Source organism: Oryctolagus cuniculus, chromosome 13 (assembly GCF_051225735.1).
Source record: "Oryctolagus cuniculus isolate XC-2025 breed Fujian yellow rabbit chromosome 13, ASM5122573v1, whole genome shotgun sequence".
NCBI classification, from domain to species: domain Eukaryota; kingdom Metazoa; phylum Chordata; class Mammalia; order Lagomorpha; family Leporidae; genus Oryctolagus; species Oryctolagus cuniculus.
The window spans coordinates 89,580,191-89,652,279 of NC_142879.1; the positions used below are offsets into that span (position 1 = coordinate 89,580,191).

The 72,089-nt window shown below is 41.1% G+C and overlaps 1 long non-coding RNA gene and 1 pseudogene across 1 annotated transcript; one reads left to right on the forward strand and one right to left on the reverse strand.

Annotated features, from left to right (window-relative positions):
• Nucleotides 1-30,317: 30,317 nt before the first annotated feature.
• Nucleotides 30,318-55,912, reverse strand: LOC149122725 (uncharacterized). The gene is made up of 3 exons (XR_016219377.1): nucleotides 55,783-55,912; nucleotides 33,755-33,890; nucleotides 30,318-30,716 (listed from the first exon to the last, which is right to left on the reverse strand). It is a non-coding gene; the product is annotated as an uncharacterized LOC149122725 (long non-coding RNA).
• Nucleotides 30,944-31,011, forward strand: LOC149122726 (U6 spliceosomal RNA; annotated as a pseudogene).
• Nucleotides 55,913-72,089: the final 16,177 nt, after the last annotated feature.

Here is a 72,089-nt window from a genome sequence, read left to right on the forward strand (position 1 = left end):
TTTGGAAAACTCATTCAATTCACCTGAAAATCGCTGGCAAACTGATTTGGGGAATTAATTATCGTGCCCCTCTGCAAAAGGGTTCCATTTCTTTTTCCAAAGCACAAAAACTCATTTTGGTCGTGCTGCCTCTAGAATTCTAAGTATGACACGCTAATTGGGTTTGTTTTGTATTTCATAATGCATCTGCTGTCTAAACTTGTGTTTGTATTGCGTCAGAATACAAAATTTGGGAAGGAAGAAGGCAAAACCAACTCAGACCCAGAAATCCTTTAGGAAATTGCCGCTCAGGAAACCAAAACTCGGCTGAGGCACCCAAAACCATGACAGAAAGCCAGAATTGGAGCAAGCCAACAGCTGTGCCCTGATTGAAAAAGACCATTCCTTCCGTGTCTTGAACTCCATATTCCAGCCTCAAAATCAAAGCTCACATCAGAAAATTCATTACAAACCATGATAAAGAAGAAAAATGTGAAAAGAGCCAAAGAAATGGAAGAGTCCTTGTTGATAGTGGGCTTGATTTAGTCACAAGGAAACAGGCTGTTTCCGGATTCATCCACCCCTCCCAGCTGACTGGCTTTGGAAAACTCATTCAATTCACCTGAAAATCGCTGGCAAACTGATTTGGGGAATTAATTATCGTGCCCCTCTGCAAAAGGGCTCCATTTCTTTTTCCAAAGCACAAAAACTCATTTTGGTCGTGCTGCCTCTAGAATTCTAAGTATGACACGCTAATTGGGTTTGTTTTGTATTTCATAATGCATCTGCTGTCTAAACTTGTGTTTGTATTGCGTCAGAATACAAAATTTGGGAAGGAAGAAGGCAAAACCAACTCAGACCCAGAAATTCTTTAGGAAATTGCCGCTCAGGAAACCAAAACTCGGCCGAGGCACCCAAAACCATGACAGAAAGCCAGAATTGGAGCAACCCAACATCTGTGCCCTGATTGAAAAAGACCATTCCTTCCGTGTCTTGAACTCCATATTCCAGCCTCAAAATCAAAGCTCACATCAGAAAATTCATTACAAACCATGATAAAGAAGAAAAATGTGAAAAGAGCCAAAGAAATGGAAGAGTCCTTGTTGATAGTGGGCTTGATTTAGTCACAAGGAAACAGGCTGTTTCCGGATTCATCCACCCCTCCCAGCTGACTGGCTTTGGAAAACTCATTCAATTCACCTGAAAATCGCTGGCAAACTGATTTGGGGAATTAATTATCGTGCCCCTCTGCAAAAGGGTTCCATTTCTTTTTCCAAAGCACAAAAACTCATTTTGGTCGTGCTGCCTCTAGAATTCTAAGTATGACACGCTAATTGGGTTTGTTTTGTATTTCATAATGCATCTGCTGTCTAAACTTGTGTTTGTATTGCGTCAGAATACAAAATTTGGGAAGGAAGAAGGCAAAACCAACTCAGACCCAGAAATCCTTTAGGAAATTGCCGCTCAGGAAACCAAAACTCGGCTGAGGCACCCAAAACCATGACAGAAAGCCAGAATTGGAGCAAGCCAACAGCTGTGCCCTGATTGAAAAAGACCATTCCTTCCGTGTCTTGAACTCCATATTCCAGCCTCAAAATCAAAGCTCACATCAGAAAATTCATTACAAACCATGATAAAGAAGAAAAATGTGAAAAGAGCCAAAGAAATGGAAGAGTCCTTGTTGATAGTGGGCTTGATTTAGTCACAAGGAAACAGGCTGTTTCCGGATTCATCCACCCCTCCCAGCTGACTGGCTTTGGAAAACTCATTCAATTCACCTGAAAATCGCTGGCAAACTGATTTGGGGAATTAATTATCGTGCCCCTCTGCAAAAGGGCTCCATTTCTTTTTCCAAAGCACAAAAACTCATTTTGGTCGTGCTGCCTCTAGAATTCTAAGTATGACACGCTAATTGGGTTTGTTTTGTATTTCATAATGCATCTGCTGTCTAAACTTGTGTTTGTATTGCGTCAGAATACAAAATTTGGGAAGGAAGAAGGCAAAACCAACTCAGACCCAGAAATTCTTTAGGAAATTGCCGCTCAGGAAACCAAAACTCGGCCGAGGCACCCAAAACCATGACAGAAAGCCAGAATTGGAGCAACCCAACATCTGTGCCCTGATTGAAAAAGACCATTCCTTCCGTGTCTTGAACTCCATATTCCAGCCTCAAAATCAAAGCTCACATCAGAAAATTCATTACAAACCATGATAAAGAAGAAAAATGTGAAAAGAGCCAAAGAAATGGAAGAGTCCTTGTTGATAGTGGGCTTGATTTAGTCACAAGGAAACAGGCTGTTTCCGGATTCATCCACCCCTCCCAGCTGACTGGCTTTGGAAAACTCATTCAATTCACCTGAAAATCGCTGGCAAACTGATTTGGGGAATTAATGATCGTTCCCCTCTGCAAAAGGGTTCCATTTCTTTTTCCAAAGCACAAAAACTCATTTTGGTCGTGCTGCCTCTAGAATTCAAAGTATGACACGCTAATTGGGTTTGTTTTGTATTTCATAATGCATCTGCTGTCTAAACTTGTGTTTGTATTGCGTCAGAATACAAAATTTGGGAAGGAAGAAGGCAAAACCAACTCAGACCCAGAAATCCTTTAGGAAATTGCCGCTCAGGAAACCAAAACTCGGCTGAAGCACCCAAAACCATGACAGAAAGCCAGAATTGGAGCAAGCCAACAGCTGTGCCCTGATTGAAAAAGACCATTCCTTCCGTGTCTTGAACTCCATATTCCAGCCTCAAAATCAAAGCTCACATCAGAAAATTCATTACAAACCATGATAAAGAAGAAAAATGTGAAAAGAGCCAAAGAAATGGAAGAGTCCTTGTTGATAGTGGGCTTGATTTAGTCACAAGGAAACAGGCTGTTTCCGGATTCATCCACCCCTCCCAGCTGACTGGCTTTGGAAAACTCATTCAATTCACCTGAAAATCGCTGGCAAACTGATTTGGGGAATTAATTATCGTGCCCCTCTGCAAAAGGGTTCCATTTCTTTTTCCAAAGCACAAAAACTCATTTTGGTCGTGCTGCCTCTAGAATTCTAAGTATGACACGCTAATTGGGTTTGTTTTGTATTTCATAATGCATCTGCTGTCTAAACTTGTGTTTGTATTGCGTCAGAATACAAAATTTGGGAAGGAAGAAGGCAAAACCAACTCAGACCCAGAAATCCTTTAGGAAATTGCCGCTCAGGAAACCAAAACTCGGCTGAGGAACCCAAAACCATGACAGAAAGCCAGAATTGGAGCAAGCCAACAGCTGTGCCCTGATTGAAAAAGACCATTCCTTCCGTGTCTTGAACTCCGTATTCCAGCCTCAAAATCAAAGCTCACATCAGAAAATTCAATACAAACCATGATAAAGAAGGGAAATGTAAAAAAGCCAAAGAAATGCAAGAGTCCTTTGTGATATTTGAAAGGATTTAGACACAAAGAAACTGGCTGTTTCCAGATTCATACCCCCCTTCCACAGACTGACTTTGGAATTCTGATTGTATTCACCTCAAAATCGCTCTCACACTCCATTTGGAGGGAATTAGAATCTGTCACCTCAGCAGAAGCGTTCCATGTCATTTTCCAAAACACAGAATCTCATCTTGGTTGTGTTGCCTATGGATTTCTAATCCTGAAAGGGCAATGCGCTGTGTTATTTTTTTTTTCTTTCATAATGGCTACTCTGTCCAAAATCTTGCTTGTATTGCATCAGAATACAAAATTTGGGAAGGAAGAAGGCAAAACCAACTCAGACCCAGAAAACATTTAGGAAATTGCCACACAAGAAACCACAAATCAGCTGAGGCACCCAAAACAATGACAGCAAACCAGAATTTGAGCAAGCCAACAGCTGTGCCCTGATTGAAAAAGAACCTTCCTCTTGTGCCCTGAACTCCATATTGCAGCCTCAAAACCAAAGCTCACATCAGAAAATTCATTACAAACCATGATAAATAAGAAAAAAGAGAAAAAAGCCAAAAAAATGCCAGAATCCATAATGATATAGGGCTTGATTTAGTCGCTAGGAAACCGGCTGTTCCCAGATTCATCCTTCCCTCCAGCTGACTGCCTGTGGAATTCTCACTGAATTAACTGAATTAAACTGAAAATCGCAGTGAAACTCAGTTTGGAGGCAATTAATATCTGTCACCTCAGCCAAAGTGTTCCATTTCATTTTCATAAACACAAAAACTCACCTTGGTCATGTTACCTGTAGATTTCTAAGCTTCATACGCATATTTGTTGTGTTTTTTATTTCATAATGGCTATTCTGTACAAACTCTTCTTTGCATTGCATCAGAATACAAAATTTGGGAAGGAAGAAGGCAAAGCCAACTCAGACCCTGAAAACATTTGGGAAATTGCCACACAAGAAACCACAAATCGGCTGAGGCACTCAAAACAATGACAGCAAGCCAGAAGTGGAGCAAGCCAACAGCTGTGCCCTGATTGAAAAAGAACCATCCTCTTGGGCCCTGAACTCAATATGCCAGCCTCAAAACCAAAGCTCACATCAGAAAATTCATTAGAAACCATGATAAATAAGGGAAATGTGAAAAAGCCAAAGAAATGCAAGAGACCTTTGTGATATTTAGCAGGATTTAGACACAAAGAAACTGGCTGTTTCCAGATTCATACCCCCCTTCCACAGACTGACTTTGGAATTCTGATTGTATTCACCTCAAAATCGCTCTCACACTCCATTTGGAGGGAATTAGAATCTGTCACCTCAGCAAAAGCGTTCCATGTCATTTTCCAAAACACAGAATCTCCTCTTGGTTGTGTTGCCTATGGATTTCTAATCCTGAATGGGCAATGCGCTGTGTTTTTTTTTTTTTTTCTTTCATGATGGCTACTCTGTCCAAAATCTTGCTTGTATTGCATCAGAATACAAATTTTGGGAATAAGAAGGCAAAACCGACTCAGACCCAGAAAACATTTTGGAAATTGCAGCTCAAGAAACCAAAAGTCAGCTGAAACACCCAAAACAATGACAGCAAGCCAGAATTGGAGCAAGCCAACAGCTGTGCCCTGATTGAAAAAGAACCTTCCTCTTGTACCCTGAACTCCATATTGCAGCCTCAAAACCAAAGCTCACATCAGAAAATACATTACAAACCATGATAAATAAGAAAAAAAAGAAAAAAGGCAAAAAATTTCAAGAAACCATAATGATATAGGGCTTGATTTATTCGCAAGGAAACCAGCTGTTCCCGGATTCATCCACCCCTCCAGCTGACTGCCTGTGGAATTCTGACTGAATTAACCTGAAAATCGCAGTGAAACTCAGTTTGGAGGCAATTAATATCTGTCACCTCAGTCAAAGTGTTCCATTGTATTTTCCAAAACACAAAAACTCACCTTGGTCATGTTACCTATAGATTTATAAGCTTCAAATGCCTATTTGCTCTGTTTTTTTATTTCATAATGGCTACTCTGTCCAAACTCTTCTTAGCATTGCATCAGAATACAAAATTTGGGAAGGAAGAAGGCAAAGCCAACTCAGACCCAGAAAACATTTGGGAAATTGCCACACAAGAAACCACATATCAGCTGAGGCACCCAAAACAATGACAGCAAACCAGAATTTGAGCAAGCCAACAGCTGTGCCCTGATTGAAAAAGAACCTTCCTCTTGTGCCCTGAACTCCATATTGCAGCCTCAAAACCAAAGCTCACATCAGAAAATTCATTACAAACCATGATAAATAAGAAAAAAGAGAAAAAAGCCAAAAAAATGCAAGAATCCATAATGATATAGGGCTTGATTTAGTCGCTAGGAAACCGGCTGTTCCCGGATTCATCCACCCCTCCAGCTGACTGCCTGTGGAATTCTGACTGAATTAACCTGAAAATCGCAGTGAAACTCAGTTTGGAGGCAATTAATATCTGTCACCTCAGCCAAAGTGTTCCATTTTATTTTCATAAACACAAAAGCTCATCTTGGTCAAGTTACCTGTAGATTTCTAAGCTTCAAACGCCGATTTGTTGTGTTTTTTATTTCATAATGGGTATTCTGTACAAACTCTTCTTTGCATTACATCAGAATACAAAATTTGGGAAGGAAGAAGGCAAAGCCAACTCAGAACCAGAAAACATTTGGGAAATTGCCACACAAGAAACCACAAATCGGCTGAGGCACTCAAAACAATGACAGCAAGCCAGAAGTGGAGCAAGCCAATAGCTGTGCCCTGATTGAAAAAGAACCATCCTCTTGTGCCCTGAACTCAATATGCCAGCCTCAAAACCAAAGCTCACATCAGAAAATTCATTACAAACCATGATAAATAAGGGAAATGTGAAAAAGCCAAAGAAATGCAAGAGACCTTTGTGATATTTGAAAGGATTTATACACAAAGAAACTGGCTGTTTCCAGATTCATCCCCCCCTTCCACAGACTGACTTTGGAATTCTGATTGTATTCACCTCAAAATCTCTCTCACACTCCATTTGGAGGGAAATAGAATCTGTCACCTCAGCAGAAGCGTTCCATGTCATTTTCCAAAACACAGAATCTCATCTTGGTTGTGTTGCCTATGGATTTCTAATCCTGAAAGGACAATGCGCTGTGTTTTTTTTTTTTTCCTTCATAATGGCTACTCTGTCCAAAATCTTGCTTGTATTGCATCAGAATACAAAATTTGGGAAGGAAGAAGGCAAAACCAACTCAGCCCCAGAAAACATTTAGGAAATTCCTGCTCAAGAAACCAAAAGTCAGCTGAAACACCCAAAACAATGACAGCAAGCCAGAATTTGAGCAAGCCAACAGCTGTGCCCTGATTGAAAAAGAACCTTCCTCTTGTACCCTGAACTCCATATTGCAGCCTCAAAACCAAAGCTCACATCAGAAAATACATTACAAACCATGATAAATAAGAAAAAAAAGAAAAAAGGCAAAAAATTTCAAGAAACCATAATGATATAGGGCTTGATTTATTCGCAAGGAAACCAGCTGTTCCCAGATTCATCCACCCCTCCAGCTGACTGCCTGTGGAATTCTGACTGAATTAACCTGAAAATCGCAGTGAAACTCAGTTTGGAGGCAGTTAATATCTGTCACCTCAGTCAAAGTGTTCCATTGTATTTTCCAAAACACAAAAACTCACCTTGGTCATGTTACCTATAGATTTATAAGCTTCAAATACCTATTTGCTCTGTTTTTTTATTTCATAATGGCTACTCTGTCCAAACTCTTCTTAGCATTGCATCAGAATACAAAATTTGGGAAGGAAGAAGGCAAAGCCAACTCAGACCCAGAAAACATTTGGGAAATTGCCACACAAGAAACCACAAATCGGCTGAGGCACCCAAAACAATGACAGCAAGCCAGAAGTGGAGCAAGCCAACAGCTGTACCCTGATTGAAAAAGAACCATCCTCTTGTGCCCTGAACTCAATATGCCAGCCTCAAAACCAAAGCTCACATCAGAAAATTCATAACAAACCATGAAAAAAAGAAAAAAGAGAAAAAAGCCAAAGAAATGCAAGAATCCATAATGATATTGGGCTTGATTTAGTTGCAAGGAAACTGGCTGTTCCCAGATTCATCCACCACTAAAGCTGACTGCCTGTGGATTTCTGACTGAATTAACCTGACAATCGTAGTGAAACTCAAGAAACCAAATTTCAGCTGAGGCACCCAAAACAATGACAGCAAGCCAGAATTGGAGCAAGCCAACAGCTGTGCCCTGATTGAAAAAGACCATTCCTCCAGTACCCTGAACTCCATATTGCAGCCTCAAAACCAAAGCTCACATCAGAAAATTCATTACAAACCATGATAAATAAGGGAAATGTGAAAAAGCCAAAGAAATGCAAGCCTGTGGAATCCTAACTGAATTAACTGAATTAACCTGAAAATCGCAGTGAAACTCAGTTTGGAGGCAATTAATATCTGTCACCTCAGCCAAAGTGTTCCATTTTGTTTTCCAAAACACAAAAACTCACCTTGGTCATGTTACCTGTAGATTTGTAAGCTTCACACACCTATTTGTTGTGTTTTTTATTTCATAATGGCTACTCTGTCCAAAATCTTGCTTGTATTGCATCAGAATACAAAATTTGGGAAGGAAGAAGGCAAAGCCGACTCAGAACCAGAGAACATTTAGGAAATTGCCACACAAGAAACCAAAAATCGACTGAGGCACCCAAAACAATGACAGCAAGCCAGAATTGCAGCAAGCCAACAACTGTACCCTCTTTGAAAAAGACCGTTCCTCCAGTACCCTGAACTCCATATTGCAGCCACAAAACCAAAGCTCACATCAGAAAATTCATTACAAACCATGATAAAGAAGAAAAATGTGAAAAGAGCCAAAGAAATGGAAGAGTCCTTTTTGATAGTGGGCTTGATTTAGTCACAAGGAAACAGGCTGTTTCCAGATTCATCCAACCCTCCCAGCTGACTGGCTTATTTGTTTTGTTTTTTATTTCATAATGGATCTGCTGTCCAAACTCTGGTTTGTATTGCGTCAGAATACAAAATTTGGGAAGGAAGAAGGCAAAACCAACTTAGACCCAGAAATCATTTAGAAAATTGCCGCTCAAGACACCAAAACTCGGCTGAGGCACCCAAAACCATGACAGAAAGCCAGAATTGGAGCAAGCCAACAGCTGTGCCCTGATTGAAAAAGACCATTCCTTCCGTGTCTTGAACTCCATATTCCAGCCTCAAAATCAAAGTTCACATCAGAAAATTCATTACAAACCATGATAAATAAGGGAAATGTGAAAAAGCCAAAGAAATGCAAGAGACCTTTGTGATATTTGAAAGGATTTAGACACAGAGAAACTGGCTGTTTCCAGATTCATACCCCCCTTCCACAGACTGACTATGGAATTCTGATTGAATTCACCTCAAAATTGCTCTAACACTCCATTTGGAGGGAAATAGAATCTGTCACCTCAGCAGAAGCGTTCCATGTCATTTTCCAAAACACAGAATCTCATCTTGGTTGTGTTGCCTATGGATTTCTAATCCTGAAAGGGCAATTTGCTGTTTTTTTTTTTTCTTTCATAATGGTTACTCTGTCCAAAATCTTGCTTGTATTGCATCAGAATACAAAATTTGGGAAGGAAGAAGGCAAAACCAACTCAGACCCAGAAAACATTTAGGAAATTGCCACACAAGAAACCACAAATCAGCTGAGGCACCCAAAACAATGACAGCAAGCCAGAATTTAAGCAAGCCAACAGCTGTGCCCTGATTGAAAAAGAACCTTCCTCTTGTGCTCTGAACTCCATATTGCAGCCTCAAAACCAAAGCTCACATCAGAAAATTCATTACAAACCATGATAAATAAGAAAAAAGAGAAAAAAGCCAAAAAAATGCAAGAATCCATAATGATATAGGGCTTGATTTAGTCGCTAGGATACTGGCTGTTCCCGGATTCATCCACCCCTCCAGCTGACTGCTTGTGGAATTCTGACTGAAGTAACCTGAAAATCGCAGTGAAACTCAGATTGGAGGCAATTAATATCTGTCACCTCAGCCAAAGTGTTCCATTTTATTTTCATAAACACAAAACTCACCTTGGTCATGTTACCTGTAGATTTCTAAGCTTCAAACGCCTATTTGTTGTGTTTTTTTTTTATTTCATAATGGCTATTCTGTACAAACTCTTCTTTGCATTGCATCAGCATACAAAATTTGGGAAGGAAGAAGGCAAAGCCAACTCAGACCCTGAAAACATTTGGGAAATTGCCACACAAGAAACCACAAATCAGCTGAGGCACTCAAAACAATGACAGCAAGCCAGAAGTGGAGCAAGCCAACAGCTGTGCCCTGATTGAAAAAGAACCATCCTCTTGTGCCCTGAACTCATTATGCCAGCCTCAAACCAAAGCTCACATCAGAAAATTCATTACAAACCATGATAAATAAGAAAAAAGAGAAAAAAGCCAAAGAAATAAAAGAATCCATAATGATATTGGGTTTGATTTAGTTGCAAGGAAACCAGCTGTTCCCAGATTCATCCACCACTAAAGCTCACTGCCTGTGGAATTCTGACTGAAATAACCTGACAATCGCAGTGAAACTCAAGAAACCAAATTTCAGCTGAGGCACCCAAAACAAAGACAATAGCCAGAACTGGAGCAAGCCAACAGCTGTGCCCTGTTTGAAAAAGACCATTCCTCCGGTGCCCTGAACTCTATATTGCAGCCACAAAACCAAAGCTCACATCAGAAAATTCATTACAAACCATGATAAATAAGGGAAATGTGAAAAAGCCAAAGAAATGCAAGAGTCCTTTGTGATATTTGGCTGGATTTGGACACTAGGAAACTGGCTGTTTCCAGATTCATCCCCCCCTTCCAGAGACTGACTTTGGAATTCTGATTGAATTCACCTCAAAATCGCACTCACACTCATTTTGGAGGGAATTAGAATCTGTCCCCTCAGCAGAAGCGTTCTATTTCATTTTCCAAAACACAGAAACTCATCTTCCTCGTGTTGCCTGTAGATTTCTAATCCTGAAAGGGCAATGCGCTGTTTTTTTTTTTTTCTTTCATAATGGCTACTCTGTCCAAACTCTTGTTTGTATTGCGTCAGAATACAAAATTTGGGAATAAGAAGGCAAAACCAACCCAGACCCAGAAAACATTTAGGAAATTGCCACTCAAGAAACCACAGATTGGCTGAGGCACCCAAAACAATGACAGCAAGCCAGAATTGGAGCAAGCCAACAGCTGTACCCTGTTTGAAAAAGACCATTCCTCCAGTGCCCTGTACTCCATATTGCAGCCTCAAAACCAAAGCTCACATCAGAAAATTCATTACAAACCATGAAAAATAAAGGAAATGTGAAAAAGCCAAAGAAATGCAAGACTCCTTTGTGATATTTGAAAGGATTTAGACACAAAGAAACTGGCTGTTTCCAGATTCATACCCCCCTTCCACAGACTGACTTTGGAATTCTGATTGAATTCACCTCAAAATCGCTCTCACACTCCATTTGGAGGGAATTAGAATCTGTCACCTCAGCAGATGCGTTCCATGTCATTTTCCAAAACACAGAATCTCATGTTGGTTGTGTTGCCTATGGATTTCTAATCCTGAAAGGGCAATGCGCTGTGTTTTTTTTTTTTCTTTCATAATGGCTACTCTGTCCAAAATCTTGCTTGTATTGCATCAGAATACAAAATTTGGGAAGGAAGAATGCAAAACCAACTCAGACCCAGAAAACATTTAGCAAATGGCCACACAAGAAACCACAAATCAGCTGAGGCACCCAAAACAATGACAGCAAGCCAGAATTGGAGCAAGCCAACAGCTGTGCCCTGAATGAAAAAGAATCTTCCTCTTGTGCCCTGAACTCAATATGCCAGCCTCAAAACCAAAGCTCACATCAGAAAATTCATTACAAACCATGATAAATAAGAAAAAAGAGAAAAAAGCCAAAAAAAAATGTAAGAATCCATAATGATATAGGGCTTGATTTAGTCGCTAGGAAACCGGCTGTTCCCGGATTCATCCACCCCTCCAGCTGACTGCCTGTGGAATTCTGACTGAATTAACCTGAAAATCGCAGTGAAACTCAGTTTGGAGGCAATTAATATCTGTCACCTCAGCCAAAGTGTTCCATTTTATTTTCATAAACACAAAAACTCATCTTGGTCATGTTACCTGTAGATTTCTAAGCTTCAAACACCTATTTGGTGTGTTTTTTATTTCATAATGGCTATTCTGTACAAACTCTTCTTTGCATTGCATCAGAATACAAAATTTGGGAAGGAAGAAGGCAAAGCCAACTCAGACCCTGAAAACATTTGGGAAATTGCCACACAAGAAACCACAAATGAGCTGAGGCACTCAAAACAATGACAGCAAGCCAGAAGTGGAGCAAGCCAACAGCTGTGCCCTGATTGAAAAAGAACCATCCTCTTGTGCCCTGAACTCAATACGCCAGCCTCAAAACCAAAGCTCACATCAGAAAATTCATTACAAACCTGATAAATAAGAAAAAAGAGAAAAAAGCCAAAGAAATGCAAGAATCCATAATGATATTGGGTTTGATTTAGCTGCAAGGAAACCGGCTGTTCCCAGATTCATCCACCACTAAAGCTCACTGCCTGTGGAATTCTGACTGAATTAACCTGACAATCGCAGTGAAACTCAAGAAACCAAATTTCAGCTGAGGCACCCAAAACAAAGACAATAGCCAGAACTGGAGCAAGCCAACAGCTGTGCCCTGTTTGAAAAAGACCATTCCTCCGGTGCCCTGAACTCTATATTGCAGCCTCAAAACCAAAGCTCACATCAGAAAATTCATTACAAACCATGATAAATAAGGGAAATGTGAAAAAGCCAAAGAAATGCAAGAGTCCTTTTTGATATTTGGCTGGATTTAGACACAAAGAAACTGGCTGTTTCCAGATTCATCCCCCCCTTCCAGAGACTGACTTTGGAATTCTGATTGAATTCACCTCAAAATCGCACTCACACTCATTTTGGAGGGAATTAGAATCTGTCCCCTCAGCAGAAGCGTTCTATGTCATTTTCCAAAACACAGAAACTCATCTTGGTCGTGTGGCCTGTAGATTTCTAATCCTGAAAGGGCAATGCGCTGTGTTTTTTTTTTTTTCTTTCATAATGGCTACTCTCCAAATCTTGCTTGTATTGCATCAGAATACAAAATTTGGGAATAAGAAGGCAAAACCGACTCAGACCCAGAAAACATTTAGGAAATTGCCACTCAAGAATCCACAAATCGGCTGAGGCAACCAAAACAATGACAGCAAGCCAGAAGTGGAGCAAGCCAACAGCTGTGCCCTGATTGAAAAAGACCATTCCTCCAGTGCCCTGAACTCCATATTGCAGCCTCAAAACCAAAGCTCACATCAGAAAATTCATTACAAACCATGATAAATAAGGGAAATGTGAAAAAGCCAAAGAAATGCAAGACTCCTTTGTGATATTTGGCAGGATATAGACACAAAGAAACTGGCTGTTTCCAGATTCATCCCCCCCTTCCACAGACTGACTTTGGAATTCTGATTGTATTCACCTCAAAATCTCTCTCACACTCCATTTGGAATGAATTAGAATCTGTCGCATCACCAGAAGCGTTCCATGTCATTTTCCAAAACACAGAATCTCATCTTGGTTGTGTTGCCTATGGATTTCTAATCCTGAAAGGGCAATGCGCTGTGTTTTTTTTTTTTTTCCTTCATAATGGCTACTCTGTCCAAAATCTTGCTTGTATTGCATCAGAATACAAAATTTGGGAAAGAAGAAGGCAAAACCAACTCAGACCCAGAAAACATTTAGGAAATGGCCACACAAGAAACCAGATATCAGCTGAGGCACCCAAAACAATGACAGCAAACCAGAATTTGAGCAAGCCAACAGCTGTGCCCTGATTGAAAAAGACCATTCCTCCAGTGCCCTGACCTCAATATGCCAGCCTCAAAACCAAAGCTCACATCAGAAAATTCATTACAAACCATGATAAATAAGAAAAAAGAGAAAAACCAAAAAAATGCAAGAATCCATAATGATATAGGGCTTGATTTAGTCGCTAGGAAACCGGCTGTTCCCAGATTCATCCACCCCTCCAGCTGACTGCCTGTGGAATTCTGACTGAATTAACCTGAAAATCGCAGTGAAACTCAGTTTGGAGGCAATTAATATCTGTCACCTCAGCCAAAGTGTTCCATTGTATTTTCCAAACCACAAAAACTCACCTTGGTCATGTTACCTGTAGATTTGTAAGCTTCAAACACCTATTTGTTGTGTTTTTTATTTCATAATGGCTACTCTGTCCAAAATCTTGCTTGTATTGATTCAGAATACAAAATTTGGGAAGGAAGAAGGCAAAGCCGACTCAGAACCAGAGAACATTTAGGAAATTGCCACACAAGAAACCAAAAATTGGCTGAGGCACCCAAAACAATGACAGCAAGCCAGAATTGCAGCAAGCCAACAACTGTACCCTCTTTGAAAAGGACCGTTCCTCCAGTACCCTGAACTCCATATTGCAGCCACAAAACCAAAGCTCACATCAGAAAATTCATTACAAACCATGATAAATAATGGAAATGTGAAAAAGCCAAAGAAATGCAAGACTCCTTTGTGATATTTGGCAGGATTTAGACACAAGGAAACTGGCTGTTTCCAGATTCATCCCCCCCTTCCACGACTGAATTTGGAATTCTGATTGAATTCACCTCAAAATCGCACTCACACTCAATATGGAGAGAATTAGAATCTGTCACCTCAGCAGAAGCGTTCCATGTTGTTTTTAAAAACACTGAAAATCATCTTGGTTGTGTTGCCTATAGATTTCTAATCCTGAAAGGGCAATGCGCTGTGTTTTTTTTTTTCTTTCATAATTGCTACTCTGTCCAAAGTCTTGCTTGTATTGCATCAGAATACAAAATTTGGGAATAAGAAGCAAAACCGACTCAGACTCAGAAATCATTTTAGAAATTGCTGCTCAAGAAACCAAAAGTCAGCTGAAGCACCCAAAACAGTGACAGCAAGCCAGAATTGGAGCATGCCAACAGCTGTGCCCTGATTGAAAAAGAACCTTCCTCTTGTGCCCTGAACTCAATATGCCAGCCTCAAAACCAAAGCTCACATCAGAATATTCATTACAAACCATGATAAATAAGAAAAAAGAGAAAAAAGCCAAAAAAAATACAAGAATCCATAATGATATTGGGCTTGATTTATTCGCAAGGAAACCAGCTGTTCCCGGATTCATCCACCCCTCCAGCTGACTGCCTGTGGAATTCTGACTGAATTAACCTGAAAATCACAGTGAAACTCAGTTTGGAGGCAATTAATATCTGTCACCTCAGCCAAAGTGTTCCATTGTATTTTCCAAAACACAAAAACTCACCTTGGTGATGTTACCTATAGATTTATAAGCTTCAAATGCCTATTTGCTCTGTTTTTTTATTTCATAATGGCTACTCTGTCCAAACTCTTCTTTGCATTGCATCAGAATACAAAATTGTGAAGGAAGAAGGCAAAGGCAACTCAGACCCAGAAAACATTTAGGAAATTGCCACACAAGAAACCACAAATCAGCTGAGGCACCCAAAACAATGACAGCAAGCAGGAAGTGGAGCAAGCCAACAGCTGTGCCCTGATTGAAAAAGAACCTTCCTCTTGTGCCCTGAACTCAATATGCCAGCCTCAAAACCAAAGCTCACATCAGAAAATTCATTACAAACCATGATAAATAAGAAAAATGAGAAAAAAAGCCAAAGAAATGCAAGAATACATAATGATATTGGGCTTGATTTAGTTGCAAGGAAACTGGCTGTTCCCAGATTCATCCACCCCTCCAGCTGACTGCCTGTGGAAATCTGACTGAATTAACCTGAAAATCACAGTGAAACTCAAGAAACCAAATTTCACCTGAGGCACCCATAACAATGACAGCAAGCCAGAATTGGAGCAAGCCAACAGCTGTGCCCTGTTTGAAAAAGACCATTCCTCCAGTACCCTGAACTGCATATTGCAGCCACAAAACCAAACCTAACATCATAAAATTCATTACAAAGCATGATAAATAAGGGAAATGTGAAAAAGCCAAAGAAATGCAAGACTCCTTTGTGATATTTGGCTGGATTTAGACACAAGGAAACTTGCTGTTACCAGATTCATCCCCCCCTTCCAGAGACTGACTTTGGAATTCTGATTGAATTCACCTCAAAATCGCTCTCACACTCAATTTGGAGGGAATTAGAATCTGTCCCCTCAGCAGAAGCTTTCCATGCCATTTTCCAAAACACAGAAACTCATCTTGGTCGTGTTGCCTATAGATTTCTAATCCTGAAAGGGCAATTTGCTTTGTTTTTTTTTTTTCTTTCATAATGGCTACTCTGTCCAAAATCTTGCTTGTATTGCATCAGAATACAAAATTTGGGAATAAGAAGGCAAAACCAACTCAGACCCAGAAAACATTTAGGAAATTGCTGCTCAAGAAACCAAAAGTTAGCTGAGGCACATAAAACAATAACAGAAAGCCAGAATTGGAGCACACCAGCACATGTGCCCTGATTGAAAAAGAACCTTCCTCTTAGGCCCTAAACTCAATATGCCAGGCTCAAAACCAAAGCTCACATCAGAAAATTCATTACAAACCATGATAAATAAGAAAAAAGAGAAAAAAGCCAAAGAATTGCAAGAATCCATAATGATATTGGGCTTGATTTATTCCCTTATTGATGGCTGTTTCCAGATTCATCCACACATCCCTGCTGAGTGTCTGTGGTTTCTGACTGAATTAACATGAAAATTACAGTGAAACTTGTTTGGATGCAATTAATATGTGTCACATCAGCCAAAGTGTTCCATTTTATTTTCCAAAACACAAAAACTCACCTTGGTCGTGTTACCTGTAGATTTCTAAGCTTGAAACACCTATTTATTGTGTTCTTTATTTCATAATGACTACTCTGCCCAAACTCTTGTTTGTATTGCGTCAGAATACAAAATTCGGGAAGGAAGAAGGCAAAACCAACTCAGACCAAGAAAACATTTAGGAAATTGCCACACAAGAAACCAAAAGTCAGCTGAGGCCCCCAAAACAATAACAGAAAGCCAGAATTGGAGCAAGCCAACAGCTGTGCCGCGATTGAAAAAGAACCTTCCCCTAGTGCCCTGAACTCAATATGCCAGCCTCAAAACCAAAGCTCACATCAGAAAATTCATTACAAACCATGATAAATAAGAAAAATGTGAAAAAAGCCAAGAAATGCAAGAATCCAAAATGATATTGGGCTGGATTTAGTCGCGAGGAAACTGGCTGTTCCCGGATTCATCGACCCCTGAAGCTGACTACCTGTGGAATTCTGACTGAATTAACTTGAAAATCGCAGTGAAACTCAGTTTGGAGGCAATTAATATCTGTCACCTCAGCCAAAGGGTTCCATTTTATTTTCCAAAACACAAAAACTCACCTTGGTCATGTTACCTGTAGATTTCTAAGCTTCAAACACCTATTTGTTGTGTTTTTTATTTCATAAGGGCTGCTCTGCCCAAACTCTTGTTTGTATTGTGTCAGAATACAAAATTTGGGAAGGAAGAAGGCAAAGCCAACCCAGACCCAGAAAACATTTGGGAAATTGCCACACAAGAAACCACAAATCGGCTGAGGCACCCAAAACAAGGACAGCATGCCAGAATTGGAACACGCCAACAGCTGTGCCCTGATTGAAAAAGAACCTTCCTCTTGTGCCCTGAACTCAATATGCCAGCCTCAAAACCAAAGCTCACATCAGAAAATTCATTACAAACCATGATAAATAAAAAAAATCAGAAAAAAGCCAAAGAAATGCAGGAGTTCTTAGTGATATTGGGCTTGATTTATTCCCTTATTGATGGCTGGTTGCAGATTCATCCACAACTCCCAGCTGAGTGTCTGTGGTTTCTGACTGAATTAACATGAAATTCGCAGTGAAACTCGGTTTGGAGACAATTAATATCTGTCACCTCAGCCAAAGTGTTCCATTTGATTTTCCAAAACACAAAAACTCACCTTGTTCGTGTTACCTGTAGATTTCTAAGCTTCAAACACCTATTTGTTGTGTTGTTTATTTTATAATGACTACTCTGCCCACACTCTTGTTTGTATTGCGTCAGAATACGCAATTTGGGAAGGAAGAAGGCAAAAGCAACTCAGAACCAGAAAACATTTAGGAAATTGCCACTCAAGAAACCACAAATTAGCTGAGGAACCCAAAACAATGACAGCAAGCCAGAACTGGAGCAAGCCAACAGCTTTGCCCTGTTTGAAAAAGACCCTCCTCCGGTTCCCTGAAATGCATATTGCAGCCTCAAAACCAAAGCTCACATCAGAAAATTCATTACAAAAAATGATAAATAAGAAAAAACAGAAAAATCCAAAGAAATGCAAGAATCCATAATGATATTGGGTTTGATTTAGTTGCAAGGAAACCGGCTGTTCCCTGATTCACCCACCACTAAATCTGACTGCCTGTGGAACTCTGACTGAATTAACCTGACAATCGCAGTGAAACTCAAGAAACCAAATTTCAGCTGAGGCACCCAAAACAATGACAAAAGCAAGAATTGCAAAACGCCAACAGCTGTGCCCTGTTTGAAAAAGACCATTCCTCTGGTGCCCTGAACTCTATATTGCAGCCACAAAACCAAAGCCCACATCAGAAAATTCATTACAAACCATGATAAATAAGGGAAATGTGAAAAAGCCAAAGAAATGCAAGAGTCCTTTTTGATATTTGGGTGGATTTAGATACAAGGAAACTGGCTGTTTCCAGATTCATCGCCCCCTTCCAGAGACTGACTTTGGAATTCTGATTGAATTCACCTCAAAATCGCACTCACACTCAATTTGGAGGGAATTAGAATCTGTCCCCTCAGCAGAAGAGTTCCAGGTCATTTTCCAAAACACAGAAACTCATCTTGGTCGTGTTGCCTGTAGATTTCTAATCCTGAAAGGGCAATTCGTTGTGTTTTTTTTTTTTTCTTTCATAATGGCTACTCTGTCCAAAATCTTGATTGTATTGCATCAGAATACAAAATTTGGGAATAAGAAGCAAAACCGACTCAGACCCAGAAAACATTTTGGAAATTGCTGCTCAAGAAACCAAAAGTCAGCTGAAGCTCCCAAAACAATGACAGCAAGCCAGAATTTGAGCAAGCCAACAGCTGTGCCCTGATTCAAAAAGAATCTTCCTCTTGCGCCCTGAACTCAATATGCCAGCCTCAAAACCAAAGCTCACATCAGAAAATTCATTACAAACCATGATAAATAAGAAAAATGAGAAAAAAGCCAAAAAAAATACAAGAATCCCTAATGATATTAGGCTTGATATAGTTGCAAGGAAACCGGCTGTTCCTAGATTCATCCACCCCTGCAGCTGACTGCCTGTGGAATTCTGACTGAATTAACCTGAAAATCGCAGTGAAACAAAGTTTGGAGGCAATTACTATCTGTCACCTCAGCCAAAGTGTTCCATTGTATTTTCCAAAACACAAAAACTCACCTTGGTCATGTTACCTATAGATTTATAAGCTTCAACCGCATATTTGCTCTGTTTTTTATTTCATGATGGCTACTCTGTCCAAACTCTTGATTGTATTGCGTCAGAATACAATATTTGGGAAGGAAGAAGGCAAAGCCAACTCAGACCCAGAAAACATTTGCAAATTGCCACACTAGAAACCATAAATTAGCTGAGGCACCCAAAACAAGGACAGCAAGCCAGAATTGGAGCAAGCCAGCAGCTGTGCCCTGATTGAAAAAGAGCCTTCCTCTTGTGCCCTGAACACAATATGCCAGCCTCAAATCCAAAGCTGACATCAGAAAATTCATTACAAACCATGATAAATAAGAAAAATCAGAAAAATCCAAAGAAATGCAGGAGTTCTTAGTGATATTGGGCTTGATTTATTCCCTTATTGATGGCTGGTTGCAGATTCATCCACAACTCCCAGCGGAGTGTCTGTGGTTTCTGACTGAATTAACATGAAAATCGCAGTGAAACTCGGTTTGGAGGCAATTAATATCTGTCACCTCAGCCAAAGTGTTCCATTTGATTTTCCAAAACACAAAAACTCACCTTGTTCGTGTTACCTGTAGATTTCTAAGCTTCAAACGCCTATTTGTTGTGTTTTTTATTTCATAATGGCTACTCTCCAAAATCTTGCTTGTATTGCATCAGAATACAAAATTTGGGAATAAGAAGGCACAACCGACTCAGACCCAGAAAACTTTTAGGAAATTGCCACTCAAGAAACCACAAATTGGCTGAGGCACTCAAAACAATGACAGCAAGCCAGAATTGGAGCAAGCTAACAGCTGTGCCCTGATTGAAAAAGAACCATCCTCTTGTGCCCTGAACTCAATATGCCAGCCTCAAAACCAAAGCTCACATCAGAAAATTCATAACAAACCATGAAAAAAGAAAAAAGAGAAAAAAGGCAAAGACATGCAAGAATCCATAATGATATTGGGCTTGATTTAGTTGCAAGGAAACTGGCTGTTCCCAGATTCATCCAACCCTCCAGCTGACTGCCTGTGGAATTCTGACTGAATTAACCTGACAATCGTAGTGAAACTCAAGAAACCAAATTTCAGCTGAGGCACCCAAAACAAATACAGCAAGCCAGAATTGGAGCAAGCCAACAGCTGTGCCCTGTTTGAAAAAGACCATTCCTCCAGTACCCTGAACTCCATATTGCAGCCTCAAAACCAAAGCTCACATCAGAAAATTCATTACAAACCATGATAAATAAGGGAAATGTGAAAAAGCCAAAGAAATGCTAGCCTGTGGAATCCTAACTGAATTAACTGAATTAACCTGAAAGTCGCAGTGAAACTCAGTTTGGAGGCAATTACTAACTGTCACCTCAGCCAAAGTGTTCCATTGTATTTTCCAAAACACAAAAACTCACCTTGGTCATGTTACCTGTAGGTTTGTAAGCTTCAAACACCTATTTGTTGTGTTTTTTATTTCATAATGGCTACTCTGTCCAAAATCTTGCTTGTATTGCATCAGAATACACAATTTGGGAAGGAAGAAGGCAAAACCAACTCAGACCCAGAGAACATTTAGGAAATTGCCACACAAGAAACCACAAATAAGCTGAGGCACCCAAACAATGACAGCAAGCCAGAATTTGAGAAAGCCAACAGCTGTGCCCTGATTGAAAAAGAACCTTCCTCTTGTGCCCTGAACTCAATATGCCAGCCTCAAAACCAAAGCTCACATCAGAAAATTCATTACAAACCATGATAAATAAGAAAAAAGAGAAAAAAGCCAAAAAAAATGCAAGAATCCATAATGATATAGGGCTTGATTTAGTCTCTAGGAAACCAGCTGTTCCGGGATTCATCCACCCCTCCAGCTGACTGCCTGTGGAATTCTGAGTGAATTAACCTGAAAATCGCAGTGAAACTCAGTTTGGAGGCAATTAATATCTGTCACCTCAGCCAAAGTGTTCCATTTGATTTTCCAAAACACAAAAACTCACCTTGGTCATGTTACCTGTAGATTTATAAGCTTAAAATGCCTATTTGTTGTGTTTTTTATATCATAATGGCTACTCTGTCCAAACTCTTGTTTGTGTTGCGTCATAATACACAATTTGGGAAGGAAGAAGGCAGAACCAACTCAGACCCAGAAAACATTTAGGAAATTACCACACAAGAAACCACAAATTGGCTGAGGCACCCAAAACAATGACAGCAAGCCAGAATTAGAGGAAGCCAACAGCTGTGCCTTGATTGAAAAAGAACCTTCCTCTTGTGCCCTGAACTCAATATGCCAGCCTCAAAACCAAAGCTCACATCAGAAAATTCATAACAAACCGTGAAAAAAAGAAAAATCTAGAAAAATGCCAAAGAAATGCAAGAATCCATAATGATATTGGGCTTGATTTAGTCGCAAGGAAACAGGCTGTTCCCAGATTCATCCACCCCTCCAGCTGACTGCCTGTGGAATTCTGACTGAATTAACTTGACAATCCTAGTGAAACTCAAGAAACCAAATTTCAGCTGAGGCACCCAAAACAATGACAGCAAGCCAGAATTGCAGCAAGCCAACAACTGTACCCTCTTTGAAAAAGACCATTCCTCCAGTAACCTTAACTCCATATTGCAGCCTCAAAACCAAAGCTCACATCAGAAAATTCATTACAAACCATGATAAATAAGGGAAATGTGAAAAAGCCAAAGAAATGCAAGAGTCCTTTGTGATATTTGGCAGGATTTAGACACAAAGAATCTGGCTGTTTCCAGATTCATCCCCCCCTTCCACAGACTGACTTTGGAATTCTGATTGAATTCACCTCAAAATCGCTCTCACACTCCATTTGGAGGGAATTAGAATCTGTCACCTCAGCAGAAGCGTTCCATGTCATTTTCCAAAACACAGAATCTCATCTTGGTTGTGTTGCCTATGGATTTCTAATCCTGAAAGGGCAATTTGCTGTGTTTTTTTTTTTCCTTTCATAATGGCTACTCTGTCCAAAAACTTGCTTGTATTGCATCAGAATACAAAATTTGGGAAGGAAGAAGGCAAAGCCAACTCAGACCCTGAAAATATTTGGGAAATTGTCACACAAGAAACCACAAATCGGCTGAGGCACTCAAAACAATGACAGCACGCCAGAATTGCAGCACGCCAACAGCTGTGCCCTGATTGAAAAAGAACCATCCTCTTGTGCCCTGAACTCAATATGTGAGCCCCAAAACCAAAGCTCACATCAGAAAATCCATTACAAACCATGATAAATAAGAAAAAAGAGAAAAAAGCCAAAGAAATGCAGGAATCCATAATGATATTGGGTTTGATTTAGTTGCAAGGAAACTGGCTGTTCCCAGATTCATCCACCACTAAAGCTGACTGCCTGTGGAATTCTGACTGAATTAACCTGACAATCACAATGAAACTCAAGAAACCAAATTTCAGCTGAGGCACCCAAAACAAAGACAATAGCCAGAATTGGAGCACACCAACAGCTGTGCCCTGTTTGAAAAGCACCATTCCTCCGGTGCCCTGAACTCTATATTGCAGCCTCAAAACCAAAGCTCACATCAGAAAATTCATTACAAACCATGATAAATAAGGGAAATGTGAAAAAGTCAAAGAAATGCAAGAGTCCTTTTTGATATTTGGCTGGATTTAGACACAAAGAAACTGGCTGTTTCCAGATTCATCCCCCCCTTCCACAGACTGACTTTGGAATTCTGATTGAATTCACCTCAAAATCGCACTCACACTCATTTTGGAGGGAATTAGTATCTGTCCCCTCAGCAGAAGCGTTCTATGTCATTTTCCAAAACACAGAAACTCATCTTGGTCGTGTTGCCTGTAGATTTCTAATCCTGAAAGGGCAATGCGCTGTGTTTTTTTTTTTTTTTCTTTCATAATGGCTACTCTCCAAAATCTTGCTTGTATTGCATCAGAATACAAAATTTGGGAATAAGAAGGCAAAACCAACTCAGACCCAGAAAACATTTAAAATTGCCACTCAAGAAACCACAAATCAGCTGAGGCAACCAAAACAATGACAGGAAGCCAGAATTGGAGCAAGCAAACAGCTGTGCCCTGATTGAAAAAGAACCTTCCTCTTGTGCCCTGAACTCAATATGCCAGCCTCAAAACCAAAGCTCAACAACAAACCATGATACATAAGAAAAATGAGAAAAAAGCCAAAGAAGTGCAAGAATCTATGATGATATTGGACTTAATTTAGTCGCAGGAAGACAGGCTGTTCCCGGATTCATCCACACCTGCAGCTGATGCCTGTGGAATTTTGACTGAATTAACCTGAAAATCGTAGTGAAACTCAGTTTGGAGGCAATTAATATCTGTCACCTCAGCCAAAGTGTTCCATTTTATTTTCCAAAACACAAAAACTCACCTTGGTCATGTTACCTGTAGATTTCTAAGCTTCAAACACCTATTTGTTGTGTTTTTTATTTCATAATGGCTACTCTGTCCAAATTCTTGTTTGTATTGTGTCCGAATACAAAATTTGGGAAGGAAGAAGGCAAAGCCAACCCAGACCCAGAAAACATTTGGGAAATTGCCACTCAAGAAACCACAAATCGGCTGAGGCACCCAAAACCTATAAAGCAAGACAGAATTTGAGCAAGCCAACAGCTGTGCCCTGATTGAAAAAGAACCTTCCTCTTGTGCCCTGAACTCAATATGCCAGCCTCAAAACCAAAGCTCACATCAGAAAATTCATTACAAAGCATGATAAATAAGAAAAAAGAGAAAAAAGCCAAGGAAATGCAAGAATCCATAATGATATTGGGCTTGATTTAGTTGCAAGGAAACTGGCTGTTCCCAGATTCATCCACCACTAAAGCTGACTGCCTGTGGAAATCTGACTGAATTAACCTGAAAATCACAGTGAAACTCAAGAAACCAAATTTCAGCTGAGGCACCCAAAACAATGACAGCAAGCCAGAATTGGAGCAAGCCAACAGCTGTACCCTGTTTGAAAAAGACCCTCCTCCGGTGCCCTGAACTGCATATTGCAGCCACAAAACCAAACCATGATAAGTAAGGGAAATGTGAAAAAGCCAAAGAAATGCAAGAGTCCTTTTTGATATTTGTCTGAATTGAGACACAAGGAAACTGGCTGTTACCAGATTCATCCCCCCCTTCCAGAGACTGACTTTGGAATTCTGTTTGAATTCACCTCAAAATCGCACTCACACTCAATTTGGAGGGAATTAGAATCTGTCCCCTCAGCAGAAGCTTTCCATGCCATTTTCCAAAACACAGAAACTCATCTTGGTCATGTTGCCTATAGATTTCTAATCCTGAAAGGGCAATTTGCTGTGTTTTTTTTTTTTCTTTCATAATGGCTACTCTGTCCAAAATCTTGATTGTATTGCATCAGAATACAAAATTTGGGAATAAGAAGGCAAAACCGACTCAGACCCAGTAAACATTTAGGAAATTGTCACTCAAGAAACCAAAAGTCAGCTGAGGCACCCAAAACAAAGATAATAGCCAGAATTGGAGCACGCCAACAGCTGTGCCGTGTTTCAAAAAGACCATTCCTCCGGTGCCCTGAACTCCATATTGCAGCCTCAAAACCAAAGCTCACATCAGAAAATTCATTACAAACCATGAAAAAAAGAAAAATGAGAAAAAAGCCAAAGAAATGCAAGAGTCCTTTGTGATATTTGGCTGGATTTAGACACAAGGAAACCAGCTGTTTCCGGATTCATCCACCCCTCCTAGCTGACTGGCTGTGGAATTCTGATTGAATTCACCTGAAAATCGCACTCACTCTCGATTTGGAGGAAATTAATATCTGCCCCTCAGTGGAAGGGTTCTATGTCATTTTCCAAAACCCAAAAACTCATCTTGGTCATGTTGCCTATGATTTCTAATCATCAAAACCCAATATGTTTTGTTTTTCAATTTCATAATGGATCCTCGTTCTAAACCCTTGTTTGTATTGCATCAGAATACACAATTTGAACAGGAAAAAGGCAAAACCAACTCAGACCAACAAAACATTTAGGAAAAAGTCGCTCAAAACGAAAAATTGGCTGAGGCACCCAAAGCAATGACAGAAAGCCAGAATTGGAGAGAGCCAACAGCTGTGCCCTAATTGAAAAAGACCATTCCTCTGGTTCCCTGAACTCCTTAAGCCAGCCTCAATACCACAACCCACATCAGAAAATTTATTACAAACCATGATAAATAAGAAAATGTGAAAAATGCAAAAAAGAAAAAGAAATGCAAGAGTCCTTTGTGATATGGCACTTGTTTTAGTACAAGGAAACCAGCTGTTTCCGGATTCATCCACCCCTCCCAGCTGACTGACTGTGGAATTCTGATTGTATTCACCTGAAGAGAGAGAACATTTATAAGTATATTGGGACTGTGGAACCTGTCATTTACCAATCACATGTTAGACTGAATCATAGACCAAATATAGGGAAGAAATCCTATGCATGTAAACCTTGTGGGAAGTCATTCAGTATTAAATTCTGCCATACCCTCCATCACAGCACTCATATTGTGGAAAACCCTCATGTGTGTAATGATTGTGTGGAAAGCACTCACCAGAAGTCAGATCTCATTAGACATCAGAGAATTCACACAGGGTTGAAATCTTACAAATGTAATGACTGTGGGAAGTTCTTTGGCCAGAAGAAAAACCTCATAAATCATCAGAGAATTCACACAGGGTAGAAACCTTATGAATGTAATGACTGTGGAAAATCCTTTGGCCAGAAGGCAAACCTCCTAAATCATCAGAGAATTCACACAGGTGAGAAACCTTATGAATGCAATGACTATGGAAAATCCTTTGGCCAGAAGGCAAACCTCATAAATCATCAGAGAATTCACAGAGGGGAGAAACCTTATGAATGCAATCATTGTGGAAAAGCCTTTGCTGAGAAATCAAAGCTCACAAAGCATCAGACAATTTGTACTGGGGGAAACCTTATGATTGCAACGACTGTGGAAAAACCTTTGCTGAGAAGTCAAACCTCAGAAAGTATCAGAGCCTTCACACCATGGAGAAAGCTTATGAATGAAATGACTGTGGAAAAGCCTTTGGTTCCATCCTTGCATACCAAGGATAAATCCCACTTGGTCTGGGTGGATGATCTTTCTGATGCATTGTTGGATTCAATTGGCCAGAATCCTGTTGCAGATCTTTGCATGTATGTTCATCAGGGAAATTGGTCTATAATTACTTTCTTTGTTGCACTTTTTTCAAGTTTAGGAATGAAGGTGATGTTGGCTTCATAGAAAGAATTTGGGAGAATCGCCTCTCTCTCAATTGTTTTGAATAACTTGAGAAGAATTGCAGTTAGTGCTTTAAATGTCTGTTAGAATTCAGCAGTGAAGCCTTCCAGTTTTGGGGTTTTCTTGGTAGTGATGGTCTTTATTACTGATATCATTTCCATCTGGTTATGTGTGTGTTTACGTTTTCTATATCTTTGTTGCTCAATTTAGGTAGGTTTTATGGATTGAAGGATGGTGGAAAGCCTCTTTGCTGTACTTCATAACTCATAAGATATCAGAGTATCCACACAGGGAATTTTCTACTTGACCTTTTTGTGCAAGTTATATCTCATGAAATATTAGAGAATTCACCAAGGGGAGGAATGCATGAATATAATACATGTGAATAGCCTTTGTGGTGCAAATCAGACCTCATCAAACATAAAAGAATTCTCATGGGGAGCAATTTTATGAATGTAATGACTCAGAACCTTTTACCATAATTCAGCCCTCATTGTACATCATCAAATTCATATAGGGAAAAACTCCTTTGAAAGTAAAATCCCTTTAATTAGAAGCCATACCTCATACGACAACAGGGAATTCACGTGGGAGAGAAACCTTATGGGTGTAATGAGTGTTGGAAAGCTCTGCCCAAATCTCTCCTTATATCAGAATGCACAACATATATATCTAATGAATGAAATAAATGTGAGAAAGTCATTTCACATAGGTAATGCCTCATAATCCATCATGGACTTTGAAGAAGGGAGAGACCTTAACAATATAATGAATGTGGAAGAGCTTTTCTCCAAAATTCATGTAAGTATTGTGACAAAACCTTTTGCTGGAAATCACATCCTATCCAACAGAGACTCATGTAAAGGAGAAAGCTTATAAATATTATTAGAGTCAGAAGTCAATGGTACATCAGAGAATTGACACAGGTGGTTTCTTAGGCGTATACTGATTGTGCAAAAACCTTTTCTTTATTTCAGGCTTGTATAGATACAGAATTCACAAAAGGTGATAGTCTTTGCATGCTGTAAATACAATAAAACCTTTAGCCAGAAATTAGACATCAACAGACTTCAGAGAATTCATAAGGAACAAAAGTCTATGCAATGAATTTGGAAAATGTATTTCTGTTATAAATCAGTCTTCAATTCCCATGAATAGACTCACAAATGAGAAAACATGCATGCATAGAAAAGTTTTGTACCATAAATTATCTCTAGATGGTAAACTAATATATCACACAAAAGAAAAATCATGAGTGTAATGGAATTGGGAAACCCTTTGCTATAAGGCAGATTTCCAGAAAGCTTAGCAAGATTACAGAAAAGTCTCTGAAAATGTAACATGTCTGAAAGATTTGTTGGCATCACAAAGTGGAGGGTAGCTCAAGTACATGTGTTTTTGTGCCTGGCATCCAAATTGATATCTCTTTTTCTTTGATGAATTCCTTGTTTATTTATTTAGCAGATTTAGAGACAAAGGATTCCTGTCCATTGATTTACTACTATATGCCCACAATTGCCATGGTAAGGTCTATGGCAAAAACTGAGTGCTGGGGGCTGTGAATCTGATTCATCACTGATAACATTGAAGACATTGGTTCCTGGTTCTTATGCTGCTATGCATGGAAATGTTTCTCTAATTTCATTTTCAAATAGTTCATTGTTAATATAAAGAAATGCTTCTAATTTTTAAAATTTCATTGAAATAATTTGTGATTAATGTGTCCTAGTCATGCATTATTACAGGGTGTAGTGCAATATTTGCACACATTTATGCAGTAAAAAGTGATCAAGCTAAGCAACTACAGTTTTATTAAGTTTTTAAAGAGTTATTTATTTGAAAGATAGAGTTACAGAGAGAAGTAGCAGCAGAGAGAGAGAGAGGTCTTCCTCTGCTGGTTCACTCCCCAGATGGCCACAATGGCCGGAGCTCTGCCAATCTGATGCCAGGAACCAGGAGCTTCTTCCAGATCTCCCACTTGGGTGCAGGGACCCAAGGACTTGGGCCATCTTCTACTGCTTTCCCAGGCCATAGCAGAGAGTTGGATCAGAAGAGGAGCAGCCGGGACTAGAACTGGTACCCACATGGGATGCTGGTGCTTCAGGCCAGGGTGTTAGCCCACTGTGCCACAATGCTGGCCCCCAATAACTACAGTTTCTAATTCTTCTCCATGATTTGAGACTACCAGCTCCTCTCCTTCAGTTCTTTACACAGAACCTAATATGGTTGAATGTAGTCATCTCATTATATTATGGAACACCAGAAGTTCTTTCTGCCTCTTTGATTTTTGATACCTATTATCCAATCCCCCTCTATCCCTAGCTGCTTCCCTTCTCAGCCTCTAGTAATCACAGTTCTGTGTTCAGATCCATTATTTTCTTTCACTTCCACATGTGACAAGGACCAGGTGACATTTGTGTTCCTGCTTCTGGCTTATTTCAATTAATTTAATAATATTTTGTTCTTTTTTTGTATCTAAAAGAGGTTGCCCTGTCCATTGTTTTTCACTGATGGACAGCTAGATTGGTTTCAAATCCTGGCTGCAGTGGACTGTGCTACAGTGGCTGTGTTATGGGAAAATTGCTGTATCTTTGATATGCTCTCCTCCTTTCATTCTAATAAAATTTCCTTATTCTATATAGCCAAGAGCAAGATAACTCTCACATGGTAGGTCAATTTTTATCTTAGTTTAATTTTTGTTATTTATTTGAAAGAGTTACAATAGAGGTAGAGACACAGAGAGGTCCTCCATCAGCTGGTTCACTCTACAGATGACTACAAAGGCCAGAGTTATGCCATTCTGAAACCTGGAGACAGGAGCTTCCTCTGGGTCTCCCACATGGGTGCATGGGCCCAAGGACTTGGGCCATCTTCTACTGCTATCCCAGGAGATAGCAGAGAGCTGTATTGGAAGAAGAGCAGCTGGAACTAGAACTGGCACCCAAATGGGATGCTGGCCCTTCAGGCCAGGGCTTTAACTCACTGCACAACAGCGCCGGCCCAATTTTTATCCTTTTTAAGGAATGACCATACTGTTCTGCATAACATCTGTACTAACTTGTGTTTTCACCCACCATATATGACGGTTTTCTTTTCCCATGTGCTCTCTAGCATTTGTTATTTTTTATCAGTTTGGCATAAAAATGATATAGTATTGTTCACGTTTTTGTGTATTTTGAAATCAGTTAATTTGTTTATTAAATCTTTATTATTTGAAAGGTGGATTTAGAGAGAGAGGGAAAGACATAGATAGCTTTCATCTGCTGGCTCACACCCCAGAGAGTTTCAACAGTTGAGCCTGGGGCATGCTGGAGTCAGGAGCTTCATCCAAGTCTCCCACATCAGTGGCAAGGACCCAAGTCCTTCGTCCATCTTCTGCTGGTTTCCCAGGTGTTTAGCAGTGAGCTAAATTGGAAGTGGAGATTCCTAAACTCAAAGTGGAACTCAGATGTTATGCTGGCCTCACAGATTGCAGCTTTCCCCACTTGGCCACAATGCCAGCCCCTCTATCAATTTAATTCCTCAAAAATAGGTCAGTAATGTTGGCATCTATCTCATTTTGTTTTTCTCTGTTATTATTCAACTTATTGATGTCTTATTTTTGTTCACATTATTCCTCTCAATTGCTCTACCTGAGGTGAGTAGGGCTGCTGTGTTGCTTAAATGAAGTGTATGCTTTAGATTACTCATTTAATGAGTGCATGTCATTCACATAGCACTTCACTGAAGTTCTACTATGTCCCAAATCCTCTTCTAGGCACAGAATTTAGACCACTTTTCTCTTAGGCCCAGATCTTGCCTTTAACATACTACTTGGAATTTAGTAGCTCATGAAATCTGCAGACTGCATAAATGAATGAATATCTTAAGGGCTGTGCTTTTGTGGAGGAACTTCATAGGAGACTGAAGGAATAAAATAAATCAAAAGTATCCACAGTATATAGAATGTATACTATTTTACAAGTCACAGAGAAGAGGAAGAAGAAGGAAAGTAGTAAGACTAGAAAGTTTGTAGCAAGACTAACAGGCGCTGGTCAAGAACTTAATAAGCACATTAGGAAAGCAGTAAGGTTTCTTTTTTTTTTTGAGGAAAAGTTTTTATTTCTAGTGATGAAATTGGCAACAGAACATTATGAAAGTTTAAAATTACAAAGAGAAATTGTCTATAATTAATAGATTCAAAATTTGACAATCAGTGAATATCATTATTAGTCATTACCAACAACAGTTATTGATTTGAAAGGCAGAGTGACAGGAAGAGGGAACCACTGTTTCACTCCCCAGACACTTGCAATAGCCAAAGCTTGACCAAGCCAAAACCAGGAACTGGGAATTCATTCTGGATGTCCCATTTGGGTGCAAGGACCCAAGCACTTCTGCCATCCTCCGTCTCCTCCCAGGGTGCACACTAGCAGAAACTTGCCTCAAAGCAGAGAAGCTACCACTCAAGCCAGGCATTTGTATATGGGATGTGGGTGTGTGGTGGTGATAGCAAGCCCTCATAGATAAAAAAAAAAAAAGACAAAGTTATTTCTATGCCAAGGAAATTACTCTGTAGTCTTTCTCTTATAAACTACGTATTGCTGAACCTAGATAATTTTTCCTTTATTTAACAATGACATGAAAATGTCAGTTGAGTTGGCTTTCCTGAAGACCTTGTTTCTTGAATATTAGTGGCTAGCTGAGATAAATTCTTTTCATCTCTTTCTCGCTTCGGCAGCACATGTGCTCGCTTCGGCAGCACATATACTAAAATTGGAACGATACAGAGAAGATTAGCATGCCCCTGCGCAGTAAGGTTTCTTTACCTCCCTGTAGACTCTGCTCTCCAGAGGTGAACAGGGTCCTCTAAACCCACTTGCTGCACACACAAACACCTGAGTGTTGTATTCTCCCACAGGTGTTGGAGACTGATATGGTGCTCTGATTTATATTTACATAATGGCTAGTGACATCGGGCATATTCACATGTTTTGACCATTTACATTTCTTCTGAGAAATGTCTATTCAGATGTTTCTTCACTGTATTTTTTGGAGTTTTTCCAATTCATGTAAATGTTCTGGAAATCTGTAAACATTCAGAGTTTTAATTTTTCCTGCCATCTGTTCATTGTATCTACACTCTGATGTTTACTTTGTTGTGAAGAAGTATCTTAGTTGGATATACTCAAATGTCTCTGTTTTTATTTTTGTGACTATTGCTATTGGAATCTTACCCAAAAGCTATTGTGTGTTGACAATATTTAGAGTTCCCCTATGTTTACTTGGGTTTGGGTCTTATGATTACATTTTAATTCACTATGAGTTCACTTTCACATAGTGTAAGAGATGTTGGAGTCTCTTTTCAGGCTTCTACATATGGATAATCAAGTTCCTCTGCACCACTTGTGAAAGAGATTCTTCTTTCTCCAGTTCATTTTAGTTCCTTTGTTAAATATGAGTTGCTGGTAGAAATTTGGGTTTATTTCTATGCTACCAAGTCTTTTCCATTGAACTATGTGTCTGTTATTATATCAGTGCTAACACTTCTTCTTTTTTTTTTTTGCAGTTTATTTATTTGAAAGGCAGAGTTACAGAGAGGTAGAGGCAGAGAGAGAGAGAGGTCTTCCATCCACTGGTTTACTCCCCAAATGGCCACAATGGCCGGAGCTCTGTTGATCTGAATCCAAGTGTCAGGAGCTTCTTCCAGGTCTCTATGCAGGTGCAGGGGCCCAAAGACTTTGGCCATTTTCTACTTTTTTCTCAGGCTATACCAGAGAGGGGTATAAGAAGTGGAGCAGCTGGGAAACATACTGGCACCCATATGAGATGCCGGCACTGCAGACGGTGACTTTACCTGCTTTGTCATAGTGCTGACCCCTGTAATATGTCTTAAAATATGGTGTGATGTCTCCAGCTTTTTTTTTGCTTTATAATATTGCTTTAGATGTTAAGCATCTCTCATGTTTCTATGTGAATTTTAGCATCATTTTTTCTAGCTCTGAGAACATCGTTGGTATGTTGATTGGGATTGCATTGAATTTGCAAATTGCTTTTGGTAGTATGGATATTTTGGTATTATTCTTCCCATTCACAAACATAAGTTTTCTGTGAGACTGTCAAAAAGCCTTGACAAAAATTGGACTTTATTACACAAAAATTCATCACTTTTTGGGATCATTTAAATCCATAATTTTGCACTAATATTTGATAAATAATTAAAGACTTTGAGCATTTTAGTAGGAGAAATTAAAATATTTATCAATTTCTTCAAATATTGTTTAGATGTGATATTCAAATATTGTTTAGAGCCATTGTCTGTATTCCCTCTAAATTAGGATCTTTTTGCTTTTTGCCTGTTAAACTTGTCCCTTGACTCAACAACCCTTTTTAATGTAATGTAAACTGAAAATGTCATTTCATAAGCTAAAAAAAATGACAAAGAAGGAAAAAGAAGGGAGGGAGGTTGAGTATATAATTATGTTCTCCGAATTTTTTCTATAAAACATATTGAATCATTTAAAAGCTAATTAAAATTAAACTCAAAATTGGACCATTATGACCAATATTTAAAACAAGTGATTAAAAACTATAGATGTCTTCAATTTTGATTATCATTCTTCTTTAGATTATCTGAAAGAAATCCGGTTTCTCACTTTAAAATATACCAGTGTGTTAGAATTCAGTATTAAATGACTTTGTTTAAAAGTGTTATTTAATCTATTGCTTTAAGTAGTAATACTATGGCCATTGTAAAACAAAATCCTTATCATTTTTCATAAAACAGAAAGGGCCTTTAAAACTTCATCACTAAAAATATTAAGAGACCTAAAATATAACATTCTTAAAACCCAAGTGATACCATTCAAAATTTTCAAATATGCAGGGATAGTTCGTGTCAAGTAACTAAATAATTGTTAAGTGTATATATGGAATAGCTTCTATAAATTCTTTTGGCAAGGGCTGGCACTGTGCCATAGTGGGTGAGGCTGCCACCTGCAGTGCTGGTATTCCATAGGGGCATCAGTTCAAGACCTGGCTGCTCCACTTCCTATCCAGCTCTCTGCTATGGCCTGGGAAAGCATTATAAAATGGTCCAAGTCCTTGGGCCCCTGCACCTGTATAGGAGACCAGGAAGAGGCTCCTGGCTCCTGCCTTCCAGTCAGCACAGCTCCAGCCATGGAGGCCAACTGTGGAGTGAACCAGTGAATGGAAGACCACTCTCTCTGCCTGTCCTTCTCTCTCTGTGTAATTCTGACTTTCAAATAATATAAATAAATCTTCAAAAAATTCTTTTGGCAAATAGATGAAGCTACTTGTTATACATTTCAAATAAATAGCAAACATACTAGAAAAATATATTGAATAAAATTTAAGCAACTCATAGCTATACACAGAAATTTCTCACCATAACAACATAGCAACCACTAAATTTCCAAATTCAATTTTCCACAACTTAGAATCTTTAACTCCATAAGGAGTACAAAATTGACAGAACAGTGGCCTATGTATCAGGATACCTAATGCTAATACAGAATTATCCCTGCCACAACTTACCTATGTGACCTTGAACAGTTCACTTAACTTCTCTGGGCTTGGCATTTAGCATCCTCATGTGATAAAGGAGGCTTGGATAAGATCAGTTGTACTCTATCTTGAGACTTCAATGATCTCTCAGTTTCCAAACAGGCACCTTAAGGGAAAGTAAACCTTTAGATCAAAGCTTACATTTTTAAATATAAATATATTTTAAACTGTTTCTACAACTAGTACAAAACAACACATTCAAATGTGTACCATGCCACTTTTCAATATTTGGGAATAATTAATGCATCATTTTAGAGCATTGTCTTGAGGCCAGTGCTGTGGTGTACCTAGTAAAGCCACTGCATGCAGTGGGGGCATCCCATATGGAGGCCGGTTCAAGTCCAGGCTGCTCCACTTTCCATTCAGCTCTCTGCTATAGCCTGGGAGAGCAGTAGGAAGTTGGCCCAAGTCCTTGGGCCCCTGAATCTGCATGGGAGACCCTGAAGAGGTCCTGGCTCCTGGCTTCAGATTGGCATATCTCTGACCTTTTAGGCCATCTGGGGAGTGAACCAGCAGATGGAGGACCTCTCTCTCTCTCTCTCTTCCTCTTGTTCAATATCTGTGTAACTCTGACTTCCAAATAAATAAATAAATAAATCTTTTAAAAAATCAAAAGAATATTGTCTGGCACACAGTGAACCACTAAGTACAAGATATTATTAGTAATATTAGATTGAAATATTGAAATAAACTAGGCAATAAGCCTTAAGATGCAAATTAATTCCAAGAAATATAATCTCAAATTTCTGTGTTCAACAAGGTAGTCTCTTTTCACTACTAACTTTATACTAAATAAGATATTTTGATATTTTGTTAAGAGTAAATTTATCGGGGGCCAGCGCCGTGGCTCACTTGGTTAATTCTCCACCTGTGGTGCTGGTATCCCTTATGGGCAAAGTGTTCTAGTCCTGGTTGCTCCTCTTTCAGTCCAGCTTTCTGCTATGGCCCAGGAAGGCAGTGGAGGATGGCCCAAGTGCTTGGGCCCTGCACCCGGATGGGAGACCAGGAGAAAGCACCTGACTCCTGGCTTTGGATGGGCACAGCTCCAACTGTGGCAGCCATTTGGGGACTGAACCAATGGAAGGAAGACCTTTCTGATTTCTCACTGTATATAACTCTACCTGTCAAATAAAAAAATTATTAGTTTTTCATAAAAACTGCAGTATTGAAAAAGTTCTAAAATCCCTCTAATTCTAAATGTCTGTGACTGCTAACTCATTAGCACATATTGCATTCTTTACATCTGGGTAATCATGACAATTCACTTTTAAATGATTAACAGATCTGCTGTTATATATAAATACATGCTTTTCCGAAAATCATACAATAAGCAGGCTACATACTTTACTTCAAGTAAAACTGCCATATCCAGTCCTACAATTGTAAATAAGACAGTTTCAATTGTTCAGCATTATCAATTATAAATTCCAATCGTGTAGCAATACTCATAAGAATTTAGGGGGCCGATGCTGTGGAGTAGCAAGTAGAGCTGTGGCTTGCAGTGCTGACATTCCAATTGGGTGCCAGTTCAAGTCCTGGCTACTCAAATTACTATCCATCTTTTTAGGCAAGTAAGACTTACTATCCAGCAGTAGAGGATGGCCCAGGCCCTTGGGCTCCTGCACCTGCATAGGAGACCCAAAAGAAGCTGCTGGCTCCTGGCTTTGTATTGGCAGAGCTCCAGCCATTGTGGCCAAATGGGGAGTGAACCAGTGGTTGGAAGACTGCTCTCCCTCTCTCTCTCTCCTTCTCTGTGTAACTCTGACTTTCAAGTAAAATAAATGAATCTTTTTTTAAAAAGGATGAAATAAAAAGGAAGATGAAGATTACAAAATTGTTTAATTTTTTTAATAAATATAAATTTCCAAAGTACAGCTTTTGGATTACAGTGGCTTCCCCTCCCCAAAACATCCCTCCCACCCATAATCCTCCTATTTCCTGCTTCCTCTCCCATCCCAGAAGATTACAAAATTGTATGAAGGACATTTGTACAGTAAACAAATATACTGATTTCCAATGCAATATTTGAATACTTGAAGCAGGAACGCTAAGTACTTCTTTGCCAAAATAACATGTTTTGTCCAGTGTAAAACCCATTTGCCATCCCAATACACAAAGGGATTTGGGGCAATAAGGAAAAAAGAAGTCCACACATGCAGAAATTTTAAGCAAAACAAAATAGAGAATGTATTTAGTTTCATGAAAATCACACAAGAATTAATAGTATTCCACCCATTTGCAACAAATATTTTTAAGTTTAATGAATGAATAAATTTTCAGTTACATAGCAGAAAACTTCTACCCTCTCCCATAAAACTGAAAAAGAAACTTTTTAAAAGTAAAAACTGATGAAAGAATTCTGCAATACATGTTAATGTTAAGTAGCGCAGCAGAGTTTATTTAGAAATACAAACACACACACAGAAAATAAATACATTAAAATCTTACTGAATAGTCCAGTAATAGTTCAGGATCCAATATGTGTGCAAAAGATTCTGGATTTCCCAGTCACTTTGTATAGGAAATGATGTGCTTTGCTATGTAGCATGTACCTTTAGATTCCTGAACACCTCCACTTTGCTTCTTACCCTGAGTCCCAGCAAATACAGGAACACAGCTGTTGAGTCATTCATTTTCTGGATTTGGGAATATCAAAGAATTAATGAGTATAGAAAGTTGTACAGCAAAGACCAAGAATATCCAAGGGAGTTCAGGAAAATCAATTGAACAAGTCAAAATACTATGAATGTATACTGAATGCTCTGTTTTTAATATGTCTTACTTACCTAAAAAGACATGAGGGCTATTGCTCTCTCTCTTAATACAACTAAGGAGAAGATATCACCAATGCTCAAGAAAAATGAATAGACAGCAGAGCTAATACAAAATCCCAAAATTCCAAAATAGAAAAACTGGATATGCACTCCTTACACACACCCTGAAGTGGCAATGAAGTAGAACAAATCTAAAATTAGAAAAAATTCTTTTTTTAAAGATTTATTTATTTATTTTAAAGTCAGAGTTGCACAGAGAGAGGCAGAGAAGAGAGAGGGGTCTTCCATCCACTGGTTCTCTCCCCAGTTGGCTGCAATGGCCAGAGTTGTGCCAATCCAAAGCCAGGAGCAAGGAGCTTCTTCCAGGTCTCCCACATGGGTGCAGGGGCCCAGGACTTGGGCCATCTTCTACTGCTTTCCCAGGCTTTAGCAGAGATCTGGATCCATATGAGCTGCCAGCACTGCAAGTGGTGGCTCTACCCACTATGCCACACCACTGGCCCTGAAAATTCTTGTCAAATTAAGAACATTTAACCTTTGTTTTAGAGTGCATTATTAAAATATCTAAACTGGGGGAATACATAATTTCTTTCTTTAGAAATCAGAAGAGAAAAAGAACACTTCAAGCCTACTGTGACACCACACAGAAGGAATGGAGAATCATGACCTCAATTAGCCTAGGGACAGAATAAAAGGGAGGGAAATAGGAACAACAGAATTAAGATGAATAAGCTTTGAGAGCTGAGGGAATCTGAATGTAAAGAAAAGGCATGCAGTTAACTGAAACAATAGAGATAAGTCTGAGAGGAAAAAACATTGTTAAGTCATATTAATGGGGCCAGAGCTGTGACTTAGTAAAGTAAAAAAAAAATCTCAAATTTGTTTTTAAATTATATAATTAAAAAAGATTAAAAAAAGATGTTCAATCTTAAGTCTCTACAGCATAAGATATACATCAATTTTCCCAGGTTCTATTTGCATTTATTAACAAAGTTTCATGGGTATAATTACTAAAGTGGCTCCAATAAGTCTTTTTATAAAAATTATTTTTTATTTTGACAGGCAGAGTGGACAGTGAGAGAGACAGAGAGAAAGGTCTTCCTTTTTCTGTTGGTTTACCCCCTAGTGACCGCTGCCGCCAGTGTGCTGCAGCTGGCACATGGCGCTGATCCAAAGCCAGGAGCCAAGTGCTTCCTCCTGGTCTCCCATGCAGGTACGGGGCCCAAGCACTTTGGCCATCCTCCATTGCACTCCTGGGCCATAGCAGAGAGCTGGACTGGAAGAGGAGCAACTGGGACAGAATCTGGCTCTCCCAGCAGGACTAGAACTTGGTGTGCCTGCACCGCAGGTGGAGGATTAGCTTATTGAGCCATGGCGCCTGCCTCCAATAAGTCTTAACCTGGGATGCAACTAAATTTAACAAGGATACTCAATAGGAATTTTAGAAGAATTCCAAAATATGTATCAGAATAAAAATACTTTACTTGGTACATCTCATTTTAACTATACTATTGTCTAAATTTCCAAATGTCAGATGTACTAAAAAAATCCCCAAAGCAGCAGAGTTGGTCCGACATGATGAGGAATAAAATAAAGAAAATGAGAATTCGCAGATCCCAGATTAAAATAACCAAGAAGGCCCAATAACAGAAAACTCAATGTCTTCATACACTAACATTTATTACCTCAGATTTATTTAACAAAAAGGTGATTATTCCAGCTATATCCCATTAGGTAGCCCAATTTTACCTGCTAAATCCATTTAAAAAAAGCACCTCATGATATATTACTAAAATCATATTGCTATATGCCATCCACCATGTCCACTGTACCTTATACCTAATGTTAACAGATTTGATGAAAATCAGTAGATAAATGATGTGTTTTAACCAAGTGTGGGAAATATCTTTTGTTCAACGTTTTTCCAAAAACCCCTCAGTCTCAGTTTGCCTTCACATTGAAAAGACACTTCTGAGGTTTACTAATCAGTCCAGCTTCTTCGGGCCTCCCTCCAATGAAAGGGGCTAAAATCCATCAAAATAAACTCTAGGCACTGTCCTTGTGCTCCCTGTGACTTTTTCACTCTAGGGTCTCACAAACCTTCTAAATTCTTTAGATCACCTGTGATGTCCATTAGTTCTCAAAGACTATGATGCAAGTAATTTCCCCTCTTGGAACCTTGTTATTAACTGTGCTGTATGAGAAATGAAGTCTCCTACACACCTTGTGCTTACGATTCTCCAAACCATGTTGCCTGCTAGGACTTTGGCCATGAATATAGGACAGCAATACCTGAACATGATTACTGAGATCTCCTTAATAAAGGATAGACTGGGGCCAGCACTGTGGTGCAGTGGTGTAATCCTTTACCTGCAGTGCTGGCACCCCATATGAGCACCAGTTCTAGTCCCCATTTCTCCTTTTCCCATCCAGCTCTCTGCAATAGCCTGGGAAAGCAGTAGAAGCTGTTCCAAGTGCTTTGGTCCCTGCCAAAATGTGGGAGACCTGGTAGCTCCTAGCTCAGATTGGCCCAGCTGCAGACATTGCAGTCATTAGGGGAGTAAATGAGCATATGGAAGACCTTTCTCTCTGTCTCTTCCTTTCACTGTCTGTAAGTACACCTGTCAAATACGTAAATAAATTCTATATATATATATTTACATTTATTTATATATATTTATGTATATAAATATATTCATATATAAAATATATTATGCTTTATCATATAATATATTATATAATATATAATAATTATAAACAGATAATATTATATAATTTACTATAACTATTATATATATTTTGTATATATATATATATATTATTGAGATGACTTCAATAGCCAGAGTGTGGCCAGGTTGAAGCCAGGAGCTCCTCCTCCAATGTGTGTGGCAGCAACCCAGGCACTTGGACCATCTTTCACTGCTTTTTCGATCCATTGGTATGGAGCTGGATCAGAAATAATTATATATTTATATATAAATAAATTCATATATAATATTTATATAATTATATATTATATATTTATGATAATTATATGTAATTCCATATTATGTATAGAAATATATAATATATATTATAATATATAAATATATATACGATGGATCAAAATGCCGCATTCTCCATTTGGCAGAAGAGACAGGCTCCAATATCTACTGTCTATGTCAGTATGTCAGTATAATGCAGGAGGTAACCCCTCTACCAAATAAGAAAAGCTATTTCAGTTCAGCTGGACATCATTCTGCTGACTGTTGACCTTATTACTGTTAGTCTGGATGCTTTCATTGGTTGCAATCCAGAGACCCAATTTTCCCATAGATATAAACATCAGCAAACATGAAAATTTGGTAAGAAAAGCTTAAACTGAGAGTTATGATTAATAACTATTTTAACAAAATTTCTCAGAACCCATCTAATCCAAACCTTGGACAATTGGAAGACATTGTACTTGGCCCACCCATAATTGAAACGGATTCTAAATCCTTCAACTGCAAGGAGAGTATCATAGACATTAATGCTCCAAACGGATCCAGTTCCCTGCTAATGTGTCTGGAAAAGCAGCACAGGGTGACTCAAATATTGGGGCTCCTGCACCCATGTGAGAGACCTGGAAGAAGCCCCTGGCTCCTGATATCAGTCTGTCCTAGCCACAGTCATTGCAGCCATTTGAGGAGTGAACAAACCAGGAGGAAGATCCATCTCTCCCACTCTCTCTTTCTAGTGCTGCCTTTCAAATTCATAAATAGACCTTTAAGAAAGTCGATCACTTCAATAAATTTGCCATTGCTCAGTCATGATGACTTTTACTACCTTAAATTCTTTTTCAAAAGATTTATTTCTTGGAAAGCCAGAAAGAGGAGCTGGTGGTTGTGGTGCAGTGGACAAAGTTGCTATCTGTTACATTGCCATCCTGTATGTGCACCAGTTCAAGTACCAGCTATTCCATTTCTGATCCAGCTCCTTACCAATGGACTGAAAAAGCAGGGAAAGTTGGCCCAAGTGCTGGGATGCTGCCACGCACATCGGAGGAAAAGCTCCTGGCTTCAACCTGGCCACACTCTGGCTATTAAAGTCATCTCAAAAATGAATTAGGTGGTGGAAGATTTCTGTCTCTCCCTCTCTCTGTAACTCTTTCAAATAAGTAATTAAATATTTTAATATGATAAAAAATGGCAGAGAGACACAGAGACAAAGAGAGAAGGAAAGAGAAGCAGAGAGATATCCCATCTGCTGGTTCACTTTCTATATGGCTACAACTGTGCAAGACCAGGTTTCAAGTCCCCATTGAGGTTACAGTTCTCCAAATTAGATGACAAGAAGGAAAGAATTTGAGCTATTATCCATTTCTTCCCAGGGATATTAACATGAAACTGATTTGGAAGTGGAGTACCCAAAACTCAGATTAGCACTGCAATATATGATGCGGGCATCTGTTGTGATGGCTAACAAATTGGAAAACCTAGAGGAAAAATCAACAGATTCCTGGACATACACAATATACCAAAATTGAGTCATGAAGACACATAGAAAAGCTAAACAAATCAAAAACCAAGACAGAGAGTGGATGAGTAATAAAGACCCTCCCAAGAAAGAAAAGTCCAGGATCAGACAGCCTCACTATTGAATTCTACAAGTCTTTTAAAGAACTAATGCTTCTCAAACTATTCAAAAGAATTGAAAGAGAGACAATCCTCTCAAACTACTTCTATTAATCTGACAATGACTGATTCTATCATTTATTTATACATAATGTTGAGAAAATCAGAAGTATTTGTTAGGACTTCTGCTAAAAGGCACTAGATTTATAATTTTTAAATACATCTTTCCTAGATGTAATGCAGTCCTTTGCTACTTTAGAGTATCAGAAATTTAAAATGTTGGACTGGTGCTGTGGTGGAGCAGGTTAACACCCTGGCCTGAAGCTCCAGCATCCCATATGGGGGCCGGTTCAATACTCAGCTGCTCCACTTCTGATCCTGCTCTCTGCTATGGCCTGGCAAAGTAGTAGAAGATGGCCCAAGTCCTTGGGCCCCTGTACCGATCTGGGAGACCTGGAACTAGCTCCTGGCTCCTGGCTTTGGATCAGCACAGCTCTGGCAGTTGCAATCAATTAGGGAGTGAACATCAGATGGAAGACCTCTCTCTTTCTCTCTGGCTCTCCTCTCTGTCTGTAACTCAACTTGTAAATAAATAAATAAATAAATCTTTAAAACAATTAAGAAATTTAAAAAGGGAAAGATTTTTAAAAGATGTATTTATTTATTGTGAGGCAGAGTGACAGATATAGAGAGGAGGAGAAAGAGAAGTCTGCTATCCACTGGTTCACCCCTAAATGGCCAGAATGGCTGGAGCTGGGCCGATCTGAAGCCAGGTGCCAGAAGCCAGGAGTCAGCAGCTTCCTCCAGGTCTCTCACATGGGTGCAGGGGCCCAAGCACTCAGGGCATATTCCACTGCATTTCTAGGCCATTAGCAAAGAGCTGGATTGGAAGTGCAGGAGCAGGGACTCAAACTGGTGCCCATGTGGGATGCTGGTGCTGCAGGTGGATGCTTAATCTACTATGCCACAGAGTGGGCCCAGGGAAAGGTTTTAGGAAGACATCTTTCATGTAGACTAGGCTGCAATATTGCAAGGTAAGGTTTAGCTTTTATTTCCACACATCAGTATTCATCTTTTAGCAACTATAAATACTGAATATCATACATATAGACATAAATATAGGTAACTGCAGATTTTGTTGTCATTCTTTCTAATTCTCTTTTAATGTCTGCTAATAGGCCATCTTATGGATTATTATATTGATGTTACCTGTACACAACCATCAGGCATTTCCACTGTTGAATGTGTTTATGTGTACAGGTAGTTTTGTTTGTGTGTACATGAATGCACATTTGATGGAGATAGCACTGACAGTAATACTGTGAGAACTCCTAATGCTGATTTCAAACTTTCTGTCCTCCGCAGAGATGGCTGTCATTGAAGTAGACCACAGGGCCCCTTTGCTGTTGTGGACTGAAATGTGCCTCCCTAAAACTCAAACACTGAAGTGCTAACCAGCAACATGACTCTACCTGAAGAAAGTGCTTTTAAGCAGATCAAATGATAGATGTGTCTGTCACATCAGAGAAGGGCTTCTGGAAAAATCGAGCCTATTAGCATCTTGATCTGATATTTTCAAGCTCTACAACTCTGAGAAGTAAAATTCCATGATTTACATCATATTCTCTGTGCAAATTAGCAAATTAATATATCTTAGCAAATTAATATATCCTCATTTCTGCTAGCATTTTCTGCTGTCATCTAGAAGGTCCTTGTGATTAGCAGAGAAATATAGAAAGCAATAGCTATGATTTTAGATTACCAAGTATCTACTAACATAAAAAAGATATCCCAGAAGCCACCTACTACCATCCTCCAGGACCCAGAAAAAAAAAAAAAAAAAAAAAAAAAAAAAAAAAAAAAAAAAAAAAAAAAAACCAGGAATGAGTCAAGTTGTGGGGCAGTAGAAAAGTGAATAATGAAAGATCACAGCAGAAGTAAATAAGGAAGGGTTTGATGCTGTGGTGTAGTAGGTTAATGCCTTGTCCTGCTGTGCATGCATCCCATATGTTGTTGCTAGAAGACCAGGTTCTCCACTTCCAATCCAGCTCCCTACTAATGCACCTGGGAAATTGGTGGAAGATGGACCATGTTCTTGGGTGCTGGCACCCACATGAGAGACTTGGAAGAAGCATCTGGCCTTTCAAATAAAGAAATCTTAAAAAAATAGAAGCAGTGTTAGCACTGTTGGAAAAACAGACACATAGTTCAATGGAAAAAATAGGCAGCTGAAATAAACTGACTTTTCTACAGCCAACCCCTATTTAATAAAGGAAATAAAACAAACAGGAGAAAGAAGAATCCCTTTAGCAAATGGTTTAAAGGAAAGTGATTATCCATATGTAGAAGCCTGAAAAGATACCCCAACACCTCATACACTATGTAAAAGCAACTCAAGGTAAATTAAAAGTCTAAATATAAAACCAAAACCTTGAGAGCTTGTTTTGAGGTTCTAGCAGGGGAGCGCAGCTACTCGTATACCCTTGACCGAAGACCGGTCCTCCTCTAGTGGGGAAGGTCGTCCTCTTCGACCGAGCACACAGCTTCGGGAGGGATGCGCATGGAGTGGTGAGGGAGGAAGGGGACACCCGCCTAGCCAGCCAGATCAGCCGAAGCAACCCTGGCGATCAATGGGGTGACAGATGTCGCAGCCAGATCGCCCTCACATCCTGAGTTCATGCCAGAGCTGAGGGAAGGAAGCAATGCCTTCGGATCTGGCCGCTCTGCGGGAGTCTGAGGAACAACTCGCACCAGGTGGCCGCCGTTCCGTTGTCATGGGTAAAGGAGACCCCAACAAGCCGAGGGGCAAAATGTCCTCCTATGCCTTCTTCGTGCAGACGTGCCGGGAAGAGCACAAGAAGAAACACCCTGACTCTTCGGTCAGTTTCACAGAATTCTCTAAGAAATGCTCGGAGAGTTGGAAGACCATATCTGCAAAGGAAAAGTCCAAGTTTGAAGATATGGCAAAAAGTGATAAAGCTCGTTATGACAGGGAGATGAAAAATTACGTTCCTCCCAAGGGTGATAAGAAGGGAAAGAAAAAGGATCCTAATGCTCCTAAAAGACCACCATCTGCCTTCTTTCTCTTTTGCTCTGAACATCGCCCAGAGATCAAAAGTGAACACCCTGGCCTGTCCATTGGGGACACTGCAAAAAAATTGGGTGAGATGTGGTCTGAACAGTCAGCCAAAGATAAACAACCATATGAACAGAAAGCAGCTAAGCTAAAGGAGAAATATGAAAAGGATATTGCTGCATACCGTGCCAAGGGCAAAAGTGAAGCGGGAAAGAAGGGCCCTGGTAGGCCCACAGGCTCAAAGAAGAAGAATGAACCTGAAGATGAGGAGGAAGAAGAGGAAGAGGAAGAAGATGAAGATGATGAGGAAGAGGATGAAGATGAAGAATAAATGGCTATCCTGTAATGATGAGTGTGGAGTGTGCGTGTGTGCTCAGGCAGTTGTTTTGCTAAGAATGTGAATTCAAGTGCAGCTCAATATTAGCTTCAGTATAAAGAAACTGTACAGATTTTTGTATAGCTGATAAGATTCTTTGTAGAGAAAATACTTTTTTTTAAAAAATGCAGGTTGTAGCTTTTTGAGGGGCTACTACATACAGTTAGATTTTAAAGCTTCTGATGTTGAATGTTCCTAAATATTTAATGGTTTCTTTAATTTCTTGACTTGTGTATGGTAGCACAGCAAAGTTGTAGGAATTAGTATCATTTGTAAATTTGGATTTTTTGTTAGGATGTTGCATTCTGTGTTGTTTTTTTTAAAAAAAAATTTGTAATAAAATTATGTATGTTAAAAAAAACCCAAAACCTAAGTAAACATATGAGAAACTGTAAAACATTAGCATAGACAACAGTTTTGGGTCAGATTCCAAAAGCACAAGTAACAAAATAAAATATACAAATTTGAGCATATCAAATTAAGATACATCTTCATAACAAAGTAATCAACAGAGTGAACATACAATGGACGGAATGGCAGGAAACATTGAAAACTCTGACTATGACAAAACATTGATAGCCAGAACATACATATATAGAACTGGAAAAACTCCAAACAAGAAGCAAAATGTACACGTAAGAAATGGGCAATGATCAGAATAGATGTTTCTCAGAAGAAGAAATCTCAATGGTCAAGACATAGATGAACATGCCCAATATCACTAGCCATTAGGGAAATGTAAATCAAAACCAATAGCAGACTCCATCTGTGGGAGAAGACAATGCTTGGGTTTTCATTTGTGCAACAAGTGGGTTTAGAGGACCCTGTTCACCATTAGAGGGCAGAGTCTACATGGAAGTAAAGAATCCTTAATACTTTCCTAATGGGCTTGTTGAATTCTTGACTAGTGCCTATTACCTTTGCCACAACCTTTCCAGTCTCACTACTTTCCTTCTTCTTCCTCTTCTCTATAGCTTGCAAAAACAGTATATCTTCTATATACGGAGGATACTTTTGTTTTGTTTTATTCCTTCTGTCTCATGATGTTCCTCTAAGAAATCACAACCCTCCAAATATTCATTCATTTATGCAGTCTGCAGTTTTCATGGGCTACTACATGGCAAAGTACTAGGTTAAAGGAAAGGTATAGGTCAGGAACTGAGCAAAGTTCACAATGATGTAGCCATTGGGGAAATGAACCTGATGGAAGACATCTCTCTCTCTCTCTCTCTCTCTCTCTCTCTGTCTCTCCTTCTCTCTCTCTCTCTCTCTGTCTCTCCTTCTCTCTCTGTGTAGCTCTGATTTTCAAATAAATAAATAAATCTTTAAAAACTAACTAAATAAATATACTAATAACCTGGTGGCAACACCTTTCTATCAGAACATGTGAAGCACTCAAACACAGTTTGTCCCAGAAAGTCAGCCATAGTTTTCAAGGGCACATCTTCTACTCCATTTGTGGACATCTCTGTGTGGCGTAAGGGGTACTTATTTCTTCCATTCTTCTTTCTTACCACTCTCACAGTTATAACTTCTATTGATGCTTCCACAGAGCAGTCTTTATGAAATTGTAGAACTAATATCCTCCCATTTCAAAAATGTCATGGGTTTAATCACAGAACCCAAAATAAGACAAGTAACTGGCCTTCTTAATTACACAGTGTGGAATGTAAGATTCTCAGTGGATCACTGGGTAACTGTAAAGTACTGGGCAGAGAAAAAGATGTTACTTCTCTGTATTTATGATGTTGTAATTCTCCACTTTATGCATACTCAGATTAAAAGGGCTCCAGTTAGTGGGCAACACTGTTGCATAGTGGGTTAAGCTACTGCCTGCAGTGTCAGCATCCTATATGGGTGCCGGTTGGGATCCTGGCTGCTGCACTTCCCATCCAGCTCTCTGCTGTGGCCTGGGAAAACAGTAGAAGATGGCCCAAATCCCTCATCTCCTGCACCCACCTATGAGACCTGGACAAAGCTCCTGGCTTCTGGTTTTGGATCCAAACAGCTCCAGCCATCCATCTCTGTTTCTGCCACTCTGTAACTCTGCCTTTCAAATAAATAAATAATTATTTTAAAAAACAGCTTCATCCCAGAAGAAGCTCCTGGCTTCAGACTGGCACAGCTCCAGCTGTTGCTGCCAATTGGGGAGTGAACCATCGGACAGAAGACGTCTCTCTCTCTTTCTCTCTCTCTCCTCTCTCTGTGTAACTCTTTCAAATGAATAAATAAATCTTTAAAAAAGTAGCTCCAGTTATTGACAACACAGTAGACTTGCATTAATTTTAGTTCTCTTCTTATTTTGCAAAGGGATCAGTGGCAGGTCAAAACAGTTGACAGCCTTGCTAACAGGAGAAGAAATAGCTGAAGACAGAATATGAAAAGCAGCCAAATACATCATCAAAGAAAGAGAAGTGGACCCCATCCAACACAAACCTTTAAAAGTGGATGCTCACAATTAACGAGTCAAACAGCTGCCCACTGAAATCTTATCTAGGGAGGGAAGATGTCCTAAGTTCTGCTTCTGTAAACTCCAGTCATAAAGCTATCCTAATAAATCTGTCCCTGGCATCTCTTTTACAAACATACTGGACCCCCTGACCATTGGAAATGTGGACCTAAGTCATGAAGGCTGCCATTTAAACCCACCAATGCTGTAACAGCTAAGAAACTTGAATTTGATGCTCAGTTCTCAGGAAATCATTCCAGCTGTGCCTAGGGCCATTAATAGAAACTCCTTGGATCCTCCACTGTCTCTGTGCCTGTTTGAAAGAAGGGAGTTTTCCCACCCCAGGTTTCTGGAACAGCTTCAAATTCCACATTGGAAAAATCTGATAATTAATATGAGAGGGATCAATGCACACTTCACACTGCTCCCCACCAGGAAGATGAGGTGCAAGATGAGAGCAGTGGGGCAGATCCTAGTCAGATCCTCCTGCCCACCCCTCTGCTGCCCCAGGCTCCCTGCTGAAGGCCACCCAGCCCCACCCTGCAGGAACCAGCCCAGGAAACATCAAGAGGCCTGGCCAGACTGCATTCTGAGACCACCCACAGTGGGAACCCAGCTTATTTAACTGTGGAGAGCCGGAGTCTTTCTGCCTTCCTTCCCTGCGTGTGCATGTTCCCAGAATGCTGCCCCCTCTCTCCTGTAACCACTAAATAAAGCACATTAGGGACAGTTTGGGTGAGGTCCTGCAGGAGAGATTCCAGGCACTGGGAGCCTGGGAAGTGGAGGTGGGAGACAGAACAGCCCGGGTCCCAGTCCTGACCTCGGGGGAAGCTGCCATGATCGATGGCACCCTGGCACCCACCCTTCTCCCACACATGTCCCCGCCCCTTCCTGCATGCCAAACCTGCAGCAGAAAGTCCCTGGAGCAGGTACCCTTTCTTCCGGACACGCGGGGAGCGATTCGGGGAGTGGCGGGAAGAGACTCCCTGGTAAGTGGGACCCACAGGTGGAGGATGAAGAGGGAAGACGCAGCAGGAGGCAGGCTTAGGGTGAGCACTTGGAAACTGCCTGGGATCGCACGTGCAGAGCAGGAAATGGAGTAAATGCCAGAGAAGGAGAAGCACAGCCCCCAGGGCTGACCCTGATCAGGGAATGAACTCCCTCTGTTCCAACTCAGGCCCCAGGGAATGGCAGCAGCATGCGCATGTGCACAGGCATTCAGAAGGCATAATACATCCGAGCTCCTGGGAACTCTGGGAAATGGAGTACAGGCCGCAGCATCCCTAGAGACACCAGCTGACCCTCCCAAAGGCTGTAGTCAGGGCTGGGTGCCCACAACCAGAGGGCCTTTGCTTTTATTCAGTCCCTCCTTCCTTTCCTTCTCCCCACCAAAATCTCAGGGATCAGTTGCTTTCTTCCTTTCCTGAATCAAATCTGAAAGAGTGACACTCACTGCTGCTAACTGACCCCAAATCCTGGCTCCCTCATAACCTCTGTCTCTTCCAGAAAAATCTTATTTACTACTTTGGCCCTAGAAATCATAAATGACTATGATAGAATGTAACTTTTAACAGAGGTGTAGAAGGCATGGTTTAATATCCAGTTTTGAGAATACAATTTTCATTTGTGTTTTATTGATGTTTATAGTTCTTTTAAGATTTATTTATTTATTTGGAAGTCAGAGTTACAGAGAAGGAGAGGCAGAGACAGAGAGAGAGAGAGAGGTTTACCATCTGCTGGTTCACTCCCCAATTGGCAGCAGCAGCACAGCACCGACCCCTTATAGTTCTTTTCAAATCATTTTAAACTGTCTTTTTATTCATCTAGTACAGAGACAGAAGAATGGACACAGAGCTAACATAGCTGCGTATTCAGAGACAGGTTAAGGGGTTAAATGCCTTATATCATAGCATTTATACCTTAGATTAATTCTGGGGACAGTATTATCTGGAGTTTACAAAATAGAAACTGAATGGAAAGAGCTTAGAAAAGCATGGTGTTTTTTAATATCATTAAAAAGTCTAAGTTAAAGGCCAATCAAGGGGCCAGCACTGTGGCATAGCATGTAAAGCATTGACATTCCATATGGGTGGAGGTTGAGCCCGGCTACTCTGCTTTCGATCCAACTCTCTGCTATGGCCAGGGAAAGTGGTGGAAGATGGCCCAAGTCCTTGGGCAGCTGCATCTGTGTGGGAGACCCAGAAGAAGCTCCTGGCTGCTGGCATCAGATCAGTACAGCTCGAGCCATTGTGACCAATTGGTGGGTGAACCAAAAGATGGAAGATGTCTCTCTGTCTCTCTCTCCCCTTCTACTCTGTGTAACTCTGACTTTCAAATAAATAAATAAATCTTTTTTAGAGAGCCAATCAACATATAACACTAGCTTAAAAATCTTTCTTTTCTCTTGGGTCTCAGTTTTTAAAATCTGATTTATCAAAAGGAAAAAATGTGAGTGAGATGAAGAGTACCTACAAAAATAATTTACTGTAATTATTTACTGTAATAATTTACTGTAATGATGTACTGTAATTTACTGTAATATTTTACTATAATGAACCACATAGGATTATAACTTGTCTAGAAAACAAAGGAGATTCAAAGTTGCTATTATTTCATGGTTATTTGTTCTTATTTTTAATATCAAGATAGTATATAAATATTATGCACTCCTAGGTATTTGTGTGTTGTTTGATAAGTTTTATTTTTTAATCAGAAATTCAAAGAGATAACTGGGTAACATGGAGTTCTGTGTTTCTGATTACTTCTCTCAATTAGAGATCATGGGATTAGAGGTGGTGCTAGATTAAGAATGCTTCAATCTTTATCCACTGACTTCACACCAGCATTTACTATGTTAAACAATATTCTTGGGGTAGATGGCTCTTTCTTGCCAGACTGTAAACTTCATGGGGTCTAGAAACATATTTGCTTTGACACTAAAACTCAGCATCTTGACAGTCAGTCTTTTAGTTGAATAAATACATGATATACAAAATAAATATTTCTGCCCCTCAAGAACTGCCTAAGAGAGAAGAAAATAGAAATCAATTTGATGACTCTCAGTATTAGGTGAATATATAATTTGTCATTCTGACATAAGCCTTGTCATAAAAAGGGCATATGAATAATCACACAGAGTTGAAGTGTATGAACACCTAGGGCCAAGTGGATTAAAAGTTCAGCCTAGCTATGTAAGGCATTCCATGTCAATAGGAGAGGAAGGAGGAAGAGGGGAGGGAGTGTAGGTGGGAAGGTGGTTACGGTGGGAAGAATCACCATGCTCATTACTTAGCAGCAAAGAGAGAATCTGTGATCATTTGTTGCTTAAGAAAGGGTGATAGGCATTATTTAATTAAAATGCAGGCATCACTGTTCTCCTGTCTCTGAAATAGGAAGTCTATAACTCAGAATTCCTTGCTGTTTCATCAAAAACAATTCAAAACAAAAACCTAATTAAGCATAAGTGGAAGTTGTGCATTAGAAGTCTATTCTAATCTCTAGGAGGTTCAGGGGTTGGCAAATTCATCTAAAATCTTGCTGCCAAATGTCCCACACATTTTCCATGAACACTACCGTTAAGCATAAGCTTTTTTAAAAAAAAGATTTATTTATTTGAAAGTCAGAATTACAGAGAGAGGAGAGGCAGAGAGAGAGAGAGAGAGAGAGAGAGAGAATCTTCCATCTGCTGGTTTACTCCCCAATTGGATGCAATGGCCAGAGCTGAGCTGATCCAAAGCCAGGAGCTAGGAGTTTCTTCCAGGTCTCCCATGTGGGTTCAGGGGTCCAAAGACATGGGCCAATTTCTACTGCTTTCTCAGGCCACAGCACACCTGGATTGGAAGTGGAGCAGGCTGGACTCCAACCGGTGACCATATGGGATGCTGGCACTGCAGGAGGCAGCCTTACCTGCTATATCACAGCACCAGCCCCCATAAGCCCTATCTTCTGCAGAACCAGCACCCCAGACACCAGCCACCACATAGCATCCCTTGGCACATTCAACCCTGGCAATGTTCTGCAGCTCTTGCTCCTCTCCACTTTCACTGGAAGAATCTGCAACTCCTTGTTTTCATGCAAGTAATTCTGATTCAGATGATGCCCCTGACACAATTGGCTGGCAAGTGCCATGGCATGTGTCCACGGCCTAGCTAAATGCAAAGCTGGAACATTTTAAACTTTTCACTGCCATGGTGAGACACGGACTCCATCTAATGAAGTAGGGGATTTTTCAGGGAGTCTAGAGAATCAAATATGACAAAATGACAAATCTTAACCAAAGAGTGCCATGGTACAGATGAAGAGAACCCAAAATGTATTTTTCTATCTTTTCTTTTCTGAGTTAAGTGCCTAAAAACAAAGCCAATGAGGGTTAAACAGACCCATTCTGAAAATTCCTTAACAACTTCATTTTCATCCAAATTAATATATTACTTGAAGGAAATAAATTTTACATAAATGAAAATGCAGTACCACAGACAAGTGTACAGAACATAGCCCTTCAGTTAGCTTCACACCATCTGGGTCCATTAATGTGTTCTTCCAGAACCCAAGCTGCAGTACAATAGAACCACAGCCTATGACATTCCTCCTCCACCCTGATGGATCTTGGGTTTTCCTCCCACCTCCCCTCTCCTGTGAATACATCAGTAGCAGGATAAATGGAATCCAAAGATACGATGATGTTATTTAACATGGAATAAACATAGTGTTTTAGTCAGTACAATCCTCAATACTACAATAATAATTCCGAGTTCACTGACTATGAAACTAAGTATATGAAATCTATTCCTAAGTAATCGTACTATCGAGAGCTGAATGTAGACTTTCAGAGGGAAAGAAACAGAGAATTGTGTAGACATGTGTATCTCTATAATAGAGATTTACCGCTGTACTTTATAGACAGTACACTATGTTTGTATTTTCTTGTTTTTTTTTTTTTTTTTTTTTTTTTTTTTTTGCAGTCTGGAATAGTTTATTACATCCAGCTTTTCACTTTGGGAATTTTATGATTAGACACTAATATACAACAAATTTTGAATCCTTACAGACAATATAGAGCACCCTAGGCCCTCCCAAGGGCAGAAAACAGACCAAGAGCTCATAGACTAGCTGCAACTGCAAGAAGCAGATGAAGATATCGTCAGAAAGATACATATTCCTGTAGTGTGGCTGCTGAGCAGTTCTGCCCTTATGGATCTCATCTCTGTTTCAGATCATTAAAGAAAGTTACATGCTTTCTGACATTTCTAAAGATTTCAATAATGAGAATCTAATATATGTTCACTATGCTAAGAGCTTCAGAACAGCCCAAAGATGTGGGCCATCTATTGCTTTCCCAGGCCATAGCAGAGAGCTGGATCAGAAGAGGAGCAGCTGGGACTAGAACCGGAGCCCATATGGGATGCTGGCACTTCAGGCCAGTGCTTTAACCTGCTGTGCCACAGCACTGGCCACAACGTAGTATTTCTAATAGAAGAGATGGTTAAGTCATTAACTCCTCTAAAATACAAGTTAAGTATTAGTTTTGAAACTCTGATTCATTCATGAGAAAAACAAAAGGTTAATTTTCACTCTTTGCTTCTGGGTATGTAAATTTTCTTCTAAGAAATTAATCATGACTTTTACATCTCAGACCCTATTATGAGTAAGTAGAGAATATTGTGGGGTCATACGCTCATTCTATCAAAGGAACATTTCTCCAATTAAAGAAAACATTATGGGCATCCCATATGGGCACTGGTTTGAGTCCTTGCTGCTCCACTTCTGATCTAGCTCCTGGCTATGTCCTGGGAAAGCAGTAGAAAATGGCCCAAGTGCTTGGGCCCATGCACATGCATGGGAGAACTTGAATCTCTTAGCTCCTGGCTTCAGATCAGCACATCTCCAGCCATTGCAACTAGCTGGGGAGTAAACCATCAGATGGAAGACCTCTCTCTCTCTCTCTCTCTCTCTCTCTCTGTGTGTGGGTGGGTGTTTGTAACTCTTTCAAATAAATAAACAAATCTTTAAAAAAAAAAGCCAGGGGTCAGGGAAATTTCATCCAGGTCTCTCGCTTGGGTGCAAGACTCAAGGATTTCTACCATATTCTACTGCTTTCCCAGTATGTTTTCAGAGACCTGCATCAGAAGTAGAACATGCAATGGGGTCCATAGAGGATGCCAGTGCTGCAGGTGTTGCTATAACCCATTTTGCCACAGTGCTTGCCCCGTAACAATTTTTAATTCCTAGGAATTAACAGGGAAGAAAGAAGTATGGCAGGATACCTTTTTTAAAAAAATATTTTATTCATTTGAAAAAGTTATATGGAGAGGTAGAGAGTGAGCTGATCAGAAGCCAGGAGCCAGGAGCTTTTTCTGGGTCACCCACATGAGCAAAAGGGCCCAAGGACTTGGGCCATCCTCTACTGTTTTCCCAGGTGCATTAGCAGGAGGCTGGACTGGAAGTGGAGCAGCCGGAACTCTACCAGCACTCATATGGGATGCCTGTATTTCAGGCCAGGGCTTTAACCTGATGTGCCACAGTGCTGGCTCCAACAGGTGACCTTTTACTCTCAATAATCTCTTCTTGGTATTGGCAGCAGTTTGTAATTTTTTGTTTATTTGCCTTCTTCTTAATCTATATTTTTAAAAAAATTACAAAAAGTTCCAGCACCCTGAGAACCTCCATCACAAGGGCATACAATCAGATGTTTGTCCAGAAAAGGGTGGTGTAGATGCAAGGTGGAAAATGCAAGGTGAGTTGATTCATCTTTCTCAGGCTGTGGTTTCCATGGGCAACTTTTACAACCAACTGCCTTATTTGTTCCTCTTCCACAGAGTGGAAAACATGTTAAGTCATCCTATTTAGCCAAAAGCCAGTGGCAGCACTTCAATACGTCATCAATCCAGGGCCAGCATTGTGGCACAAAGGAGTAAGTTGCCAACTGCAACAGCAGGATGCCTTATGGCACTGCTTTGAGACTCACCTCCTTCACTTCTCGTCCAGCTCTTTGCTTGGGAAAGCACCAAAGATTGCCCAAGAGTTTGGGTTCCTGCACCCACATGGGGGACTGGGACAGAGTTCCAGGGTCCTGGCTTCGGTCTGGGTCACCCCAGCTATTGTGGCCATCTGGAACTGAGCCAGCAGATGAAAGATAGATCTCTCTCTCTCTCTCTCTCTCTCTCTCTCTTCCTTTTACCTAAACATACATTACATACATAAATGAAGATGCATCAATGTAGCAACCTTTTGAGGAAAAGTCTTCTGATTATTGCAGGTACTGTCTCAATGCATAAAAATATTCAGACACAAAAATTATAAACTGATTTATATTTCTCAACCACATACTTTTCAGAAAAAATTGTCTGCCACTCAGCATCAGGTATCAGTCTGAAAGCATTCATTAAAAAATCAAGTAATTTTACTAAACACAAAAACCTCTAGTATAGGCTGCATATAAACCAGTGGCTTCCATGGGTATACACAGATTGATTTTTGTTAATTTACAGGGATCACTGCACTTCCCTGGCATGGAGCTGTCTGAAGAGTTTAAACACTGATGGGTGTGGCATTATTTCTGATATTTGCTTATTATCCAGAGTGCATTTATTCAATATCTATCATGAACTCCACACTCTATATAGAAATCTATTTTAAATATGTTGATATTTAATGGTACTTACACACTTAAAAACTGAGCTAATCCTCCTAACTTCTCTCTGGAATAGCTATGCCTTTGACATTGCCTTTTTTCACACATATGGAAATGCATAATATGCTTCTGTATGGTACTTCAGAATTTATAAAAGGCTTTTCAGGTTAGATTTACATAACATCATGTGAAAGTGGCCAAAGGACACAGTCTTCTCATTACAGAGGGGAGAGGTATGAAGTGACTCTCCGAACAGTTACTCAGATTCTGTCAATCAGGTTCAGAACCTTCTTAGGTATCAGATACACATCTAGATTTTTTCCCTACTGTCTCTTTGTCAGAATTCCCAGCTTATGAGTGAACTTCAGTCTGAATGAATGCTATTATTCAAGGTTCTAAGTGAAAAAGTTACTGAGGTTTGTATTGGTGAGGAAAGCATGTATCTAAATGTTACTTGTATTTAATAATAAGTATTGAATCATGAAACTGAATATAAGATTATGCAAATTTTTAAGATGAAGAGCATATATTTAAAACCACATTCTTACATTTTGCAAACGTGTTGAAACACCTTACTGGAGCATGTGTTTGGCATAGTGGTAAAGCCTTCCACATCCCAGTCAGAATGCCCAGGGCTCAAGCCCTAGCCCTGCTTCTGCTTCTGGCTTCCTGCTAACAGAACCCTGGGAGGCAGCAGCTGATGGCTCAAGTACTTGAGTCCCTGCCACCTGTGTGGGAGACCCACACTGAGTTCCTGGCTTCAGCCTGACCCAGCTCTGGTTGGTGCAGACATTTGAGGAATGAGCAGTAAATGGAAGGGCTCTCTCTGCCTTGCAAATAAACAAAAATAAATATACAGACATTTACTTAAGGTGTCTTGTTCACATCTAAATGATTTCCCTTTTCACAGTAAAATGCCTAACTGTCCTCTTTAGTAACAATGCATGTTTTGCTCTCCATGTCCACTCCTGAGCTCCAAGTACTGGCAGCTCACCCTAGCATGCTGACTGGTTCCAATGTTCAAGTACTCATCTCCCATTCTCTTTTGGTGGGTCTACCGGAAAGAAAGGAGAGTATCTACAGTAGTTAATATCTTACTGTTGCTCTTGCTGTCCACCTGCAGGCCTGAAGGATGATCAGCTGAATACACACTGTGATGTTCTGGACGTAGTTTCCAAACTTCAGTCACTTTGCAGCAGAGGGACTCTGTCCTCGTCAATCACCTGATAGCCTGCAGGAGTAGGGAGAAGCTGTGTTTGAAGAATTCACAAATACAGTGCATTGAAGCCAACCACTACCACCCCCACCACACCCCTACTTCAGGGTTCTGGCAAATCCCAAACCAGGAGTTTGGGACCAGCAGTGGTTCAGGAGGTGACCTCAACTCCTTACTCTGAACAGCTCCAAAGTGCCTGGTGCACCCAGCGGGAGCTCAGCGCCTCGACCTCCCGCCCTCCTGCCCTTGCCACCAGGACGCCCGGCTCCCAGAGCCTCCAGGAGGCCTGCAGCAGACCTGCAGGTCCAGGCGCACTGGGTTGTGCATCCAGAGCAAACCCAAAATACAGGCCCAGCTCAAGTGTCACCTCCCCACAAAGTCTCTGTATCCTACTCCCTCCCGGAAGGCTGCGGGCCAGCACTAAGAACTGGGAGTCGCAGCATTTGGGGTTCACTCATGCTCCCATGAAGGAAGATGCCCCATGGGAACCCCGCTCCACCTGTGGGCAGGGCTGGGGAAGGAGGGCCGAGTCAGCCTCCACCCTAGGACTGCAGCCTGGGAATGTCCAGGGCCCCAGCGCCCTTGCCGGGCATGGGGTCTCACTAAGTGTGCTCTGAGCCAGGGCCTCAGCCATCAGCAGCTCTCTTGCTTCCAGAATCTGCTGCAGGACAGCTCAGGCTCCGCCCAGCGGGGGAACCTCGGGCCAATCCTTCCTGCCCTGGGGCAGGACCAGTGCTGCCAGACCCGTCCCATGTAGGCTGGCTATAAAGGCTGTGGTCATTGTTGGGCAGCTGGTAGTTGCGGTGTAGGCCGGTGATGTGGGTCGTTTAGCTTCTTGGCTCTTTTGTACCTTGGGGCTAGAATGCAGGTGGAGGCCCCAGAGTCAGGAGGGTCAGGAGAAGAAGAGACAGACCTGGTGAGTGCGACCGCCCACCTCTCCCACCGGCCCTGCTGGCTGAGGCTTGCAGCACATGCTGCACTTGGGGAAGTAATGAAGGCCAAGTCTCATCAGGAAAACCAAGTGTGCGGTGCTGATTTACTCACTGACACAACATCTGTGTGGTCTGCATGGGCAGACAGGGGGAAAGGTTTTGTAGGAGGGCGCTGTTGGCACACTGGGCCGCATGCAGCTGCCTGCTATAGGCATCCAGGGCAGCAGAGTCCTGCAGGGTCCCTAGAGTCCTGGCCATGCTGTGCCTTCCATCATCCACCCTCCTGCACTGATGCTGGGGGAAGTGCTTCTGCGGTTCATATCTCATTGGAATCCATGGTCATTTTCTTATGATGGGATGATCTCACACAGTGACAATCATGGGACAAATCACTGTTCTGCAGCATCTTCCTACCAGGAGCATTGCAGGTAGACAGGGGGCAACGGGTGACCAATGGCACCTCCTGTGCATGGTCTCTGGCCCATCCAGGACCGAAGGTGGAAAGGAAAGGAGAGGAGCCGGCTCAAGGCAGTTCTGCTGTGGGTTCCATCAGGTGCAAAATGTCTCCTGATTGCGGTTAACCTTGCAGGGAAATTGTCTCCTTTTGTGGGCCAGAGACAGCATCTGCTTTATTAGCTGTGCAGTGTATTGATAATTAAAATTTGGGCAGTCCTATCTTTAGTCCTCAGAGTGTAGTTACATTCTGAGGAACTGATGAAACTGCTCAGTACTTCGGGGCTGAGTGTAATATTAGATGGGCAAGCCTGTTGTTGGCTTTTGGTTTATAGCTATTGGGCAACTTTATTTGGTAAAAATGCATTCAGGCTCAGTAGTGTATTCAAGGATAACCACTTAGTGAATTGTATTTTTTTTAAGAATAAGAGTATTGAAGACCAGGTTGAGCTACCTATGGCAAAACTCCACCATTCCTGGGAAGGCCACAATTGGCAAGAAAAGCAGGTAGCAAGCTTTCATCAAGTAAGTTGAGATTCCTGTGTTTGCAATCTGAAGAGCTCACTGCTGAGCTGGGAGGGGAACTGCTCTGAGCACAACTCATTAGAGAACTGCTCTTGCAGACCTTCCCCGAAGGAAGCACTGTTGTGGTCAGAAGCATTCCAGGAGCTGCTGGCCAGCAATTGTGAATTAGGCTTGAATTGAATCCATTGCAAGTATCACAAGAGTGCAGAAAGGCTGTGTCCTCAAATCAGCAGCTCACCAGGGAGAATTTGACTTAACCTAGAAGGTCTGTTTATCTCCATTTATTTTGTAGCATATTCACACCAGGTGGGGAAGATAAATCAGCCTTCAGCTCTGCAATGGCAGTGCTCTTGGTTGAGGCTGAGGATGTTTTTCATTGCATGCAGTGTTTGCAAGAGACTTAGTTCCCTGAGGATTTATGCCTCTCCTGTAAATACATTTTTGGCACTAAAACAAACTGAAGTATTTCTGTTTTAGTACTATGGAACCAACTGAAGTATTTTACCTACAGGCATCTTTGTCTTTAAAGAGCTAAATCCGCAGGATTACAGGGTTGAGTAAAAACTAGAGAATAGCTAATCCTAGTACTAGAAAAGTACAAGGGATTATTTGATCATTAGCTTCCTCATATTCCTCATGTTTCTTTTTATTTTTCTACCTTCTCTTCCCTACATACAGATGGTCTGGCTGTATTGGAGGCTTTTCTAAAAACTGAATTCTGTGAAGAAAATATAGGCTACTGGCTGGCTTGTGAAAACTTCCAAAAAAATCCACCCACCCCAGAAGCCATCCTTATATGCAAGAAAAATATATACACTCTTCTTAGAAAAAGGCCCAAAAGAGGTAAGACACAATTCCTCATTTCAGCATAAAGAGTACACTCTTGACATCAAGATGCAGCAAAAGAAGTAAAGACATAAGACTAAAGCAAGGGCCAGGGAATATGAAAAGCTTCCTCTCCTGGTGTCCTGTCTTTCAAATAAGTCTCCCCAGACCTGGCAGGTGGAGCTCATCACACATTACCGCTTCTAATTTTCACTTTCAAAGAGCAGAGCCCCCTTCTCTAACAAAGGATAATGAGTGATCTTTGTCTCAGATGAACATGCTTTCAAACCAAAATTCTTATTATCCAAAATATAAGAGAAGCTATGACTCCCAGCTTTACAACTGCCTGGAAAAGGGTGTATTGCTTGATGGAGAATAACTTTCTGAAGTTGTATTTATTTGCAAGGCATAGTTACAGAGAGAAAAAGAGAGGGAAAGACAGAGGTCCATCTGCTGACTCACTCCCTAAATGGCCACAATGGCCAGGGCTGGGCCAGGCTGAAGCCAGCAGCTTCCTCCAGGTCTCCCATGTGGGGGCAGAGGACCAAGTGCTTGGGCCATTCTCTGCTGCTTTACTCAGCAAGGAGCTAGGGAAGAAGTAGAGCAGCTGGGAGTCAAACTGGCATCCATGTGGGATGTTAGTGCTGCAGGCAGCAGTGTAACTTGCTATGCCACAACACCAGCCCCCAGAAAGAACTCTTATCCCTGGTCTTTCTTTTGAGTCAGAATGCTCCCAGGACTTGTGTTGAAAACCAGAGATCACCACAGAACCCCATGAGAAGAAAAAGGAGCCCCAGAGTAGAGGACATGTTCTGTTTCCTAAGGCAGAAGTTTTTGACTGCCAGAGGCAAACATTCAGTTCAGCCTGGGTGTTTGGGAAACATCCCTCACAACTGTTGATTCCAGTTCAGGTAGTAAATCAGGAAGCTGGTGACTGTCCAGGAGATGCCTGTATCAGAACAGCTTCCACCACCGTGAAGACATAGGCAGGAAATATGTGGTCTATTTGGGGTGGGTCTCACTGGAAAAGCAGGACTCTGAGATGGAAGATAATGCAATGGAATGCTGTTGTTCTAGACTCACTTAAAATCAATAGGTCTGGGATTCTGTGGCCTTAGCTACCTAGCTCTACATCTTTCCTTAAATCCATCCACATTACCACATGGTTTTAATTCTAGGTTTTAAGTCCAAACTAATGTAACATGTTTATTATGTAGAATCATCCATTCTATTGTTGTGTATTGCTGAAGCTGAAGTGATGTTTGAATTGTTAAATGGTATATAAAATAGTGAGTGCTCATGTGTAGAAAACCACAGTGGCTGTTCCAGTGCCAAAAACTCTTGAAGGCAGTTAAGCTTTGAAGTGGTCTTTGAATATTTGAATACATTTATTTTGATAACTAATGTCATTGAATACTCAGAGTCCAGGTGTGAGTTGATTTGATTTTGGTAACTGGAAATATGACCAACATAAGATCTTTGTAGTAGAGAAGAAGCATGCATTACTGAATCTGTTCAGGGATCACAAAGTGTCCTGAATTGACCAGTTTGGGGTGGAAATCCCTAAGGCACGACTGGGCCTGGGCCGGGCTGCTGTCGGTGGGGCAGAAGGAGACGGGAGATGCCTGGGACCTGTGGGCCAAGGCTGCAGGTGTTCCTATTGGCCCCTGGTCACCCGTGGGGCCTCAGCCCCTCTCACAATGGAACCGCACATGCACCTCAGATCGTTTTTACCCCTAATTCCACTTTAAAGAAAAGTTTATCAAGGCTGGCACCATGGTTTGGGGGTGCAACCAGAACTGCAGGGCCTGCATCACAGTTGCTGATTCAAGTCCCTGCCGCCCAAATTCCTGTCCCACTCCAGCCAACAGGTGCAGTGGTGATGGACAGGTGCTTGGACCCCACACCACATGGGAGAACTGGAAGGGGGCTCATCGGCCTTCAACCTCACCCAAACATTGGGGGATCAAACCAGCAGATGGAAGACCCCTGTCTCTATGCCTTTCAAATAAATCTCTTAAAATAAATAAAAAAGAAATGCAAAAATAAAAAGAACCAGCTAAATAGAAGTGAACTGTATGGAGACAAACACCGATATTACATTACTCAACTCTCCACTGCTCCAATGAACAAAAAAGACAAATAAGAGGGATATAGGCCTCCCCTTTTTTGTTATGCTTCCCTTGGTTCTAACTAGCATGGGCTTGCAGAAAATGCACAAGGAATCCATTCTCTTCTGTGGTCAATACATGATCTCAGAATTTCCCTTATTCATTTGCCTAACAGATTTTGATTATGTTACTCTAAGGAAAGGGAAGGCAACAAAACTGCCCTTTTCCCCCATTTTAAAAATCTATTATTTATTTGAAAGGCAGAGTTACAGAGAAGGGGTAGAGACAGATCTTCCATTTGCTGGTTCACTTCCCAAATTGGCCTCAGCTGAGCTAATCTAAAGCCAGGTGCTTCTTCCAGGCCTCCCACATGAATGCAGTAGTTCAAGCACTTGGGCCACCTTCTGATGCTTTCCCAGGCACATTAGCAGGGAGCTAGATTGGAAGTGGAGCAGCTGGGACTTGAATCAGCACCCATATGGGATGCTGGCACAGCAGGCCATGGCTTTACCCACTGTGTTGGTACTGTGTGTGTGTGTGTGTGTGTGTGTATGTATTTTTATTTCAAAGACTCATTTATTTATTTGAAAGGCAAGGTTAGAGAGGGAGAGACATAAGAAAAGAGATCTTTCAACCTCTGGTTCACTCCCCAAATGTCCACAACAGCAGAGGCTGGGCCAAGCCAAAGCCTGGAGGCTGAACAGCAGATAATCTTTAGTTATTAATTTAAAATGAATAGGCTGTAGCTGGTGCTGTGGCATATAAGGTGAAGCCACCACATGCAGTGCTGGCATCCCCTATGGGCACTGGTTCATGTCCCAGCTGCTCTGCTTCTAATCTAGCTCCCTGCTAATGTGCCGGGGAAAGCAGCAGGAGATGGCCCAAATACTTGGGCCCCTGAATCCATGTGGGAGAACTGGAAGAAGCACCTGGCTTTGGATTAGCCCAGCTGCAGCTGCTTGCAGCCATGTGGGGAGTAAAACAGCAGACAGAACATCTCTGTCTATTTCTGTGTCTCTCTCTATAATTCTGTCTTTCAAATTAATAAATACATCTTTAAAAAGGGTTTATTAACATATACTATAATCCAATCCAGGAACAGTAAGAGAAGCATTAAATATTGCTACCTATATTTTTATTTATTTTTTATTTTTTAATTTTTTAAACTTTTATTTAGTAAATATAATTTTCCAAAGTACAGTTTATGGATTACAAAGGCTTCCCCCCCATAACTTCCCTCCCACCAGCACCCCTCCCATTTCCCACTCCCTCTCCCATTCCATTCATATCAAGATTAATTTTCAATTATCTTTATACACAGAAGATCGATTTAGTTTATATTAAGTTAAGATTTCATCAGTTTGCAGCACACAGAACATAAAGTGTAAAATACTGTTTGAGTACTAGTTATAGCATTACTTCACATTGGACAACACATTAAGGACAGAGATCCCACATAAGGAGTAAGCACACAGTTATTCCTGTTGTTGACTTAACAATCTGACACTCTTGTTTATGGCATCAGAAATCTCCCTGGGCTCTAGTCATGAGTTGCCAAGGCTATGGAAGCCTCTTGAGTTCACTGAGTTCGATGTTACTTAGACAAGGTCATAGTCAAAGTGGAAGTTCTCTCCTCCCTTCAGAGAAAGGTACCTCCTTCTTTGATGGTCTGTTCTTTCTACTGGGATCTCACTCACAGAGATCTTTTATTTAGGTCCTTTTTTTTTTCTTTTTTGCCAGAGTGGCTTTCTGCTGCTCCTCCGCACGCGGAGGAGCCACACCGGACCGGATGCTTGTTGTTCCCTTTTTTTACAAGTCCTTTCTATAGTAAAGTAAGAATAAGTAAACAGCAAACTCCCAAAGCAAGAATGAGTAGAGAGAAGTGAGAAAGAACAAAGTAACGAACTTCCCCACGAACTCTCCAACGCACTCTCCAACCAACCCACACCACCATGCTGTCTCTGTCCTCCTATATAGTCCTCTCCACCAATCCGTGCTCTGCTACCCACACGCCAAGCGCGCCGCTCTCCTCCAATCAGGAGCGGCTCTTGCAGCTTATCAAGTTGCAGCTTATCAAGGGGCAGCTGGGTAGAAGCTGTACGCTCCTCTCCCAGCACCACATTGTGGGAGAGCAGATGCATAGAATAAGTCTTAATTCCAGTAACAGTATAGTCTGAGTTGCTCCCCACAGATCCCCCTTTCTTTTTATTTTTTTGGCGTTGATACGCGCGTGTGTAAAGTTCAGCATGATCTTCATGCTATTGACTGTCTTGTTTGTCGTGCTACTTCAGAGTTCGTTGAAAAATGTCCCATATTCAAGATCCCAGGGATTGGTTATTCATTGTTTTTCTTCCTCAAATAGAGTTTTTTTCTTCTAGCTCTTCTGCTAGTAGGTTTACCAACCGAATTCTTCTCTCAGGGGTCCATATTGGTTGTGCCGCACCTGTGGAAAAAAACAAACGGCGCCTCGTATTCTTCTGAGTAAGGGGAATGGGCCTTTCCATTGGTTGTCCTGTAAATCCTTCCACATTACCCACTGTATTGATTCCTTATCAGCTGATTGAGCATGCATTTCTGCAGGTGTTTTACCGTTCTTTTTCTTGTTCAAAAAATTAATTGTATAAAGAGCTAGGGCCAAGGCATCCTTGTTGGATGTGGCCATTTCCCCTATCCCCCCTTTTTGTTTAATTATTAAATTTTTTAAATATAAGTGAGTGCGTTCTACCACAGCTTGCCCTTGTGGATTGTATGGAATACCGGTAATATGGGAGATTCCGAATTCTTTCAAAAATGCAGCAAAACGAGTTGATGTATATGCTGGGCCGTTATCCGTTTTGATCACATGAGGAACTCCCCAGGCTGCAAAAGCCTGCAAGCAGTGTTGGATTACTTGTTGTACTCCTTCTTTATTCATGGCTCTGGCCATAACTACACCTGAATATGTATCTACAGTGACGTGAACACAGCTTTGTCGCCCAAAAGAGGGGATATGTGTAACGTCCATCTGCCAGATATGTCCTGGTTTAAGGCCACGGGGATTGGCTCCCGCAGGAATCTTTGGAACTATGGTAACAACGCACTTTTCACAGGATCTAATAATATCTTCTGCTTGCTTGCGGGGAATATTAAATTTAAAACTTAAAGTGTGGGTGTTAACATGCCATTTAGAGTGATATTCTTTAGCTTGTTCCAAAGCGGTGCATGCAAGCAAGAATCTTGAATAATGATCTGCCATCATGTTTCCTCAAGTAAGTGGGCCAGGTAAATTAGAATGAGCTCTTATGTGGCCTATGTAAATAGCATGCTCTCTTTGATTTAATAACCCCTGATTTTCACTTAAATAAGAATAGACTGAGGAGGATTTAAGAATAAGGCACTGTGTAGCAAGCATCTGAACTGCATTCACCACATATGCACTATCAGACAAAATATTCATGGGTGCGCTCTCTCTGCGTAATACTGTTGCGATAATAGCTAATTCTGCATGTTGTGGAGAAGGGGATGCTGTTAAGACAAAATATCGTTGATTGTTAAATATAGCTGCTCCTGTTCCGCCTTTAGCTCCATCCGTAAATATGGTAACTGCCCCTTGAATTGGATCCCTTCGCACCTTCTGCACCCGTTTTATTGAAACCTGTGTGCAGAAGTTAACAAATGGATGGCGAGGGTAGTGATTGTCAATCTCTATTTGTAGAATGAGAACTATGTATGCCCATTGCCAGCATTCCCTTGTAAAGGCTTCTACTGCCTCTTGAGCAAAGGGAACTACACATCGCTTTGGAGTCTTCCCCACCATTTCTGTCACCTTTTTTATTGCTGTTAATATCAAATCAGCCACCGCTATGCCTTGGGTGTATCGTACACGCGGTGCATGTGAATGTGGGTATACAAACAACAAGGGTCCTCCTTGCCAAATGACTGCGAAGGGATACAGCTGTTCCATAAAGATTAATATTTCTAGGGCTTGTTGTGGATCACATCTTTCCATCTGCATTGCTTTAATTTGTTTTTTGATTTTCTGTAACGCCAAGCGGGCTTCTTTTGTCAATCTACGAGGGGAATCAAGCTGGGCATCTCCTTCTAAAATATTGAATAATGGCATCATATCTTCGGTGGTTAATTTACAATAGGGCCTCAACCAATTTAAATTGCCACATAATTTTTGGAAGTCATTAAGGGTCTGCAACCCATCTATTGCAATTTCAAATTCTAATGGGGTCACCTTTTCAGAAGTTACTTAAAGCCCTAAGTACTGTACTACTTCCCCTTTTTGTATCTTCTCTGGCGCTACTTGTAACCCAACTTTTTCCAAATATAATAGCAGCAGCTTATATGCTTCCATAAGGTGACTTTCACTTTCAGCCGTTATTAACAAATCATCCATGTAGTGTAAAATTTGTACTTTTGGGCACTGTTGTCGAACCGGCTCTACTGCCTGGTCAACATATAGCTGGCATATGGCAGGACTGTTAGTCATTCCTTGGGGAAGCACCTTCCATTCATATCTTTTGTCGGGACCTTGATGATTAATGGAAGGTACGGTGAAAGCAAACCTCTGAATGTCTTGTTCATGTAGAGGTATGCTAAAAAAGCAGTCCTTCAGATCGAGTACTATTAATGGCCAATGCTTTGGGATCATAGTAGGAACCGGGAGTCCGGGTTGTAATGCCCCCATGGGTTGCATCTGCTGATTAACAGCCCGTAAATCATGCAACAACCGGTATTTCCCCGATTTTTTCTTTATCACGAATATTGGCGTATTCCATGGGGAGGTTGATGGTTGCAAATGGCCTGCCTCTAATTGTTGTAACACTATATCATTTACCGCAGCCAACTTTTCCTGGGTAAGGGGCCACTGTGGTATCCACTTTGGCTTGTTGTCCAGCCATGACAATGGCAGCGGCTGCATCTCAGTGGCCCCCACGAAAAACCCGTGTCCTGTCTTTTAAAATCGCCTTTGGGCTGGGCTAGGTCCCTTCTGCCTTCTCTGGAGCCTAATCCTCTCTCCTGATATCCCTTTTTATACATAATACGCCGTCCTGTAGAACTCTCCAATTGGTCCTCATTTGTTAATGTCAGTCCCAATTGTTCTAAAATGTCTCTTCCCCATAATGTGATGGGGAGTGCACTAACATAAGGTTGCACATTTCCCTTGTTCCCTTCTTGATCCTGCCAATGAAGCACCTGAGCACTTCTTGATGGTGTCATGGCCGCACCTAGGCCTACTAAAGTATTATCTCCTGGCTGAAGGGGCCATGACTTCGGCCAATCATTTTCTGAAATTATACTTACATCTGCACCTGTATCTAGCAGGCCCTGAATCGACTTTCCTCTAATGGTTAAGGTCCACAGAGGTCGATCTGCTAAAGGTAGGGACAAGGCTGCAAATTTCTCCCCTTGGGGTCCATGAACATCCTGTGCTCCAATCATGATCAGCATTTGAGCCACAGGTTCTTCTGGCTTGATTTGAATAATACCCTTTGTAGATTGTATTAGCACTTTTAACTTATCAAAAGGTAATTGAATGACTCCGGTAATGACCATTAGGCCTCTTAAAGCATTTGTTTCTTTTCCTATGATTATTCCAAGTCCCTTATGCTCCGCTGAAATTGTTTCTGCCCTCACCTCTATGGCTTGTGGCCCCATTTGAGGTGTTAGTACCGAATATTCGGTGGCTCGTAACTCTGCGCAGTAAATATTTGGTTTTTGTATTGTTGGGACCGTGGCACCCACCGATTGTTTTGGCCCCAGGGTGCAGGGGCCCACATTCCGTTTTTTTGCTGTTGTCCATATACACCTGATCTTCTTATGGGGCCCGGCTCATTTGGCATCCTCAGGGGATTGCCTGCGCTATTCATTTTAAAGTAACATTCACTGACCCAATGATTCCCTCTTCTACAGCGTGGGCAAAGGCCTGGTCTTCTCGAGTTCTCTATGCCCTGCCGATCTCGGGCTGGAAATTTCGCCCTACATTCCCTCATTAGATGCCCTTCTCGACCACATCTAAAGCATTTTCGTCCCCTCATTTTCTGTCTAAATTGTCGGGTTACAGCTACTGCAGCATGTGATCCAGAAGCTACATCATCCATGACATCCCTACAGATTTTCAAAAAGGTAGGGATGTCTTTATGCTGCCATTTTCTAAGAGCTTCACGACATGTTTTATTGGCCTGTTCATACGCCAATCTTCTGACTAAGGGCATTGCTTCTTCCACAGTTTCAAAAATGTTTCCTGCTGCTTCCATTAATCTGTTCACGAAGTCGCATAAAGTTCAGTAGGGCCCTGTACTATCTTAGTTAGGCTGTGTCTTATTTCTCCTTTTCTGGGTATCACCTTCCAGGCTCTTCTTGCTATCTCTCTCACTTGTAAGAGGACAGCTGTTGGTAATCGGGCCTGCTCATCGGGATTGGCAAATCGCCCTTCTCCATTTAACATTTCCTCATCCCATGCTTGATTCCCTGCTTGATAGTTCTGCTTTGAATATTCTCACGTGAATTCTTTATAAGCAGCTAACCATAAGAGGAAGTCACCCCCGCCCAACACCGCCTTTACTAAGTTTCTCCAATCCTCGGGTATTAGGCCTTGCTGCCCAATGTTATCAAGGATTGCCTGAGTGTAACTTGCATGGGGCCCATACAATTGTACTGATTGTTGCAACTCTTTAAGTAATTTATGGTCAAGAGGCGTCCAACCCCTGTTTCCCTGTTGATCCTGAATTACAGGAAACACCTGGCCTGGTTCCTGGTACTGCTCCCAAGCAGGTTTTCTATAAACAGCTCCCCTTTGCTTGCTTTCGGTTCTCAGCCTTTCTATCTCCTCCTGCATACCTACTCCCTCCATCACTCCTTTTTCCTCCTCCCACTCTTCTTCAATCTCATGTGGAAAAAAGGGGCTTTTCTTTACAGGAGGAAACTTTGGTAGTACTAATGGGCGATACCGGGGTGGTGATTCATCCTTTATGGTTGAATTTGCCAGCCTTGTAGGGCCAGGATATATTCTTGGCATCTCTCTCGGGGGCAAGGTTCCCTCTTCAGCTTCCTTCTCCCCCACGTAAGCTTCCTGGCTCTCTAAATCCTTCTTTGATTTTCTTCTCACCTGTTTGTTACAATAGCTGCTCGCCTGGCTGCCCTGCCATAATTCTTCCTGCAATTCACTCCCCTCATTAAGCAACAACTCGATCCCTTCCGTGGGGTCCTGAAGCACCTGATCAACGAGTTGCCACAGCTTCAGCACTTCTATCGATTCCCCAGCCTCACGTAATTTCCGTCCCACCTGCCTCCACTGCTGTAGAAACCAGGGGGACGTCTCCACGACTGCTCTTACGAATGCATGAATTTTCCTGCCCCCTCGTTTCCCTCGCTTAGAAGAAAAGCTGCGAGGAGGTGGGGAGTAGGAAGAGAGAGAAACCACATTCAGCCCACAATGGATGATCTTTAGGGAGAAATAGAGAATGGTGCCTAGCAGGAGGAAGAGGTAGCCAGTGGGCAAAGAGTAGCCAAAGAACTCCATTGTCTGTACCGTCTGTGACATGTTGGAGCGGTGGGCGTAATGGAAGACTGAGTCTCCCAGATGTTCCCAGTTAATACCTCTTTCCTAGCTTCTAATTTTCTTCCCCCATGGCTTTTATCCTGGGTTCTAACTAGCTTTTCACCGGCACTCTTTCCGTCCGGCCTTCCCCTAGGCTATTTGCTAGTCTCTCTCTCCGGTAATTTCCCACTTCTTCCCGTTTTTTCCCTCCTAGGTTTCCTATCTGAGTCACGGCACCATTTGCTGCTCCTCCGCACACGGAGGAGCCGCACTGGACTGGACGCTTGTTGTTCCCTTTTTTTACAAGTCCTTTCTATAGTAAAGTAAGAATAAGTAAACAGCAAACTCCCAAAGCAAGAATGAGTAGAGAGAAGTGAGAAAGAATGAAGTAACGAACTTCCCTGCGAACTCTCCAACGCACTCTCCAACCAACCCACACCACCATGCCGTCTCTGTCCTCCTATATAGTCCTCTCCACCAATCCGTGCTCTGCTACTCACACGCCGAGCGTGCCGCTCTCCTCCAATCAGGAGCGGCTCTTGCAGCTTATCAAGTTGGTAAGGGGCAGCTGGGTAGAAGCTGTACGCTCCTCTCCCAGCACCACATTCTGGGAGAGCAGATGCATAGAATAAGTCTTAATTCCAGTAACAGTATAGTCCGAGTTGCTCCCCACAGCTTTCCATACCTAAAATACTCTCATGGGCTCTTCAGCCAGATCTGAGTGCCTTAAGGGCTGATTCTGAGGCCAGAGTGCTGTTTAGGACATCTGCCATTCTACAAGACTGCTGTGTATCACACTTCCCATGCTACCTATATTTTATATAGTCTAAGTATTGTATAAACTAAAATATACAACACTAGGAGTATGCTATCAGTAATTACACTACCAATCTCAGTGATTATAAATAAGAATTTTAGCAACTATACTGATTCTGAACAGTGATTCAATGATTCTGTTTTTAAATTTAAAAATGCCCCTGAACTTGAATGTTTCTGTGTAGCTCCTCATAGAACTACAAGCCTTAGAAGTTCTATGCTGTTTAGCATTTCATCTTCAGTGCCAACTTGATTATTGCACTGCCAGTTTATAAAACACTTCACAGTCATGTGAACCTTACCATAAGATAGGACTGTGTAGAATAAATCCTTTAACTACAAAGACAATCTTATCTCACAAGGGAGGAAGATCCAGAGGGGTCAAATGACTTGCTAATGTCACTTAGCTCTGTTGGCACAGAAACAAGGAAAGCTCTCAGCTTCCTGCCACCTCCCCTTACACCACCTGCCTCAACTAGATGAGCCTGTAATTTTAAGGACGCTCAGGCCCCATGAGTTTAAATGAATTTTTCAAGGTTACATGACAAGTACCAAAGCCAGAAGTAAAAATTATTGCTTCCATCTTTCTCTTCCTTGTCCACAATGGAAGTTTGATGTACACTTATGCATTATTCAAATATCATTTACAACCAAGAAGCATTATTTTTCCCCAAAAATAACAATGACACTACTTTTTCCATTGAGGAAGTTATTTTAATGGATCATGCAAACATACTTGTTTTGTTTTTTACTTTGAGATGCAAAGAAATGAACAAGTAGACAGAGAAGTGGTATTCACCCTCTAGTTCACTGCTGAAATGTCCACAGCAGTCAGGGCTGGCCCAGGAGCAGGGAACCTAATCATCTGAACCATCACTTGCTAGCTACCAGGGTCTACATTATCTGAAAGTTGGAGTCAGGGGCTGGAACCGGGAATCAAACCCAAAAACTCCAATGTGGGACACAGACATCTGAACCATAAGGCTGCACCCTGGCTTCCAGACTTGTTTTTTCACCAGTCCTCTGAAAATTAAAGTTAATTACAACCTGAAATCCAAGACTAAGTAGTCCTCAAGTGTGTGTGTCTATGCAAGTTTATGCATGAGAGTTACTTAGGTTGCCCAAGAGTCTGCAGTTTAGAGAGAACAGAAGAGTGAAACATGTGTCAGAGGATGTCAGCATTGGAGAGGTGGCTGTGCTCTAGTCAGAGGCTGAGGAGGACAAGTCCACAGAGAGCAGCAGCACCAAGGGAGAATGCTATACTAGCAAGTAAGGAGAAAAAAATGTTGAAAAACAAATATGTGAAAAGGATTTATTTATCTGGAAGACGGAGTTATAAAGAAGGAGAGACAGGGAGGGGGAGAGAGAGATCTTCCATCTGCAGGTCAACCCACCAAATACTCACAATGGCTGGGACTGGGTCAGATCAAAGCCAGGATCTGGAACTCCACCCAAGTCTCCCTCATGGGTGGCAGGGACTCAAGAACTTGGGTTGTCTGCTGCTTTCTCAGATGCATTGGCAGAGAGCTGGATGGGAAGTACAGCAGCTGAGACACAAACAGTGGCCATATGGGATGCCAGCATCAGTGGCAACAGATTATCCTAATGCATCACAACACTGGCTCCAACAAATGAACTTAGGTAATCAAGTCCAAATGCCAGGGAAACATCAGATAAAATGCCAAGGATGAGCATTGTGGTGCAGCAGGGTAAACCACTACTTAGGAGGCATACCTCATTCTTAAGTATGAGGATGTCTTTTAACCACTTTTGTACAAGAGAGTACAAGCCAGAACACCATAGCATCTTCCAGATTCGGCACTGCCTGTTCTCAGGGGGCCCCCCACAAACTCCTGTGGTTCCCCTGGGCAGTTTGTTTTGGCTGGAGCCAGCCAGAACCCTGGGGTCATTGGAGTAGGAAATGGGATTAAAGGATTTCATGCTGCAAAACTGCTCCAAGCCAGTTTTTTCACTGAGAGACAGAGGCCCAGAATGACCTCCCCGGAGCTCACAAGACCATGCCTGGACACCTGGCAGGGGAAAAGTTGGAAAAAAAAAAATCCAGATTCTGGAATCTTCTGGAGCATTCTAGAATATTCTAGAATTTTCCCAGAATGTCCTAGAGATTTTGTAGGATGTTCCAGAATGTTCCAAAATGCCACCTAGTGATCCTAGGGGGATTCTGGGATGCAGGTCTGAGTGGAAATTCCCCAGCCAGGTGCGGCGGGTGTCCTGGTGCTGTGCCCAACCCGGCTGACATTTACACAGTGCACATAGCCTAAGCACCTGCACACATGGGAGGAGAGTCAATGGGGTGTGGCCACTCCAGGACATCCTGTGCTGATCTCTGGGGGCCGTAGTAATTTCCAGCCCATCAGAAGAGGTCCTCGGCCCCCCAAGATGGTCACCGGGCAATCTGGAATGTTCTAGGACATTCTACAAAAATCTAGAAATACTGAGAACATTCTAAAAAATTCCAGGACCCCCAAAGACTTTCACTGCATGTTCTGGGAACATTCTAGAAAATTCTGAGAATATTCACCATTGTTTCTAGAACATTTCTAAAACCCCAATGATGCCTACCTGGTGTTCAGGAAAAATTCCAAGAACATTCTGGAAACATTCTGGAAAAATTTCTGAGAGCATTCTTGAAAATTCTGAGTGTATTCTAGAACGTTTTAGTAAATTCTATGACCCCTGAAGACACTCAGCAGGTATTCTAGAAAAAGTTCTAAGAACATTCTAGAAAGTTCTAAAAAAAACTCCATAAAATTCTAGAATATTCTAAGACCTGAGAAACACTCGCCTAGTGTCCTTGAAACATTCTAGAAAATTCTGGAAAATCCCTAGCCCCAGAGAATCCATAATGGAAGCTCCTGGAAGCTCCTGGAACATTCTGGAATGCCCCAGGACCTCATCCCATCCCAGTGCCAACCTGGATGTTTGCACAACCTCAGCCCTGCCCACTTCTCCCAAGCCCTGGCTATAAAGAGATGCCT